Source organism: Vicia villosa, linkage group LG1 (assembly GCF_029867415.1).
Source record: "Vicia villosa cultivar HV-30 ecotype Madison, WI linkage group LG1, Vvil1.0, whole genome shotgun sequence".
Lineage (NCBI taxonomy): Eukaryota > Viridiplantae > Streptophyta > Magnoliopsida > Fabales > Fabaceae > Vicia > Vicia villosa.
The window spans coordinates 176859768-176931856 of NC_081180.1; the positions used below are offsets into that span (position 1 = coordinate 176859768).

The 72089-nt window shown below is 36.1% G+C and overlaps 1 long non-coding RNA gene across 1 annotated transcript; it reads right to left on the bottom strand.

The window, feature by feature from the left end:
• Positions 1-20797: 20797 nt before the first annotated feature.
• On the bottom strand, positions 20798-22319 carry LOC131620684 (uncharacterized). Its single transcript, XR_009289250.1, has 3 exons — positions 21876-22319; positions 21464-21778; positions 20798-21332 (listed from the first exon to the last, which is right to left on the bottom strand). It is a non-coding gene; the product is annotated as an uncharacterized LOC131620684 (long non-coding RNA).
• Positions 22320-72089: the final 49770 nt, after the last annotated feature.

Consider the following 72089-nt stretch of genomic DNA (forward strand, 5'->3'; position numbering starts at 1 on the left):
ATGTTCTAGCAGAAACTCGTCGCGTCATGTGAATACCGGACCAACTGTTTCTTGATCAATACAAACGGATATCTCACGTATGAACACCGGTGTGCCTGAAAGGTCATTTTCTCTTGTAATTGTCGCTTGAGGTCAAGCAACAGTTTAAGTTTGGGGGAGTTTGATCAGTGGTTTTTACACGTTTATTTACCGTTGATTTTAGTCGTCTTTGTTTTATATTGTCAAGTGTTTTACTTCATTCTTCTACATTTTATGCTTTGGTTGTGTATTTTCTTGTTTGCAGGCTCAAAGGAATAAATCGAGACAAATCTATGCGAAAAAGTACAAAAAGGGGAGTTTCGAAGGAAGTGAAAAATCAAGCTACATGAGGTCTGACACGACCACCTGTGTCACCTCAAACTGGCCGTGTTAGGATGAAGCGTGGCCAAGAAAATGCAAAAGAGATGAAAGTCACGGGGCTGACACGGCTCGTGTTAGCAAGTGTGAGATTTGGAAATTTTCAGCATGTTTCTCATCGTGACAGGCGTGTAGTATTTTGATCATAACTAGAGCTTCGTAACTCGGAATGACGCGGTTCCATTGGCAAAATTTCTCTAACGAAAAGGGCTACAACTTCGATGAAGAGCTCAAAGCCAAATTCGGAAGTTATGGTCTGACACGGGCCGTGTTACCTGACACGAGCACCCGTGTCAGGAGGCCTGGGAGAAAAAAAATCAAGTTTTAAGATGACAGAAGTCTGACACGGGTGCCCGTGTTGTCTGACACGGCCCGTGTCAGCATGTGACGCTGATTTTATGATTTTTTCATATTTTTTCCATGGGTTAAGCTGTGGGGGCGTTTTGGGTACTTCTAACCAACCTAAGTGAGTTTGCACTATTTAGAAGAGTTTTAACGATGAATTATAGGACTTTTTGGCGAGGAGAAGACACGATTGAAGATTGGAGAAAACAAGGTTTTGGGAGAGAAGAAGGTTTTCATGAACGGAAGCGATTGAAGATCAACTTTCATCTCAATTCTTGTAATGTCTCTATTTTATATTTTGTTTTCTTTGAACAATATGAGTAACTAAACCCTAATGCTAGGGGGTGTCCCTGATTTGATTCTGTAATGATTTTGAATTCTTGAATTCCTCAATAGATTTGTTTTCTTATTTAATTTAATTGTATAAGGTTTTTATGCTTTCTTTGTCGGACCAACAAGATTGATTTACGGTTAACAACCAGCTGGACAGCGGTTGTTAAGGTTTTTGTACGATTAGACTATAGTAGATATCACCTAAGACTAGGGATACCCTATAGTTACCGATTAACTCTTGATAACATAAAGGCTTGATTTCATCATAATTCTCTAAGGACTTAGGATTTAGGATGAATGTTCAAAGGTTTTCCCACTAAGGACTTAGGGGAAAATAATCTAAAGGGCGGTAATTAAAGGTTATGAACTTGTTGAAGAAATCAAAATTCAAGGTTATTACAGGGCAAATCATACACTTTACCCTAGCATGCTCTCATATTTGTTAATACCACTTAGTCAATTTTCTGTCATTTTTATTTATTGTTAATTTATAATTGCAAATCAAAACTCCAAATATAGTTTTTGTTTAATTGAACCACTATTGAAACTCGATATTAACGTGCAGTCCTTGAGATCGACATTCGGGGAATTTCCCTATTATTACTACAGAGGCAAAATAGTACACTTGCTATTTTTCCGATCACTATGCTTATCTCAAGAGGCATATCTATGAAAGATTCTCGAAAGGTTTGGTATGTCGAATTCGAAGCCAGTTGTGACTCCGATAAACCCTCAATTCAAGATAAGTATTAATCAGTGTCCCATTACTGATGTCGAAAGAGCCTATATGAACAACATCCCATATGCTAATATAGTTGGTTCTTTGATGTATGCTATGATCTGTACTAGACCCGACATAGCATATGCAGTAAGTCTTGTAAGCAGGTACATGGCAAATCCTGGAAAAGCTCACTGGCAAGCATTGAAGTGGATTTTAAGGTACATAAATGGGTCTCTGAACAGGGTCCTAATTTATGGTGGAGCCTTGGGTGAAGATAGTAAAACAGCAATCGAAGGATATGTCGACTCTGATTATGCAGGTTGTATGGATTCTAGAAAGTTTATTTTTGGATATGTGTTCACCATGTTTTGCACAGCAATTAGTTGGAAAGCAACACTTCAGAAGGTTGTTGCCCTATCAACCACTGAAGCGGAGTATATTGCCCTAACTGAAGTTGTGAAAGAAGCATTGTGGCTTGAAGGTTTCGCAAAGGAGTTGAAACTTCAAGGTCGAGGTATCACTGTTAAATGTGATAGTCAAAGTGCAATACACCTGTCGAAGAATTCAGCCTATCATGAGCAAACTAAGCACATTGATGTGAGGCTGCATTTCGTCAGAGGAGTAATCGAGCATGGAGAAGTCCAAGTGCTGAAGGTTTCGACTGAATACAATGTTGCTGATATGATCACAAAGACATTGCTGAGTTGCAAGTTTTTCCACTGTATGCAGTTGATAAAGCTGCATGAAGAAAGCTAGTTTGTTCCCTTGATGTTGTAGAGTTAGGTCCAAGGTGGAGATTTGTGAGATATTGGATCGAACTCTAGTATGGTCGAAGGGTAGCTTCTTGGTTCAACAGGATTAAGCATGAAGTCGAAGGTTGTTCACATGCTTGTGTCGAAGATGCTAGGGTTGTTAGCATGTTAAAATTAGGTTTAGTGTTTAAACCCTAATTTGTTAAGTTAGCTTATTCATTAAGTTGGCTTGTGTAATGGGCCTTGTGGAAAAAGCTCATTAGTTAGTATGTTAGGTTTTATTGTAAATAGCATACTAGTCTCTCATCATTGCAACTATAGCTGTCCAAACGGGCTACCCGGCCCTAAACGGGCCGGCCCTAGCGGGCCTCGGGCTTTTTCGGGCCGGGCCTAAAAAGCCCATTTTTATATGGGCTCCGTTTTTACTACCCAGGCCCAGCCCTGTTCGGGCCTCGGGCTTTTTCGGGTCGGGCCCAAAAAGCCCATTTCCAAAAAATATATTAAATATTCTCTTTAATTTAAAAAAATAAATTATATTAAGCTTAATTTTTAAAAAAATATTAAAATTTGTTTTTATATTTCACTATTATAAAATATATTTTAAAGAAATACAAAAATTTAAATTTTTTAATTAGTATTAAATATTAAATTTTATTAATTAAATATTAAATTTTACTATTTATCGGGCCCATGGGCTACCCGGAGCCCATACGGGTTGGCCCATTTAGGGCCGGGCTTTTTCGGGCCGGGCTCAAAAAGGCCCGAAACAAAATGGGCTCAAAAAATTAGGCCCAAGCCCTAACATTTTTCAGGCCCCGCGGGCCGGCCCATGGGCTTCAGCCCATTTTGACGGCTCTAATTGCAACACAACAAATCCTGATTTAGGGCGAGAGAGGTTATTTGTTATTCTTGTAAACTTGTAATCTTGTTTCCAAAGAGAAAGTAAAAGAATAACAGTTATAACAAATTCTTGTGTTCTTCTTCTTCCTTGTCCTTTATTCTTTCCTTGCATTATATTTATTCTTGACATCGTTTTTCACAACACACGCTATTAGACAAATTCATCTAAGAATAGTTTAATTTTAAAAAATTAGTCACTCATCTTTAAAAAATTAAAACAATTATAAATAATTTTGTAACGATAAATCTCATTTCTCACACCCCTATCTTCTGAATATGTCTTTGTCTCATGATTAACAATTATAAAAAATTAAGACAAGTGTTTTAAGAGTGGGCGTACAACCCTGATTTTAGTATGTCACTATTAACCGCAATAATCGATTGATTCAATTACCATAGTTAAAAGATTAGTAGTTGTATCGTTACCAATTTTAATTGATAGGTTCGATTATCACTGATAACGAATAAAAGTATTTTTTAAGAATTTTAATAGTTTAATTTGTATCGTTACCCCTCGTAATCGATTGATTCGATTAAAAAGAATAACGAATTAGAATAAGAACAATAGACAGATTAATCATCGCGACTAATGAGATAGTCGAAACCATTTAACCAAGTAGAAATTAATTATATTTTAATTAAATAACATTTTAATTAACATTTATTATTGACCATAGCGATTAATTGATTTAATCGGAACGAACAACAAATTAGAATTTTTAATATAAATCTCATATACTAATTTATTTTAAAAAAACAATTATTATATAATTAATTATATTAAAAGGATTTAATTAAATTAAATATATTAATTAAAATAAATTTAGTTATTAATATTTTGATTCAATGTGGTTACAATTGGGGTTTATAATATGGCGACTGATTCTAGGGCGCTGGATCTAGGTAATTGATGATTTAAGGGATAGATGCTGAGGGATTATGGTGAGCCATATGATTGCGTACGCAGGGAATCACTAGAGATAATTTGTAAAAAAACATAGAAAGGGCCAGGGATCGACCCTAGACCCTGGGGCAAACACCAACGCGCGTCCACCACCTCAACTAACGTGGTTAGTTGTTCATAGCGTGGATAATAAGAAAGATATATGGTCATTGCCAGTTAACCAGAAAATGAGCGCCCGAATTCAAATGGGCTAATTAGATAAGGACACCTCATCATCTTCTTCAAACGGACCTGCAACTTTTGTAAATTTAGCTACGATTTAGCTAGGGATCACGTCGTAGCAAAACCGACTTAAAAAAATAGCGAATAGCACCCTCCTTCACATAAATGTTTCGCGACCTGTCAGGTCCCTTCGTCTTCCTCCTGCGAATTCAACCCAACCCTGGTTTTGATCTAATTTAGCCCTAAAATAAAAACCCCAATTTTAAACCCTAAAGCTCAACTCGGCCTCCAATGGCCGATCATTCCAGAAGGCACAGAAACTTAATTAACATTCCAGAAACATTCATAGCAATTAGACAAAGCCAAATATGCAACCAACACATCATGAATATGCGCACATCATACTAATCGATCCAAGATTTAAAATGACTTACTTTGGCTTATTGGAGAATAATCTGGGGTTGCTGAAGCCGTGTGATGATCCCAATAGATTCAGAAAGTCCCAAGGATCATAAAGCAATGCTTAAACCTCTTTGAAACGCTTCCAATCCTTGAAATCGAATTTGAGTTTTTTGACAAAACTTTGGTTCTTGAATATATGCTTCTGAGCAGAGTGTCCAAACCCTATTCGTGTGTGCTCTCTCCTCTACTTATAATAAGTGAATTAGGTCACAAATTACAGCCCAAGCCTCTTGAAATCCAATCTTGCCAAGTTTGTAAAAATTGATTCAATCTTGAATAGAAACTTTCTATTTTTTTGCCAAATCTCATGCCAATCTTTTCCAACCATTTATGCACGAAAATTATATTGTATTTTGATATAAATGCTGATTGAATTTGATCTATATGCATCTTTTAACAAAATATTTGATTTTTCCCTTTAATTAAACTATTTTAAATCATTTAAAAATGAAATAAAATTATATATAAATTAAATAAAAGGTAAAATTCGTGGCATATGGTTTGGGTAACTTGTGGATCAAGTTTGAGTCATAACATATAGGCCCAATTGCAAGAAATCCAATTTTGACCCCCCTTTATTTCACATTTGGTCCTCCAAAATCACCCCACTTTGACCAAACATATCTCACTCAATTTTTAAGCTATGAGGGAGTTCTAGGACTTTTTAGAAACCTCAAGAGGTCCTCTACAAGCCACTTTGGAACATATTTTTCATTTGGAGCTTTTATCTTGATCATATCCTCTTTGACAAAAAATTGCTTTTGAAGGATGCTTGAAAAGGACCTGTAATCTTTTGCATTATACCTCTCAAATGAAGCATTTCTAGCCTTGGCTTGTGAGAGACAAAGTTGTAGAGAATCCAATTTCCTTCCAAATAGGCTTTGAGTGGGGAATGTTTGATGTTCCATGTGAAAGTTATGGTCAGTCAAAGTTCAGTTGACTTTCTCCTAGAGAAACCCTAATTTGAACCTTTTTGTATTTATCCATCTCTGAGTTTCTACTGATAAATCATGATCAAATTTTGATCAAATGATGGATATACAGTTTTATACTTGATGTTTGACCAATGATCAGAGGTTTGGACCATGCTTTGATTGTGGTTCATCTGAGCTGTTGAACAAGTAAACTGGATTCGGGCCTTGACTTTTGGCATAGAAATATCTTAGGTCATGGAGAACTTGATTAGGGATCTTGTCTTGTTAATTCCCTCAGGAGAGCACTAAACCCTAGCTTTAGGAGACTCTTGCTCAGGAGAATGACTGGATGAATCTCTTGAACCTTGAATCATTGTGATTGGAATATGGGAGGCAAGTTTTGGGGTATGACAGCTGCCCCTGTTCAATCTTCTTAAACCTGAAGAGGTAGATTGGCTTGTTCGCCTATCGTGATCTGATGGTGGAAGAGGATTGAACACTAGAATACCCAGAAATTTGCGATTGCCGGTGTAGGAAATGGTTTTTGAGATGGGCTTAAAGGGGCCATCCATTTGCTTGACAAGATACTTGTCTAAAGCATATGCTTTTCAGACATGGATCATTTGATTGCATCTGAAGAGATGTGAAGTAACGTCTTACATAAGACTACATGAAGAGGTTCCTGAAAAATAATGTCTTAAAGAAGACTACCTGAAGAGATTCCTGAATAAGGTATATCAAAGGGTGATGCAAAGAAGCTTAGGCTTTGAACAAAGCTTAGGAAGAATGTCTTGGAGAAGACTAACTACGGAGTTCTTTAAAAGAACTAGGCATGTCTTAGAAAAGATTGGATAAGTATTTTAAGAAGGCTACCTAGAAAGGCATGATGTGTCTTAAATAAGACTGAACTAAATAGGTTGAGATGTGTCTTAAACAAGATTCACCTGGAGAGGTTTTTTTGGAACGGATACGGAATGTCTTAAACAAGACTACCTAGACAAGTTATGGTACGTCTTAAACAAGACTGCTTAGAAAGGTTCTCGGGAATGATACGATACGCCTTAAATAAGATCATAAGGTTAACTTAGATATGTCTCACACAAGACTGACCTAGAAAGGCTCCTGGAGAGGATGGGGAGGGATTGGATATATGTTTGGAGAAGATTACCTAGAGAGGTATGATATGTCCTAAACAAGACTAACCTAGAAAAGTTTTTGGAAAGGATGTGATACGTCTTACACAAGACTCACCTGGAAAGGCTCTTAGACAGGATATGGGATACCTTAAACAAGTTTTACCTAGAAAGGCTCCTAGACAGGACACGATACGTTTTAAACAAAACTACCTAGAAAGGTTCCTATAAAGGGCACGATACGTTTTAAACAAAACTACCTAGAAAGGTTCCTATAAAGGGCACGATACGTTTTAAACAAAACTACCTAGAAAAATTCCTATAAAGGGCACGATACATTTTAAACAAAACTACCTAGAAAGGTTCCTATAAAGGACATGAAATGTTTTAAACAAAACTACCTAGAAAGGTTCCTATAAATGACATGAAACGTTTTAAACAAAACTACCTCGAAAGGTTCTTATAAAGGCTGTGAGACGTTTTAAACAAAACTACCTAGAAAGGTTCCTATAAAGGCTATGAAACATTTTAAACAAAACTACCTAGAAAGGTTAGGATATGTCTTAAACAAGACTGCTTGGGAAGGTTGTTAACCGTTTTGGACAAGACTACCTGGAGAGGTAAGAAATTCTTTGATTGCTTCTGGATTGTCTTTGAAGAAAGACTTGGAATGAGGTATTAGAATTGTATCTGTTAAGATTGAATCTTTGATACGATCGTATTTGCACTGTAATTGGATGATAACATCCTTTTGATTATGAAGTGACCTGAAAAGGCAGCGTTAGTTTTATGCAATGTCATGATGCATGTGTCATGTAATGAGATTCTCAAAATAAATGAGAATTATGCATGTATGCCGATCCCACACCGCGGGACGTAAATAGTACAGGCGTGGGAAGATCAAATACACAACCATGCTCCTTGTGTGATACTAGTGTGACTTCCCGAGTATCAGAAATTTTGAGAGACGTGCTCCTTAATCTGAAGGAGAGACCTTTAGAGGGAACTCAAGTTTCACCATGTCTTGCCTGATATGCATTGCCCCAGTATTTGAATTCTTGAAAGATATGCCCCTAGTCAATAGGATCCTTGATTGTATGCCCCTGTCCTAGGAAAACCCTCTGAACGTGGCTTCCCCATTCAAGGGTCTTTATCAGGAATGATCGTCTTTGATTAGACCAATTTCGAGGTCTCCTTGATGCTAAGTGTTGATTTGAATGTGAAGCAGATGCTTTTCAGAATGAGTCATGCGTTTCGGTCGCATTCGACGGACGGTGATTTGCTGAGTACTCAGAATGAGGTGATGTTTTTTTATAAGATTACCTGAAGAGGTCCTTGGAAAGAATGGGAAATTGTCTTAAATAAGACTGTGCTTTTAAAAAGATCAGAGGGACCTGTTTGTGAAGAGGGTCAAAAAGATTCCTATAGAGGATGGAGACTGTTTTTGTGGCGTTTTAAACAAAACTTAGGAAAAGACATCTTGAAGAAGATTAACCTAGAAAGGATATGAGACTGTCTTATAGAAGACTCTGTACTTTAGACAAAGTTTGACAAGGTTCTTGGAAGCATAAGAGGAATTTGAATATGTCTAAAAAAACTAACTGGAAAATTCGATGAGTATCTTGAAGAAGATTACTTAGAAAGGAATATGTCTTAGAGAAGACTATCTGAAAAGATTCCTAAAAATGAAGAGAGATACCTGAAAAGGCTCGTAGAAAGGATGAGGAGATGTGTCTTAGAGAAGACTTTCTGAACATGGCTCCTGAAAGGGTAAGAGATTTTTGAACCTGTCTTGAATAAGACTACCCGAAGAGGTTAAGAGACGTATTTAACGAAAGACTACCTAGAAAGGCTGAGAGTGAAATTGACACCATCTGATACTGAGTGACCTTTGCAACGTGCCCCCAGGTAATGGGCTTGCTCCATGGGCTATTCAGCGTCTTTGAGAGATTCTATGGATCTTGATTAGATTTGCCCCATGTAAATGGTATAATGACGAGTTATGCCATGTGTACACATTAGCCATCCCAGTCATGCATAAGAGATGTTTCTTCTTTTGACAAGCTTTTAAAGCTACTTCGTCAGTCAGTAGGATTTTTAGCCATTAGCCATGCCCCATGCAACTTCTCCCTGATGTTTAAACATTTGAATCCACATAGTCAAGTTTACTTTATAATGAAATTCATAAGATGCGAATGCATATGTCTGTCTTGAAAGTTTAAAAACATTTTTGAGTAAAATGAAGTTGTTTTTTTTTTGTAAGAAAGTGATATCAACTCAAGAGTTATAGTAGACCTTAAGGAGTCGGGATACCTTTGGTAACGGTATGCTTTCGAACTAACCATGCTTCAGTTAGGGCTTTTAAGGGTTGTAATGTGGTCTGGTTCACGGTTTTAAAAAACAAAAGATAGAGGCTCAAAGTTTATTTGTACCCATCCCCATCTTCGTGATGTTCTCCAGTCCTATGCTCAATTGACTATGCGTTTAAGCTCCAAAAGACTTTGGGAATACCGATATTCATGATGGTTTAAAAACCAAAGATTTATTTGCAAAGGCAGCCATCTTCCTTTCTTGTAATATTTTCCTTTTGTCGAAAGTATATAGTAACCTCTTTTCAACTTTGTTATCCCTAACTTTTGCCTGAACTGTTCGTTTCAAAACTACAGTCAGCGGGATGCCCCAATTTTGCCTAAGTCTCCTTGATAGGTTTTGACTTAGCAGGCCCTTGCATTGCTTTCTCTTTTTTCTTTGCGGATATTGACTGTCGGACTTAATGATGACGGGGAACCATCGGTGATTATGTTCAAAGGAACAACTTGGAATAATTAAGTTAACTGAGCAACTACCCTACCCCAGGTTATGTATGAAGGGTTTTATTTTATATGAAGGAAAACTCCTACTTCTTTAGTCTCAAAGGGGTTGACGAGGGATTAACATCCTTACATCTCTGTTATTTAGGAATTGAAACAATGCGTGTACATCGTCAACACGGTCTGTTCGAAAGCGTAGTGTATGAAATTGTGGTATCGTTTTCGTCATTCTCCCTCTAAAGGTGTACGACTTTAACGAGAGTTGAATATCACAAAGAAGAAAACCAAGTAAAAACACAGTTTTAAATATAGTGAGAACACTAGGAATAAATCAAGACAAACGTAAGCGATGCATTAATGATTATTGTAAAGTACATAGCATATGTCGTAAGACTAATGTTTAAACAAACGGAAAGAAATTGCGAATGAAAACAAAATAATGATCTAAGAAATCATCCTTCTAGCCACCTATGGCATTAGACTTGTGAGGATCTTCGAACTCAATGAGCCCTTCTTCAATCAAATCTTGGATATTGTGCTTCAACGGCCCACACTCCTCTGTATCATGACCAGGACTATCTGAATGATAAGCGCACCTAGCATGATGCTTGTACCCAGGAGCGGGGTTAGCTGGAGCTGAGTATGGAGGTAGCAGAGTTACCAAGTTCTGACTGAGCAGACGTTGCAAAGCTTGAGACAGTGGCATGTACAACGGGGTGAATGATCGTTTTGGCTTGGACCTCCAGGTGCGTTGGCCACCCTGTTGCTTTTGCTGATCCCTTTGTTGTGATACTGGGGTCTGATTACCCATGATTTCCCCCACAGTGTTGGATTCCTTTTTTCCGTCATATGACTTCTTTGTGTGATAGGAACCTGACGGTGCCCCTTGTATCTTCCCATTTTTGATTCCATCTTCAATTCTCTCACCAATGACTACCAAGTTTGAGAACCCTGAAGATATGCTTCCGGCCATCTTGTTGTAGTACGGTCCCTGCAAAGTGCTCATAAATATGTCCACCAGTTCTTTTTCCATTAGTGGAGGTTGGACTCGAGAAGCCATTTCTCTCCACCTTTGGGCATACTCCTTGAATGATTCATCCTTCTTCTGTGACATATTTTGTAATTGCACCCGGTTGGGTGCCATGTCCAGGTTGTACTTGTATTGCTTCAAGAATGTGTTAGCCAGATCATTCCAGCTTCGGATATAGGATTTCTCCAATTGCATGTACCAGTCAATAGATGCTCCACTTAAACTCTCTTGGAAGAAATGTATCATCAGCTTTTGGTCGTGAGCATAAGCAGCCATTTTTCGCACATACATGCGCAAGTGATTCCTTGGACACGTGAGTCCTTTGTATTTCTCGAAGTCGGGAATTTTGAATTTGTGTGAGATAGTCAAGTCTGAGACCAAGCTCATTTCGAAGGTATCCACGTCGAAGACATCGTATCCTTCTACCACTTTTAATCTCTCTTCTAGCGCCTTGATTTGTTCACTGTCCTTGGAGTCTTCCCTAGAGTTAGGAATAGACTGTTGTGTCTGAGGTGCTTGGTTTGTGTTGTCCACCTCGTGTACTCTGTATTGTAGATCCAGGTAATCATCATCCTTGGGGACATTGTTAGCAGGAATGCGAACTGTGCGGGTTGTCCCTTTCGTTTGTGGAGGAGGGACAAATCCTTCTTGAGAGGTCCCTCCTTTCTCTTGGAATTGGATAGCTCTCCTGACAGGTCGGGCCTGATGTCTGTCCTTAGTCGGGCCAAAGCCTGAAACAAATCCTAGCGGCTGGTTTTCGTCATTGGGGATCTCATCCTGAACCAGGGTATCCCTAGACTGAACCTCTTTTGCTTTTTCTTGTTTATCCAGGAGGGCCTTCATAAATCCTAGCATCTGAGTCATACCTCCTTTAACTTCTTCCATACTAACCTTTAGTTGATCCACCTCCTCACGAAGGGCGGATTGATTCTGCTCTACCTGATCCATGGATTTCTTTTGCTGAAATCTTGTCTAATAAGAAGGTCGGGATGTTAGATTATCCTTCCCAATGGTCTCTTATTCTGAGATAAAAGAGAAATCTTCTCTCAATGCCATAAATGATATGTTTTATTCGTGTTTTTGTCTTATCCACATTTATGGATTAAATATAATAAATCCCTTCTTTTTTATCTCTCTTTTTTTGAATAAGACATGATGCAAGAATGCACATGAGGAATGATGCATGCAAACGCAAAGATATAATAACAAGCAAACAAGGAAACAAACCCAAGCATAAATAAAAAAAATACAAATCAGATTATGATATTTCAAGAATTCTAAGTTCATAGGTTCGACGTAGCGGCTCTAGGGAGCCTACCTTTTTATGGGGGGTTCTAGAAGGTCTCATGGGGTCGTTCGTAGCCTCCGAGACTTTTTTGGATTTTAGAACAACTCATTTTATCCATGGGGTTCAAATTTTTGGGGTAGGTTCTCGGAGAGATCAGCTGACTACCAAGTCCTGCCCTCAACAAGGTCAAGCCTCGTATTGGACATTTCCGGATATTCAACCCACTCCGAGTGGAGTTATCAATGAGACTCGTAGGCGATTCAAGTCCCCCCTGATCTCAAGGATAACTCCCACACTTAGGTTTTAACACGACATAATATACCCAGCAGTGCATATAAAAATATAACAACCAGGAAATTAAATATAAATATATTAACATAAACAATTAAATATTTTTAGACAAAAATAAACAAATAAACAAATTAAAAAAAAAGTTTACAAACCCTAAAAATGGCAAATTAGCCCAAACCCTAAAAAGTGGCTGATTAGCCAAACCCTAACAATTTGCCAAACCTAAACCCTGCCAAAACCTAAAACTATAGGAACATAGTATTCACCATTATAGTGAATCCCCAGCAGAGTCGCCAGCTGTAGCAACCTGCCCTAAAAATTAAATTATTAGAGTCGCCACCTATTCTGAAGGACGAATAGGAAACCCTACGTAGTTAATAGATCGGGGTAAGATACTATATTCAGGTTGAGGGAAGGTGTTAGGCACCCTCAACCCTTTCCTAAAGTTTGCATTGTAATGATAAGGCTTGTGGCAAAAGATAAAGAAAGGCTACAGACAGACAATAGGGTTAATGGCAAGATTTATTAATATTAGAGATTTATGATTTAGGAAATAAAAATCGGGAAAAATGAGATTTAGAGGGAAGGGGACTCGCCTTGTTGCCAAGTGCCTACGTATCTCCTTAGGGAGAATCAGAGTCAACGTAGTTCGGGGAAGGGTTGTACGCCCTTAGAGTTGAAATTTGATTTGAGATGGTTTGAAGGCTTTTTGAATGGCCTATCGTAGTTTTGAATAAGGATGAAAATCCGTAGTTTGAAATTTGTGGTTTGAAAAAGACAAGTGTTTTAAGAGTGGGCGTACAACCCTGATTTTAGTATGTCACTATTAACCGCAATAATTGATTGATTCAATTACCATAGTTAAAAGATTAGTAGTTGTATCGTTACCAATTTTAATTGATAGGTTCAATTATCACTGATAACGAATAAAAGTATTTTTTAAGAATTTTAATAGTTTAATTTGTATCGTTACCCCTTGTAATCGATTGATTCGATTAAAAAGAATAACGAATTAGAATAAGAACAATAGACAGATTAATCATCGCGACTAATGAGATAGTCGAAACCATTTAACCAAGTAGAAATTAATTATATTTTAATTAAATAACATTTTAATTAACATTTATTATTGACCATAGCGATTAATTGATTTAATGGGAACGAACAACAAATTAGAATTTTTAATATAAATCTCATATACTAATTTATTTTAAAAAAACAATTATTATATAATTAATTATATTAAAAGGATTTAATTAAATTAAATATATTAATTAAAATAAATTTAGTTATTAGGATTTTGATTCAATGTGGTTACAATTGGGGTTTATAGTATGGTGACTGATTCTAGGGCGCTGGATCTAGGTAATTGATGATTTAAGGGATAGATGCTGAGGAATTATGGTGAGCCATATGATTGCGTACGCAGGGAATCACTAGAGATAATTTGTAAAAAAACATAGAAAGGGCCAGGGATCGAACCCTGGACCCTGGGGCAAACACCAACGCGCGTCCACCACCTCAACTAACGTGGTTAGTTGTTCATAGCGTGGATAATAAGAAAGATATATGGTCATTGCCAGTTAACCAGAAAATGAGCGCGCGAATTCAAATGGGCTAATTAGATGAGGACACCTCATCATCTTCCTCAAACGGACCTGCAACTTTTGTAAATTTAGCTACGATTTAGCTAGGGATCACGTCGTAGCAAAACCGACTTAAAAAAATAGCGAATATCACCCTCCTTCACATAAATGTTTCGCGACCTTTCAGGCCCCTTCGTCTTCCTCCTGCGAATTCAACCCAACCCTGGTTTTAATCTAATTTAGCCCTAAAATAAAAACCCCAATTTTAAACCCTAAAGCTCAACTCGGCCTCCAATGGCCGATCATTCCAGAAGGCACAGAAACTTAATTAGCATTCCAGAAACATTCATAGCAATTAGACAAAGCCAAATATGCAACCAACACATCATGAATATGCGCACATCATACTAATCGATCCAAGATTTAAAATGACTTACTTTGGCTTATTGGAGAATAATCTGGGGTTGCTGAAGCCGTGTGATGATCCCAATAGATTCAGAAAGTCCCAAGGATCATAAAGCAATGCTTAAACCTCTTTGAAACGCTTCCAATCCTTGAAATCGAATTTGAGTTTTTTGACAAAACTTTGGTTCTTGAATATATGCTTCTGAGCAGAGTGTCCAACCTCTATTCGTGTGTGCTCTCTCCTCTACTTATAATAAGTGAATTAGGTCACAAATTACAGCCCAAGCCTCTTGAAATCCAATCTTGCCAAGTTTGTAAAAATTGATTCAATCTTGAATAGAAACTTTCTATTTTTTGCCAAATCTCATGCCAATCTTTTCCAACCATTTATGCACGAAAATTATATTGTATTTTGATATAAATGCTGATTGAATTTGATCTATATGCATCTTTTAACAAAATATTTGATTTTTCCCTTTAATTAAACTATTTTAAATCATTTAAAAATGAAATAAAATTATATATAAATTAAATAAAAGGTAAAATTCGTGGCATATGGTTTGGGTAACTTGTGGATCAAGTTTGAATCATAACATATAGGCCCAATTGCAAGAAATCCAATTTTGACCCCCCTTTATTTCACGTTTGGTCCTCCAAAATCACCCCACTTTGACCAAACATATCTCACTCAATTTTTAAGCTATGAGGGAGTTCTAGGACTTTTTAGAAACCTCAAGAGGTCCTCTACAAGCCACTTTGGAATATATTTTTCATTTGGAGCTTTTATCTTGATCATATCCTCTTTGACAAAAAACTGCTTTTGAAGGATGCTTGAAAAGGACCTGTAATCTTTTGCATTATACCTCTCAAATGAAGCATTTCTAGTCTAGGCTTGTGAGAGACAAAGTTATACAGAATCCAATTTCCTTCCAAATAGGCCTTGAGTGGGGAATTTTTGATGTTCCATGTAAAAGTTATGGTCAGTCAAAGTTCAGTTGACTTTCTCCTAGAGAAACCCTAATTTGAACCTTTTTGTATTTGTTCATCTCTGAGTTTCTACTGATAAATCATGATCAAATTTTGATCAAATGATGGATATACACTTTTATACTTGATGTTTGACCAATCATCAGAGGTTTGGACCATGCTTTGATTGTGGTTCATCTGAGCTGTTGAACAAGTAAACTGGATTCGGGCCTTGACTTTTGGCATAGAGATATCTTAGGTCATGGAGAACTTGATTAGGGATCTTGTCTTGTTAATTCCCTCAGGAGAGCACCAAACCCTAGCTTTAGGAGACTCTTGCTCAGGAGAATGACTGGATGAATCTCTTGAACCTTGAATCATTGTGATTGGAATATGGGAGGCAAATTTTGGGGTATGACACATATATAAAGAAATTTAAAATCTCACCGTTATCAAAACCTTTTATTTTGATTTAATATAACAACACACCACACCACTTGTATATACTTCTCTAATTTTTTGGAATTTGGAAAAGTATATATACTTCTCTAATTAGTATATGAAAAATGCTATTTGTATACCAAAGTGTACACATACACCGTGTAATACGGTGAACTGACTTTTTATAATCGAAATGTCGCGGTTAAGCAAGAGTCGTCACCGACTTTTATTTTATCCAAACCAGTTAGAAAGGCTAAAAGAAACAGAAAAAAACCTTTTAAAGAAATCTAAGTTCGGGGGGTAACTTATGCAAAGGGAAGGTGTAAGGCACCCTTTGCATCCATGGTTTTCCATGGGCTCTTAATTGCTTTGCTTGCTCGTTTTCAGAAACTGTAGATGAAAGAGGAAAAAATGGACTTTAGCTCGTAAATGAGCGTAGCCAGTTTTTTGAAGAATTTTGAGAAAGAATATAGAAAATAGAGCATGGCAAGGCAATTAGGGGCAATTACCTTAAACTCAGATGATAGGTCTCTTTTTAGCCTTTCAGAATGAAAGGGTCTATCCTTGCCATAAGAGGGCAGGAAGCCTTTCGTTTGGAGGTAGAAGGGTCATCGAAATATCCTTCGCCATGAGACTGACCCATGCCATAGAGAGGCAGGTAGTCTAAGGGGAAGGATCAGAATAGCCTTTCGTAGGCAGCCAGAAGATACCTCAGCCTTTTCCGTAGGCAACTTTCGAGGATCGAGGTCATGTTAGTGTATCGAAGGCAGCATCATTAGGGACCATGACCTTTAATCGAGGCAACATGGCTGAGGTATCCTCGTATTCGAGGGACATGGCTATTCTGCAAAAAAAACACGAGGCAACAGGCAACCGGCAACAGGCAACAGGCAACAAAGAGGTTACCCCAAAAGCGTGCGTGTGTGCAACAATCACGTGGTTCAATTCGAAATATATTATCTTATAATTTAATGAATCTAATTCAGTTCAAAGTTGCACTCCCTAAATTACTAACCACGCAGTTTAACATAAAGCAATAACAATAGCAATATGGGGAAGGGGAAAATGAAACCAGCGGATCCCCAATAGGGTTTGACATAAGTAATAATAAAAGACAAAAATATCAGGGTTAGGGTTTAGGGTTACCAATACTCGTAGCTTTGGCAGTCGACAAACCCTGAAAATTGGAAAAAGAAAGAAATAAACAAAAGGGGGTGAAATGCGTGAGTGCAAAAGAGTTCATTGACTTTTGAAGTTTTAGCCCTAATAACAATTTTATAATGTAAATAAATAATAAAATAGAGTCGGGACTTAGCTTCGTAATGGGCGTGGCGAGTAGTCGGAAGAAACCCTGTTGCTAACCCTGAAAAGGATGCACAAAGAAACAGAAAGTTCTTAGTGTAGGCGTGATCTTCGTAAACCCTGATTAGGGTACGAATTTACCATGGTTAACAGAACAAATAAAAGCCAAATTAATTAATTATTGGTTTTCAACCTAATTAATTAAATCGGCAAAAATATGCTCTCGATTAAATTACCTAACCCGAATCAATTAAATAATTATCGACTTTATTAACAACTAAATTAATCTTAATTTTAAATTAATTATTAGATATATAAACAAAATTAACTCTACTTAAATAATAAAAGGAAATATTTTTATTTGTTAAGTAAAAAAAAAAATTTTAAAAAAAGAATTGGGAAAAAAATAAGTAAATAGAATAGTAATAAAATAATTAAAATTTAATTGAAATAGAGAAATAAAAAAAAAAAGCTTAGCTGAGACGATCGAGTGTGGCTGGTCTCTTGAAGTCCATGGTGGAGCTGCTTCTTTAATCCATTTGATCCACATCCGCCAGAAATCTAATGGCTTGTGTTGAGGACGCACCGTGGTCCATCATGAGGTGTGTGCACTGAATCTACAATTGAGATGAAACAAACAAATGGGAAAAATTTGTTGCGTGACGCTGGGATCGAACCCAGGTCACCTTGGTTATGAATGAACGCGCCTTGCCACTAAACCGGAATCCATTGGTTGTTAGATATTTCGTCCGTAATAATTAAATAAAACAACAAGTTAAAGAAATTTGAATCAAAAAGGAACCCGCGCCCAGACTTCTCCTTCAACCTCTGCATTTTTTGGAAACCACCTTTTACCTACGGTTGCAGGTTTGTAGCCATAGCCCTGCGACAATAATTCTCACACAATACACCATATGAATTCAAGGTAAAGGCATGAATCAATCAAACAACGGTATCTAAAACCATAAAATCCATCGATTTGGTCCAATTTGGACTTGATTTGGAATTCCCAATTTGAGCTCGAAAAAACCTAACAATGGCAACCTGTTAAACCAGCATCCAAACTCGAAACTACCGGCCCAGAACTCATTCACACATCCATACGAACACAAACATATGAGTAGAACAAGAGTATGATGCGCAAATTGCTATAATCGAATCGAAATTAAATTGAACAAACCGTGAGTTGATGTGCGTTGATTCCAGGTGCGGCAGGCCTCGATTTTGATTGGGATACGACCAACAATGTTCCAGCAACGCGTTTGATCATTCAAGAGCCTTCGAATCGGTCCTAAACCCCAAAAACGAAATTGACCTTTTCTTGCTATTTTGTGAGTTTTCACGTGTTCTACAGGGCTGCAATCCTTCTTCTTTGGCATTTGATGGAGTTGTACTTATAGGGGAATGGTCTAGGTCAACAAAATTGGAAGGAGATCAAATAAAATAATTGATTGGAATTTTGATTGAATTTTTTTATAAAACCTTTCCAATTTGATTCAATCTCAATCTTGTATCTATTCCCCACGTTTTTTGCCTTTGGAAATCAGATTTTATTGGCTTCTAAAATGGTTCCAAAACATAATTTGTGATTTAATCCAAATATTTCATATTTTTATAATTTATTTAATATTTAAAATGAATAAAAAATTCAAATCAATACTAATAAAAATCATAAAAATAAAAATATAAAGCAATGAGATTAAGGCTTCCCTTGAGGTCATGGGCTTTCTTGAAGGTAAGATTCGGCTTCTTCTTTTTGTACCTAAACACACTAGTAAGAGCAAACAAACAATACATTAAAAAAAGATAAAAAATGGTTTAATAGTTTTAATTTAAAATTCAATTTAAATTAAGATTGAATTAAATATTAAACCCATAAACCATGATAATTAGTAAATAAAACTACAGCCATTAAATCATACACTAGAATAGAAATGCGTAAAATGAACGTATGTATGAATAAATGCACAGTTACGCAAATAATATGCAAAGCCTAAACCCGTAGAAATAAAATCAGGAGGGCAAATTTTGGGGTATGACACACCGTATGTACGGACGGTACTATTCACCGTCCGTACATGAACAATGCAATATTATATTAATTTTTTTTTACGTTTTTTTTTATGTAAAATGCAGATAAATCCGGAAGTAAATTTGCAGGTATTGTCAAATATTTTTTTAAAAAACATAAATTTTTTTAAAAAAATAAAAAAATATTTAAAAAAAATAAAAAAAAGTAAAAAACAAAAATTAATATAATATTGCACTGTTCATGTACGGACGGTGAATAGTACTGTCCGTACATACTGTGTAAATACTTGGGGTGTAAGAATAACATTAGTGTATTATCAATCTTGAGGTGGAAAGTGCCATTAAAGATCTCAATGATCTTGATTTGTTTGCTTCGGGACCTAACTCCTCGGATTTAGTGGACCTTGTGGATCGAAGATCTAGAGCCTCCGCTAGAGTTTGGGATTCGGTTCGTTTCAAAGAAAGTGTTCTTCGGCAAAAAGCTAGATGCACCTGGCTTGCGGAAGGAGATGCCAATTCGAAGTTCTTTCATAAGTCTATCAAGAAGCGTGTTAAAAGGAATGCGATATTGGGGTTAAACACTTCTAATGGTTGGATTGACAATGTGGATTTGATAAAGGAAGAAGTAAGGTGTCATTTTGAGAAGAGATTTGAGGAATCAATGCCCATGAGACCTTTTTTGGATGGAGTCAATTTTTCTTCTATTTCTCACTTAGATGCTATGTCCCTTGAGTTACCATTCTCGGAAGAGGAAATTAAGGAGATAATTTGGAAGTGTGATGGTGATAAAAGTCCGGGACCGGATGGTTTTTCCATGACGTTTTACAAGTTTTGTTGGCCTTTTTTGAAAGAGGAGATTTGTGGTTTTGTTTATGAATTCCATGCTTTTGCCGTTCTTCCCAAAGCGGTCACCGCTTCTTTTTTGGCCTTAATCCCGAAAGTTAATAATCCCGTCAAGTTGGATGAATATCGACCCATTTGTCTCATTGGTGTTGCACCCCAAAATTTGCCCTCTTTCTCCGTGCTATAAGTTACGGTAGACGTTTATTTCGTCTCCCAAAAATCAAGAAAAAATAATAAAGAATTTCTCATCTAAGTGCTTGAATTTGTGGAGGTCTAGTTGAGGTTAATTGGCTTATATGCGAGGTTTCCCTTATGCTTCAAATTCTTATCTTCAAGGATTCCTCAAGAGACTATTGTTATAAGGGATGGATGTACAAGTGTTACAAACTTAAAGCGCTCATTTTGCTATTTCAAAGTTCTTTAGTACAAAGTGTCCAAAGCCCAAGTTGTCATCAAGACTTTAGGACCGTTTATCCATTCCTCGTGTCGAGGGTGATGATTAATGGTACAAGCTTGCAAAAAGAGGTTTAAGGCAAAATGTGAAAAGAATATGGTGTGTTATTGGATTATTCAAGAGTGGAGAGCCTATTGTTGAAACTTTAACTTTTGGTCAAAATCAACCATAGAAGGTTGATTTTGGACTAAAATCCTTCTCAAACCTTTCGATGGTTTTCATCACATAAGACACCTATTCAAGCTTGCATAAATTGGAGAAGCATACATGGAATTACAAATGTTAAAACAAGTTTCATCAGTGGAACGAGTAGGCAAGTTCATACAAGTATGGTTAAAGTGAACTTTATCAAATCTCACGATTTACAAGTTCATAAGTTACAAAAGGTATTGCTAGCCTCATATTACAAGTTACAGAACACTGATATAAGCCTAAAGCTTTAAATGCCTAAGAAAAAAAGCTTCATGTCAATATCTTGATCGAAGATCAGAACTTCAAGTCTTGCCATTCACCAAGTAGCATATTAGCAGCATCCTTCCCGAACTGGCAACATCCCGCAGCGTTCAAATAAAACCGGCATACAAAATAAATCAAACCGGACCTGCACTGAGTAAAAGAAAACCGGTTCACAACTCCAGCAGACAAAAAGAAAATACACGTAACAAAAAAGGGAGGAAGAGGAAGAACGTAACAACCGGTAACAGAAAAGGCTCTCGATCTTTTCTCCCATCCTCTTCATCTTCATCACTTCACCATCTCTCCATAATCTTCATCATCGACATCCATTCTTCAATTCAATCTCCCTAACAGAAAGTCACAAACAGAAAAGAAGAGAGAAGATCGATTGAGAAAAACCAGAAAACCAATCTTGATTCAATTTGGAAATGATAACAAAAAAGAGCGTAACAGAAAAAGGAGAAAAATCGGCAATTACCTGTAACAAACTTTGCTCCACAATCTTCAATTCTCTCTCGATCTTCATCAATCTCAATCTTCTCCACGCTTGAATCTTCTTCATCTTCACACTGAATTTCTTCAATCTTCTCTCTCTCTTGATCCTTCATCGATTCTGCAAAATCATTGTCACGGTATCTTCACTCCGTGAAACCGCTTCGCTCAATCTTGCGCAGCATCATCATCACATTGTTCATCACAGTAATCATCTTCATCACTTTACAATCACCGATAATCTTCAATCATCAACCAACAAAATTCTCCATCGTCTTCAACGCTTCAGAACACAATAAATCTGCAATTGCAAATCGAATCATACCTCAACAATCGCATCACAAGAAAACAAATTCAAAGAAAATGAGAAGAACACAAAGGCTGAGAAATGCTTGTACCTGAAAGTTTTGAAGCACCTTCGCTGGATTCTGTATCAACGTCGTTGAAGACGCAACTCCGGCCAGAAAGCATCCATCACGCATTCTTGTGCTGAGTTCGTTTTTGAATCTGATAAGTTGAGTGAGGAGAGATATATGAGGTTGAGACGGAGAGTGTGAGGCGGAGAGGATCGGAATGAAAGGAGAGGAGACGGAGAGGAGATGAGCGGGTGATTGAGAGAGACGCGAGAGGAGCGAGTGCGAGGCGGAAAGGAGAGTGGTTGGCGGTGTTGTTCTACGAGCTTCATCGGAGAAACCGGAGAAGAGAATGAAAACCGTCCCGCCGCCGCGTTTTGTTCGTCAGGAAGATGAGAAGCTTCTGAGTTCAACAACTCCAATCGTCACAAGAATGTAACCCTAATCCTCTTTTAAATTTTGACTTTGTTATTTTTTTAATTTGATTAATTGTTTTGATTGGGATTAATTGAGTTAAAATCAGATTAATGTGATAACAACAATCATTGTGAACTCAATCTCCTTGGGCCTTTGACCGAATTTCAAACATCACCACCTCAACCATGGCCCATTTTCCCTTGTTGTTGACATAAAAATCTGGATAAACATGAACTAGACACTCCTTGGGCCTCCCTCACGAAATCACTGCCATACACCCCATTTGAGCCCAACTCCACTTTGTTTTTGCCATAAAATTCGGAACAAAAACTCACTCTGGGCCAGTATCTGCTGGGCCCTGCGCCAGTTCCTTGTCATACACCATTTTCTGACCTTAAACCCCCCTGTGTAGATAGGTTTTCTATTTTAGATTAGTTTATTTTCTATCTCTTTTAGTATGGTAAATCGTTGATATTTTTGTTATATTTTGATATGATAATAGAATGTAAAATCAAGGAGTTTTTGTTAATTTTTGGTTGATAAAAATAATAAAAAACATGTAATCTTTTGCTTGTTAGACTTTAATTGTTTTCTTACATAAGTTCTATTCTAGTTTTAGTTGAAATGTCATAAAAAACAATTTTCTCTTTTTAGATTTTTGTTTTAGAATTTACTTAGAATTTAATTTCTATTATTTTCTATGGCGGGTGCGTGCTTCCTTGTTACTACTGATTTGTTTGCTGAGATGTGCGAGGTACTTCGAGAGAGCCTTCGATTGCGATTCGATTTTCTTCGTGTTCCACTTTATTTGTGGGACACGAATTCACTTCCAGTGCGATTTGTATTACGACTTGATTTGCGTCGTGTTCCACTTTATTTGTGGGACACGAACCTATTTCCGATGTCAGTCACCTGATCTCTCATTCATTGAGATGTATACTCTTGTATTGTCTGGTTGGTGTTCTCTTGCAGGTTTGTGTGGTTATGCTCGACGTGTACCACATGTCGCTCGTGATTTATTTTCATGATGGCGCTTCCTGACTCGCTTTGCTTGATGATGGTTTACGCGAAGTATTTCGGACTTCTCTGCTTACGCATGCTAGCTCATTGCGGATTTGCTATCCGTTTGGTATCGTTCCCTGTTCCCTTTTACTTCTTTCTGTACTTTATCGCTTTCTCGCATCATCCTTTAACATGAGAAGTAGGACCTAGACATGCATCTGGCCAAGCCCTCGAAAGAGGCTCTGTTTTTGTTGGTGTGTTTATATTTGTGCTTTGCGGCAGGGAGTCACGGTGTAATAAGTCCTATATGGCACTCCGTTAAGTCCTCATGGAAGGCACGCGGAAAGGGTTAGCAATCAACCCCCGCCTAGTTTCATCGAGTCCGTTTGGTATGCGCACGCTTCGCGTTGCTCGCTTCTGAACTTGCAAAAGATCTTGTTATCGAGTATGTCAGGAAAAGGGTTCATGTAGCCGGACCCCCGCCTTTCTTATAGCTCGCGTCGCTCGACGTTGATGCTCGGTGTACGCACGCACCGTTTTCCTTTACGATCCGTGACGGCTTGGTTGCTGAGAGGGGTCCGCCCTCTTGTCTATGGCCCGATCATTTTCGCGAGGTCTAATGCTTGGTTGACTTGGGTTGAGTTGCTCCCCTTGGCTATGGCGGGACCGCCTTTTTACTATTCGGTCAGTACCGTTGGTTTTGTTTGCTTTACGAGCGGATGCTCGTTTGTGTGCTATTTGTGTGCTTTCCCTTTTCCCTCGTAGGTTGTTAGTTTAGTTTAGACTAGTACCCTTTGTATGATAACATTAGGTGGCAAGCTTTCCCCCTTAGCTTAGGTCTTCCTCATGCATCTCTTAAAACACAAACCAAACTCTTTGATTTTCTTTTCTTAAGAACTTGTTATTTCCGCTCCATTCCCAAGCATAAGTCTCCAAAGGTCGAGCAGCGGAGTGCGAATGTAACTCGTTCACCTAAAAAACACAAAACAAATAGAAATTAGTTAGCTAAGCTACGGTAGCTCTGATTCTGCAAAACAGATACGTAGGCAGCGGGGTAGGGCCCGTGCGAGCATAACATTTTCTTTTCCCTACATTCTGCATTCATCTTAGTCCAGGTTAGCGTAGTTTGCTTACACACCCATAGATTTAGACACTAGCGTGGATACCATCGAGTACGATGGGCGCGTGGGGTGCTAACACCTTCCCCTCGCGTAACCGACTCCCTTACCCTTTTTCTCTGGTCGTGAGACCGTTGTTTTGTTTTGTGGTTTGCTGGCATTCCCTTCCTTTTTCAGGATAAATATGTTAGTGGCGACTCTGTTAATTTTCGCGGTAGCGACAATTGGTAGTATGTATAGGATCTTGGCTAAATTGTTGGCCTCTAGGATGAAAGTGGTGATGGATAAACTTATATCTCATTGTCAATCCGCTTTCATTCCTAATAGAAATATGCTTGATGGGGTGCTTGTTGTTAATGAATTGCTTGACTTTGCAAAAAGAAAAAAGAAAAGTTGTATGGTGGTGAAGGTGAACTTTGAGAAGGCCTATGATTGTGTCTCGTGGGAGTTTCTTAGATATGTTTTACGTAGGATGGGGTTTGGTTAGAAGTGGAGAAAGTGGATTGAAGCTTTGGTGTTTAATAGTTCCATGTCCGTCCTTGTTAATGGAATCCCAACGCGGGATTTTTCGGTTTCTAGAGGACTAAGACAAGGAGATCCTTTGTCTCCTTTCCTTTTCTTGTTGGTGGCGGAAGGTTTGACGAGAATGGTGAAGATGGCTTTTTCTTTAGGTGAGTTCAAAGGATTTCGTTTGGATGAGCATAACCACTTTGAGATTCTTCAATTTGCCGATGACACAATTTTGGTTGGTGAGGATTCTTGGAACAATCTTTGGACTTTTAAGGCCATTCTTAGAGGTTTCGAACTTGTTTCCGGATTGCGTGTAAATTTGAATAAGAGTAGGCTTTTTGGTGTGAATCTTGATCCGGTGTTTATCCAAGCCTGAGCTTCTTTCCTAAATTGTGAGATTGGCTTGTCTTCCTTTGTTTTCCTTGGTATTCCGGTCGGAACAAATCCTAGAAAATGTGACATGTGGAGACCGCTTGTTTCAAGATTAAGAAGGAGAATTGGAAGTTGGCATAATAGACAACTTTCGATTGGCGGGAGGGTGGTTCTTTTGAATTCTATTTTAGCTAGCATGCCAATTTTTCTTTTATCCTTTTATAAGGCTCCGAAGACCATCATTAATGAAATCATTGCGATCCAACGGTCCTTCCTTTGGGGCGGTGTAGAAGATAAGAAGAAGGTCAATTGGATTAGTTGGGATACCGTGTGTCTTCCAAAAAAAGAAGGAGGACTTGGTGTGAAACATTGTGGAAAGTTCAATAATGCGCTTCTTAGCAAATGGAAGTGACGTATTTTGAACGCGGAGAATTCTTTGTGGACTAACATTCTTTCTTGCAGGTACGGAGACATTCAAAGAGCAATGCTAAAGGAGCCTTTGTATCATTCCCGTGATAAAGTTTCACTTTGGTGGAAAGACCTTTGTTCGGTTGGTTGTGCGACATTGGATTCACCGTCAAATTGGTTCAAATCTTCCATCTCCTACAAACTTGGTAATGGCGTTTCTTTCGAATTTTGGTTTGACACTTGGTTAGGCACAACACCTCTTGGTATTCTTTTTCCGGATCTACTTTCCTTATCGAATGATCCACATGCAAAGGTGGCCGATATGGGTAGTTGGGATGGAGAAATTTGGAAATGGTCTTTTGGCATTTTCTGTAGTTCGGAGGACGGGGCAGCCGCGACAAATTTGGTTGAGTTGGTGATTCTTCTCGCGCCGGTTCAGCCATATCATTCGGTGGAAGATTCTATTGTGTGGTGGAGAAATCCTTCCGGATTCACGGTGAGTAATGCGTATGATACCATCTTGTTACTTGAATCACCGAGAGCTCCTTTGAATAGTTCGGTATCTCTAGCTTTTTCCCGTTTATGGAAGACTAAGGTTCCGAGTCGCATTCATCTTTTTGGTTGGAGATTGATTTGGAATAGACTTGCTTCAAAAGTGGAATTGGCAAAACGTGGAACTTTGTTAGATCCTAATTTATGGATGTGTTCCTTATGTGGTCGATTTCAAGAGGATTTGGAACATCTTTTTGTTCATTGTGATATAGCTAGAGATTGGTGGAATAAATTACTTCTTTAGCTTCGTTTGGATGATATCAATTCGGCCGAGACTATTTTGGAGCGGATTGCTTGCTTGGAGATTTCTTGTAAGGTACACTTTCGCCTAGATGTGAGTTGGTTTTTTGGTTTAATCTTTTGTTGGGTTATATGGAAGTGTAGGAAAGAAGTCATTTTCGAAGGGACAATTGTATCAAATTTTGATGGGATGAGATTTATCAAATTCATTGCTTGGGAATGATTCATGTCTTTTTTTAAAGTGAATGATACTTTTCTTTGGTCGGATTGGTGTGTCGATCCGAGACCATTTTTTAGATAGTTGGTTTTGGTTGTCCTTGTTCCGGTTGCATCCGACAGGGGATCCTATCATTCTTTTTTTTCTCTTCCTTCTTTATGTACTTTTGGTTGGGTTAAGCACCCCTAGTGCTTGTTAATATATCCCTTTGCTTATAAAAAAAAAAAAGGGCAATGCTCCTATTCCTCTTGATTTGGGTCAAATGTTCCTTTTAGTCATTTTGATTCAATAATTTGATCATAAGAATTAATCTAAAACTATTAGGTCTCCCGAATATTTATTTCAATAATCAGTCTCGTGTACTTATTTTCCAGGGAATCTTATCTAATAGTACATATTAAATTCTAACCAACGATCTCAAAGTACAATTTTGCTTCCAAACAAAATTATTGAGGCAAACACAAACATCATATCAAATAAAATTCTTACTTTATTTCATATGAATCCAAAACTCAGACAACAACATTTCAAAAGAAACAAAAGTGACAGAACTTTGAAAAAGATACATACATTTTTTTTTTTCTCTTTCCATGTGTTCAATTAAAATGCCTTATTTCCTCTAATAAGGTCGTTTAATATTAATTTTCTTGAGTAGTTTTGATTAAAAACTATAATTTCAGGGTCGACGACTCTCTGGTTCAAGAATGGATGAAGAAAATAACACTGTTGAAGTTCAAGAAATCACTAGTAGACAAAAGATTCTAGGTATATATGGGACCATGGAAATTGAAATGAAATAATTTTCACGTGGCAACTATACTATATCTTTACTTTTATAAGGAAAAAGGTAGTACAATGCAATAAATTTGGTAAGAATAATACAGCTTGGTTTAATTGACTCAAATTCCACGGGACGCACATGGTAATAAGGTACAATCAAATGATGGATTTTTGTGCACTTTTGTTTTGTAACTAATTGGCATGTAAAACCCCACATATGTACGTAGTAGCATAATGGATTCCAGCATTAACCTAACTTATATCATTGCCTTTAAAAAAACAATGAAAGACCATGTCCCTAACTTCTGAGATTTTATAAACAATCAACAAATTCATGTAGGATATAAATGAAAGAATTAATAATACTATATATTTTGAGCTGGCCAATCAATGATCTATAAAAAGGACTCAAATAAACGCAATAAGGACACTCCAATCACTAATGGTCGGGTGGAACTTCGCTTACTAGATCACAAATATACATTTGATGGCTCTTTGTGCTCCGCGCTGGACAAATTGAAGACAATTGTATATGCAGGGCCGGTCCTGACATTTTAGAGGCCCTGGACAAATAATAAAAGTGGGCCCTAACAAAAAAATCAATAAATCAAAAAATTAATTATAAATAATATTAATATTTTTAATTAAAAATAACACTATTATCCAATTTTTTAAATACATTATTGTAAAATAAAATTTAATAATATATCTTTTTTATAGTAAATCTTTAAATATAATTTAATCATATAATAAAACTTAAAATATTTAATAACAAAAAATATTATCTAAATTTTAAATTAAAGAAATAAAAATTAGAATGATTAATGGTACTAGTATTATATTATCAAAAGTAGATAACAAAATATTTATTTAGTTCACTTGGCAGGATAGTATATTTTGAGGTACAATGCACAAATTTGAAGTTTGATCCTTGTTTTATGTAGTTTGGTTATTTTATTAAATAAAATGTTAAATGAATAAAAATGTATTACAAGGTTTCGAAGCCCGTACATTAACATGATGAAGTGCACATCCTTGCCGCTAGACTGAATAGAAATTCTTTGAAGTGGTTTAAAATAAAAGTTATATATCATATTTATTCTTTATAATTCTTAAAGCCCATAACTAAATATTTTGAGGCCCTTCTTTTTTTGAGGCCCTGGGCTGCGGGCCTGCTTGCCCTGGCCCAGGGCCGGCCCTGTGTATATGTCTTCTCTATATAAGTGGGACTCTATGTCGATGTTGCCAAGGAAGCATCATCTTCATAACCGTGACAAATACTCACCTCCACACGACTCTAGTGTGTGGTGATAGTAGGCATTCACTACTTGAAGATTGTCGTACAACGAGACCTCCTTCTCCTCACCGATCGCGAAGGAGGCTCAAGCAGAACTCTATAGAATAATTTGTCATCCACTGTGGACGAAATTGTTCACAAGACGAATCACTAAATGTCACATCCCTAAGTCTTTGGAGAAGCCTCCAAAGTTGTAAAGTTATGATACTACCCGACATCTTAATGAGCATATCGAGCACTCATGGATATTGTACTAAACTATCACCACGTTAGAGAAGTAGTGAAATGTAAGCTTTTTGTCTACACCTTGAAGGGAGCAACCATGATTTGTTTAAATCCCTAAAAGGCAACTCCATAAAGTCTTGGAGGACACTATTTGACGAGTTCACATCTCACTTCACAATGCGAAAGTGCCAACCAAAGACAAAGATTGTTCTCTTGGTCATTCATCAAAGAAAGGTGTAGCAACCTGCCCTAAAATTGAAGGTTTTAGAGTCGCCACCTATTCTGAAGGGCGAATAGGAAACCCTACGCAGATATGAGATTCAGGGTAAGTTATTATAATCAGGTTGAGGGAAGGTGTTAGACACCCTCAACCCTTTCCTAAAGGCTAACATTTAAAGATAAAGGTTTATGGCAAAAAATAAGGTTTATAGCTAATGAAATGAAAAAAAAGCAAAAATTAAGGTTTAAGACTGAATTGAGATTTTTAGGGGGGAGACTCGCCTTGTTACCAAGTGCCTACGTACCTCCTTATGGAGGATCAGAGTCAACGTAGTTCGGGACAGGATTGTACGCCTTAGAATTTGATTTGAGATGGATTGAAGTTGTTTTAAAGGCTTTTTGAATGGCCTTGTCGTAGTTGTTGAAATGCAAATGTTCGAAGGTATTTTGAATTACCTTATCATAGTTGTGAACATCGCAGTGTTGAAGAGATGAAAATTGTAGTATCGTGGTTTAGTGTTTTTGAAGGTTTGGGCGTACAACCCTGATTGAATGTGTCACTGTTAGACGCGGTGATCAATAGATTTGATCAGTATAGCTAACAGATTAGTGGGTATTGCTGGTTACTCAGATCGATAGATTGATCGTCGCGGGCAGCAAATTGAATGTGTTTTAATTTGTAATTTTATTGCTTTATTCAGATATTTGATCAGTACGACATAGAGAGTCGACTAATTCGAAGGCAGGATGAAATAGATATTCATCCGCCATTTATCCGTTAAAGGGGATTAGAATCGATGTTTTTATTAATGGATTTGATTAATTAATTAAAATGTTTGATTTTATATACCGGTATTGAGATTATTTACAAACAAAGGCATCATTTTTATTTACAAGTGGCGTGCACGTTTACGATCAATCGGGTAAAAAACTCTAAGGTATGTACACATTAATATATAAGGAAATAAAAAATTAGAAGCGTGTTGTTTTTACGTGGTTTTACATTTTTTATATATTTTTTTTATATAGAGATTAGTATTATTAAATAACTCAAATTAATTATAAAATAAAAGGAAGTGTAAATATAAAAAGGGGGGGGGGGGCGTGAGTTAGAAGAAAAAAAAAATAGAACCATAGCTCAAGCCCATTACGAGATAGTGACCTTAGTTCTACCAAAATAAAATCAATTATATTGGTAGCGCGATTCCCCGATACCTGTTTTTTAGGATCGTAGTTAGGAGAAATATTTGATCGAGGTTGTAAAGTACGAGAACGCCTTTCCCTTTTGTTGTTCGCCTTGCCCCAGTTTGGCTCTTTTGAATTACTCCACGCCTTTTACCTTTTGAGGTTCTCCACGCCTTTAACCTTTCCGGGATCTCCACACCTTTAACCTTTGAATTGTTCACCTTACGGATTTGATATCCGATTGCCTAATGTTTAGTGAAAAAAGATGCCCCTGGTTGCCAAGTCATGAAGGAAATATTTCGAGAAATAACCTTATCATATGCCTCGACGTTTAGATTAAAGGGTATGCTCTTGATCCCCAGAATATGGAGGGTTATCCATGGTGTTCTATCCTTTGAATTTGAATTCTTCCCATGTTTGACATGCCCCTGTTTGTCATGGCTTCGAGGTGTGCCCCGAGTCGATTGAACCTTAGGAAGAATGCCCCTGGTCAATAGGATGTTTGATTGCATGCCCCTGTGATCTTTGAAATTTTTACCCCTGTTTAGGAGAACCCTCTAGATGTGGTTCCCCCGACTCCAGGGTCTTTATTAGGAATGATCACCTTTGATTAAACCAAGTTTCGAGATTTCCTCGATGCTAAGTGTATATTCGTAGACGGTGTTGTACCTTTCGAGAAGTAACCCCAATGCGATGCGTATGCAAGTTTTGAAATCGAAGTCCGTTATGAATTAGGACTGTATGGTTTTGAAAAGAATGCTTGAAGAAGCATAGTGATTAGAAGTAGTTTTAACAAACATAGGAGTCAGTATAACAAATCCTGCTTAATATGCTTTCATGATTAACCTTGCCTCAATTAGGACTTTTAAATGTTATAACTTGGCCTGGTTCATGTTTTAAGAAACAATGGATATAAGGCTCAAAATTTTATTCGTCCCACCCCTTTCTCCTTGATGTTCTCCAGATCCTAAAAATTCGCCTAATCCAATGAATGTGCTTTGTTTGTAAGAGAATCGTTTTTTTTTTATGTTTAAGCAAAAGCCTTAGTAGAGATCCAAGTATTGATGAAAATTTTTGTAAAGATCCAAGCACTGTAGGGAAGCTTCGATGATTTAGCAGTCACAATATTATCTTGTGTATTTCACCTTTGTTTTTATCCCTTATTTTTGCATGAGCTAATTCTTTTGAATTTGACCCACCGGGATGCCCCAATTTTGCCTAAGTCTTTTTTTATTTCCTTTTATGGAATTTTCCATTTTGACTTAGCGGGCGCTTTATTCTTCTTTTCTTTTGAATACCCCTTTGAAATATTGATCCTGGGATTTTGGATATTGTGACTGCCATGTTGACTTTGATTTGTGAGCTTCGCCTTAGATACTTCCTCGATCTTGAATGATGTGATGAGGAAGAATATTGTTGTGAATGTTATCTCCATTACTTCCTCATTCTTGGATGAATCCGAGGAAGAAGATGTGCTTGAACCTTTGCTTTGCTTGATCCTTTGTTTGACCCTTGTGCTTGAATCCTTGCTTAGATTGACTGATTCTCTTGACAACCAAAATACACCATTGAATTAACCGAAATCTACCCATGCCCCTGGTTAAAATCAAGGTTTTTTTTTTTAAATTAGAAACAAACTCCAACTCCTGGCTCGAGGGGGTAACGAGGGATTAACATCCTTATATCTCCACTGTTTGGGAATTGAAACAATGCCTGTACATCCTCAGCTCGGTCTTACCTTGAAAGCATATGTTTTAGCTGGACTTAGTTATTTCTATTCGTCATTCTCCCTCACGTTTGTTAATACTCCTAAATTTGAAATTGAAATTCGTAGTAGTGAGCGAATGAATTGACTCCAAAACCTGCATGGTCATCCCATTAGAATTGCTAAATCCGAAGGTATATCTTCTATCCTGAGTAGCACTTAGCGATCGTAAGGGTTGAAATTGTGAGCATGGTAAACACCTATTAATCCTAGGGATAATCTCCTTTGTAGATCCACTGACCTTGTTTCACTCCTTAGTTCTTTAGACTTGTAGAAGTGAGGGCAACCTCGAATTTTCCTTGGGCATGTCGAATCTGTCGGGAATAAATTTGTTAGCGGTGGGTTTTCGTCGTATCGGAACTTCATGAGTTTCCTTTGGCTGAACCTCTTTTGCTTTTTCTAAAGGATAGTATCACACCATTCGCAACCTTCAGCATTTGTAAATTGACAAAGAACACTTATGACCCTTTTTGACCCTTGATGGGGAGTTAACATATGTCGCTTTTCCCCATTGTAGATAGGCATCTTTGTTCAGGGTATTGCCCCAGTTGGACTGGCCATTGCCTCCAGGTTATCGTAGAGCGTCCTTGTAAATTTGATACGTTCTGAGATGAACCTCTTTTTGACTAGATACATCTTGAGTGTATCTATGAGGAACTTCTTTGTTGAACTAATCCTTGCTTGACGATAACCTTGGTTGCATTTATAATCTTGTTGCAACAAGGCATGGACACGTGGCATGACGAAAGGCATCCTTTTTCCTCCTTGTGAGACCGAGTTCGTTCTCGATAATTTGTCCTCCTTTCTCCATAGTCTACGATCCTTTGATTGTCTTCTTTGCGGGTCTCGGGAAATCGGCTAGCACAGTAAGTGTAGATGCGGGCGAAGGTAGAATGTAAATGTATGAATGAATGCATGAAAATGCAAATGCAGACGTGTGACATATAATCTTTAAGGATAGCCTTAGAGGCGATATTAGACCCTCGTGGGATCTTTGCAGGATAAATGTCATGACACGTTAAGGGAAATCCCTTAGATTAGGGAGTATGTGGAAGGCAGCGGCTGGTGACTGTTCAGGACAATCACCAAGTCTCATAGCCATCGAGAGGCCAATCAACGTGTACCAATGAAGTTGTCCTTGGTGGGAAGGTTCTCTATGCGGAACACAACCTATATAAGGACGATATCGGATGAAGTGAAATCCCTACAGGCTAGGGATGGAAGATGTATAGATGGAAATCCAAAAACCCCACAAATTAGAGGGTGCGCAGGAACTAGCATGAAGTGACCGTTCAAGACAGTCACTAAATCTCATAGCCATCGAGAGGCCAATCGAACGCATGCTAATGAAGTTGTCCTTCAGTGGAAGGACGCGTCATTGTAAAAACACATGGACGTAAAAGAACATCCCTACAGGCTAGGGAGTACGTAGAAGTAAGCACGGGGTGACCGTTCAAGACAGTCACTAGATCGCATGGCCATCGAGAGGCCAATTGACGTGCGTAAATGGAGGTGTCCTTCGTGGGAAGGACATGGTTTTAGCAGTAGAGTCCCTGCAGGCCAGGGAACGCGTAGGTGTACCTGCAAAATTAACATGCAAGACATTCGCAGTATATAAATTGCAACCACATAATAAGCACATAAGCCCTAGGTTCATAGGTTCGACGTAACGGCTTAGGGTGCCTACCCTTCCCATTGGTATGTTCTAGAAGGTCTCATGGGATCGTTCGTAGCCGCCGAGACTTTCTGTCTCTTTGGATTTTAGAACAACTCATTTATCCATGAGGTTCGAGTTTTAGGGGTAGGTTCCCAGAGAGATCAGCCAAATACCAAGTCCGGCCCTCAACAAGGTCGAGCCTCGTATCAGACCTTTCCGGATATTCAACCCACTCTGAGTGGAATTATAATAAGACTCGTAGGCGATGTAATTCCCCTCTGGTCATTATTATAATTCCCACGCTTAGGTTTTAACAACAATTTATATAAACCCAAAAGATGCAGTAAAATAACAAATATTCAGATAAACAAATATTTAATTAAATTACTGTAAATAGATAAAATGGCTGTAAATAAATGCGATTACGAATAAATAAATAAATAAATAAAATTTAAATATTTATAAAAACCCTAAACCCTAAAATGGCGAGTAAGCCAAACCCTAAAAAATTCGCCAAAACCTAAAAAGTTCGCCCAAAAACCTAAACCCTCTCAAGCCTTAGGAGCATAATAATTCACCATTGTTAGTTATCCCCAGCAGAGTCGCCAGCTGTAGCAACCTGCCCTAAAATTGAAGGTTTTAGAGTCGCCACCTATTCTGAAGGGCGAATAGGAAACCCTACGCAGATATGAGATTCAGGGTAAGTTATTATAATCAGGTTGAGGGAAGGTGTTAGACACCCTCAACCCTTTCCTAAAGGCTAACATTTAAAGATAAAGGTTTATGGCAAAAAATAAGGTTTATAGCTAATGAAATGAAAAAAAAAGCAAAAATTAAGGTTTAAGACTGAATTGAGATTTTTAGGGGGGAGACTCGCCTTGTTACCAAGTGCCTACGTACCTCCTTATGGAGGATCAGAGTCAACGTAGTTCGGGACAGGATTGTACGCCTTAGAATTTGATTTGAGATGGATTGAAGTTGTTTTAAAGGCTTTTTGAATGGCCTTGTCGTAGTTGTTGAAATGCAAATGTTCGAAGGTATTTTGAATTACCTTATCATAGTTGTGAACATCGCAGTGTTGAAGAGATGAAAATTGTAGTATCGTGGTTTAGTGTTTTTGAAGGTTTGGGCGTACAACCCTGATTGAATGTGTCACTGTTAGACGCGGTGATCAATAGATTTGATCAGTATAGCTAACAGATTAGTGGGTATTGCTGGTTACTCAGATCGATAGATTGATCGTCGCGGGCAGCAAATTGAATGTGTTTTAATTTGTAATTTTATTGCTTTATTCAGATATTTGATCAGTACGACATAGAGAGTCGACTAATTCGAAGGCAGGATGAAATAGATATTCATCCGCCATTTATCCGTTAAAGGGGATTAGAATCGATGTTTTTATTAATGGATTTGATTAATTAATTAAAATGTTTGATTTTATATACCGGTATTGAGATTATTTACAAACAAAGGCATCATTTTTATTTACAAGTGGCGTGCACGTTTACGATCAATCGGGTAAAAAACTCTAAGGTATGTACACATTAATATATAAGGAAATAAAAAATTAGAAGCGTGTTGTTTTTACGTGGTTTTACATTTTTTATATATTTTTTTTATATAGAGATTAGTATTATTAAATAACTCAAATTAATTATAAAATAAAAGGAAGTGTAAATATAAAAAGGGGGGGGGCGTGAGTTAGAAGAAAAAAAAAATAGAACCATAGCTCAAGCCCATTACGAGATAGTGACCTTAGTTCTACCAAAATAAAATCAATTATATTTACAAATTATAATAGTTAAAAAGAAAGGAAGAAAAATAGAAAGAAAATAAGTGAGTTACCTGGAGTGACCCATTTCACGTTGCCAATGTCGTGAATTAGTTTCTTTTCAATTTGTTCCACCTTTCTCCAATGTAGAATAAAAAAACCAAATACAACCCAACAACCCAATAATGAATTTGAATAGAAGAGTAGAAAATTAGTTACCCCAAATAAAAATGGCAGATCCAAAATGACAGATCTGGTGGTGGAGCAATCGAAGGTGGCAGCGGATTGGAGTTTTCCAGCAGTGATGATGTGTGAAGATGGCGGTAGATCGGAGAAAGGATGCGCTGCGGCGGCGACGACCTATGAATCACGGCCGTGAGTGCGTGTTCGGATTCGTATTGTTGTAGTTGCGTGAAGAACTCCGCTGCGGCGTTGGTTGTTGCTTCTGCGGTGGCTGCAGGTGAACGGATCTGAGAACGTAGCTAGAGCGACATTCGTCGGTGCTGGTTGTTGCTGGCGGAGTGGCTGTTGATGGTTCGTGATGCGCAAATGGGGGAAGCTCCGGTGCTGCTTCTGATCTGTGTGTTGTTGTTTGGAGTCTTGGCATGGAAGTTTAATTAGTGATGGATGCGGTCAATGTTACGTGTGAGGCAGTGATTAGAGAATGTGGAGACAAAATCATGGGGTTGAAAAACTGGAGTTTGTTCATGAATGTGGAAAATATACGTAATCAAAAAAGGTTGACCTGTTAGTGGGTATATACCAATAGGTGGTGAATGACGAGTGGTACTGAATAGGGTTAATGTTTTTTTTTTCAAGAACAAGACATGTATGTACAATGTAAGGTAAAGAGTGGCAAAAGTTCATGAAAAATATGTACGTGAATTAGTGGTGAATGGAGTTGGCCTCCCCTAATTGACAAAAAAAGCACCCTATTTATCTTAGTCAAATTAGGGTTTTCTAATCTAATGGGCCTATTGCCCAACTAATTAATTTAATAAAAATAATAAAAGGATAAAAATCCTAATAATACTAATATTAAAATTAATAGTAATGATTCTAATTATATTAATATTAAATAATAATATTAGTTAGTTAATAGAATTGTAATGGATAATAACAGTTAATAAAATTACCATAATAACCAAAAAAATAAAAAAATGTTAGTAAAAGCAATTATATTAAAAAACAATATAACCCTTGTGGTAATTGGGCCCAATTGTTTAGATCCCAAAACACCTGTTAATTACGCTCTTGTTTTAACTCAACCTGATTTATAAGAGAGCGAGTTTGACAATAGAAATGTCAAACCCTATGGCTCTTAATTCTGAACCTTGATGGGTTAACGGACGTAGATTCGATCGGGCAAATTTTGGGGTATGACAGCTGCCCCTGTTCAATCTTCTTAAACCTGAAGAGTTAGATAGGCACGTCTGCCTATCGTGATCTAAAAGGTGGAAGATGATTGAACACTGAAATGCCCTGAAATTTGCCTTTGTTGGGAAAGAATTCCGCAGGAAATGGGCTTAAAGATGCCATCCAAGGTAAATTCCGTTTTCCAGAGTGTGGAGCAAACGCTTTTGAAAGGAACCACTGTATCTTGGTTGTAGCACGGCCTATAAAGGCAACCTGAATTTTATGCAATGTTATGATGCATGCGATGTATGATGCAGTGAACTTCTCAAAATAAATGAGAGCGATGTATGTATATGCATTATGTATGAATGAGGTATGTTAGTTGAATGATGCATGATTGTCAGTTAAAGTATGTTAGTAGCTCTGAAAAGAAAGATAACACCTTTGATTGTTATTGATGATGTTTTGGAGAATATCACTGCCGAGGGACTAACGTGATAAACCCAATTGAGAAACCTTTTGAAAATCTTTGTTGTAAAATCCTTTGTAAAACCCTGTTTGCTTGGAAAAGCTCCTAGAAAGGATGGAATACGTCTTAAAGAAGACTTCCTGAAAAGGCTCCTGCACCAATAGGGTTATTTGCGAGGGTTATCGCAAATTTCACCTGCACCATTTAGGATAATTTGCTATGCTCATAGCAACTTCACCTGCACCATTTAGGATAATATGCTATGCTTATAGCAAACTCACCTGCACCATTAGGATCATTTGCGAGGGTTATCGCAAACTCACCTGCACCATTAGGATCATTTGCGAGGGTTATCACAAACTCACCTGCACCACCATTAGGATCATTTGCGAGGGTTATCGCAAACTCACCTGCACCACCATTAGGATCATTTGCGAGGGTTATCGCAAAATTTACCTGCACCAATAGGGTTATTTGCGAGGATTATCGCAAAATTTACCTGCACCAATAGGGTTATTTGCGAGGGTTATCGCAAAATTTACCTGCACCAATAGGGTTATTTGCGAGGGTTATCGCAAAATTTACCTGCACCAATAGGGTTATTTGCGAGGGTTATCGCAAAATTTACCTGCACCAATAGGGTTATTTGCGAGGGTTATCGCAAAATTTACCTGCACCAATAGGGTTATTTGCGAGGGTTATCGCAAAATTTACCTGCACCAATAGGGTTATTTGCGAGGGTTATCGCAAAATTTACCTGCACCAATAGGGTTATTTGCGAGGGTTATCGCAAAATTTACCTGCACCAATAGGGTTATTTGCGAGGGTTATCGCAAAATTTACCTGCACCAATAGGGTTATTTGCGAGGGTTATCGCAAAATTTACCTGCACCAATAGGGTTATTTGCGAGGGTTATCGCAAAATTTACCTGCACCAATAGGGTTATTTGCCCTGGTTCGGACAAATTTCACCTGCACCAAAGGAATTACCTGCCATGGTTCTGACAAACGTACCTGCATAAGAGTAATCATTTGCTATAGTTCTAGCAAACTTACCTGCATGAAAAAAAGATTCACCTGTTTGGAGACTCACGACTCGAGGGTCGGAGAAAATACACCTTTCACAACACGAGGGTTGGAAACTCACGACACGTGGGTCGGGAAATACACCTATCACAACACGAGGGTTGGAGACTATGCTTTTGTAGTATGATTTGAATTTTGTTGTAACAGTCAGACGGGAACTAACTACCAAACGAGAATTGGATTTGATGGTTTTCCAGGACGAGAACTGGACTTTGTAATGATTTGCCAGGACGAGAACTGGACTTTGTAATGACTTGGATTGCCAATAAAAATTGGGCTTTTTGTGATATGTATTTGTATGATGCTGATGTCAATCCCGAGATTTTATCTCTTTATTGAACTTGTTTACTCCATGCTTGCACCCACACCATGACTATGCTTATGCTGGCTTGGTAATGCTTATGCTTATGTATATGTTGATTGATGTAACGAATGGAACGAAGCGATGTCTTCTATAAGACTACCTGAAAATGTCTCCGGAATGGATGAGAGTATTTGTCTTAAAGGAGATTACCTGGAGAGGTTCTTAGCAAAGAATGAGGAATGCCTTTAAAGATGACTACCTGAAAAGGCTAAAAGATGTCTTAAGAAGGACTACCTGAAAAGGTTCTGAGAGTAGATAGAAATTTGTCTTAAAGAAGACCACCTGACAAAGTTCTTAGCAAGGAATGAAGAATGTCTTTAAAGACGACTACCTGAAAAGGTTCTTAGCAAGGGTAGAAATTTGTCTTAAAGAAGACCACCTGGAATGCCCGAAAATGTTTTACAAAGACTACCTGAAAAGGTACTTAGAAAAGGAATGTCTTGAAGAAGACTACCTGAAAAGGAACTTAGAAAAAGAATGTCTTGAAGAAGACTACCTGAAAAGGAACTTGGAAAAGGGAATGTCTTGAAGAAGACTACCTGAAAAGAAACTTAGAAAAGGGAATGTCTTGAAGAAGACTACCTGAAGAGGCTGAAAATGTTTTACAAAGACTACCTAAAGAGGTTCTTGGAGAGGACAGTGAATGTCTTAGAAAAGACCCCCCCAGAAAGGTTCGTAGAATGTCTTAAAGAAGACCACCTGAAGAGGTTCCTGAAAAGGATGCCAAATTGTTTTGAAAAAGACTACCTGAAAAGGTACTTAGAACAAGAATGTCTCGAAGAAGACTACCTGAAAAGGTACTTAGAAAAGGAATGTCTTGAAGAAGACTACCTGAAAAGGTACTTAGAAAAAGAATGTCCTGAAGAGGACTACCTAAAAAGGTTTTTTTGGAAATGACGATGATTGTCTTAGAGAAGACTACCTAGAAAGGTTTTTAGAAAAGAATGTCTTGAAAAAGACTACCTGAAGAGATTCCTGAAAAGGATGACAATTCGTCTTGAATAAGACTGCTTGAGGAAACTCCTAGAAAGGATCGTGAGATTTGTCTTAAAGAAGACTACATAAAAGAGTTACGGTGTAATGTATCAACCAATGTATGTAATGCATGATTTGTATGTATTTGTATGATGCTTCAATGGTAGGTTATCAATAACCAAAGCGTATATAGTTCGCTGGAGTTGCAGGTTTGTTTGATAAGGTGGGGTGTGATGCTAGCGCGATTCCCCGATACCTGTTTTTTAGGATCGTAGTTAGGAGAAATATTTGATCGAGGTTGTAAAGTACGAGAACGCCTTTCCCTTTTGTTGTTCGCCTTGCCCCAGTTTGGCTCTTTTGAATTACTCCACGCCTTTTACCTTTTGAGGTTCTCCACGCCTTTAACCTTTCCGGGATCTCCACACCTTTAACCTTTGAATTGTTCACCTTACGGATTTGATATCCGATTGCCTAATGTTTAGTGAAAAAAGATGCCCCTGGTTGCCAAGTCATGAAGGAAATATTTCGAGAAATAACCTTATCATATGCCTCGACGTTTAGATTAAAGGGTATGCTCTTGATCCCCAGAATATGGAGGGTTATCCATGGTGTTCTATCCTTTGAATTTGAATTCTTCCCATGTTTGACATGCCCCTGTTTGTCATGGCTTCGAGGTGTGCCCCGAGTCGATTGAACCTTAGGAAGAATGCCCCTGGTCAATAGGATGTTTGATTGCATGCCCCTGTGATCTTTGAAATTTTTACCCCTGTTTAGGAGAACCCTCTAGATGTGGTTCCCCCGACTCCAGGGTCTTTATTAGGAATGATCACCTTTGATTAAACCAAGTTTCGAGATTTCCTCGATGCTAAGTGTATATTCGTAGACGGTGTTGTACCTTTCGAGAAGTAACCCCAATGCGATGCGTATGCAAGTTTTGAAATCGAAGTCCGTTATGAATTAGGACTGTATGGTTTTGAAAAGAATGCTTGAAGAAGCATAGTGATTAGAAGTAGTTTTAACAAACATAGGAGTCAGTATAACAAATCCTGCTTAATATGCTTTCATGATTAACCTTGCCTCAATTAGGACTTTTAAATGTTATAACTTGGCCTGGTTCATGTTTTAAGAAACAATGGATATAAGGCTCAAAATTTTATTCGTCCCACCCCTTTCTCCTTGATGTTCTCCAGATCCTAAAAATTCGCCTAATCCAATGAATGTGCTTTGTTTGTAAGAGAATCGTTTTTTTTTTATGTTTAAGCAAAAGCCTTAGTAGAGATCCAAGTATTGATGAAAATTTTTGTAAAGATCCAAGCACTGTAGGGAAGCTTCGATGATTTAGCAGTCACAATATTATCTTGTGTATTTCACCTTTGTTTTTATCCCTTATTTTTGCATGAGCTAATTCTTTTGAATTTGACCCATCGGGATGCCCCAATTTTGCCTAAGTCTTTTTTTATTTCCTTTTATGGAATTTTCCATTTTGACTTAGCGGGCGCTTTATTCTTCTTTTCTTTTGAATACCCCTTTGAAATATTGATCCTGGGATTTTGGATATTGTGACTGCCATGTTGACTTTGATTTGTGAGCTTCGCCTTAGATACTTCCTCGATCTTGAATGATGTAATGAGGAAGAATATTGTTGTGAATGTTATCTCCATTACTTCCTCATTCTTGGATGAATCCGAGGAAGAAGATGTGCTTGAACCTTTGCTTTGCTTGATCCTTTGTTTGACCCTTGTGCTTGAATCCTTGCTTGGATTGACTGATTCTCTTGACAACCAAAATACACCATTGAATTAACCGAAATCTACCCATGCCCCTGGTTAAAATCAAGGTTTTTTTTTAAATTAGAAACAAACTCCAACTCCTGGCTCGAGGGGGTAACGAGGGATTAACATCCTTATATCTCCACTGTTTGGGAATTGAAACAATGCCTGTACATCCTCGGCTCGGTCTTACCTTGAAAGCATATGTTTTAGCTGGACTTAGTTATTTCTATTCGTCATTCTCCCTCACGTTTGTTAATACTCCTAAATTTGAAATTGAAATTCGTAGTAGTGAGCGAATGAATTGACTCCAAAACCTGCATGGTCATCCCATTAGAATTGCTAAATCCGAAGGTATATCTTCTATCCTGAGTAGCACTTAGCGATCGTAAGGGTTGAAATTGTGAGCATGGTAAACACCTATTAATCCTAGGGATAATCTCCTTTGTAGATCCACTGACCTTGTTTCACTCCTTAGTTCTTTAGACTTGTAGAAGTGAGGGCAACCTCGAATTTTCCTTGGGCATGTCGAATCTGTCGGGAATAAATTTGTTAGCGGTGGGTTTTCGTCGTATCGGAACTTCATGAGTTTCCTTTGGCTGAACCTCTTTTGCTTTTTCTAAAGGATAGTATCACACCATTCGCAACCTTCAGCATTTGTAAATTGACAAAGAACACTTATGACCCTTTTTGACCCTTGATGGGGAGTTAACATATGTCGCTTTTCCCCATTGTAGATAGGCATCTTTGTTCAGGGTATTGCCCCAGTTGGACTGGCCATTGCCTCCAGGTTATCGTAGAGCGTCCTTGTAAATTTGATACGTTCTGAGATGAACCTCTTTTTGACTAGATACATCTTGAGTGTATCTATGAGGAACTTCTTTGTTGAACTAATCCTTGCTTGACGATAACCTTGGTTGCATTTATAATCTTGTTGCGACAAGGCATGGACACGTGGCATGACGAAAGGCATCCTTTTTCCTCCTTGTGAGACCGAGTTCGTTCTCGATAATTTGTCCTCCTTTCTCCATAGTCTACGATCCTTTGATTGTCTTCTTTGCGGGTCTCGGGAAATCGGCTAGCACAGTAAGTGTAGATGCGGGCGAAGGTAGAATGTAAATGTATGAATGAATGCATGAAAATGCAAATGCAGACGTGTGACATATAATCTTTAAGGATAGCCTTAGAGGCGATATTAGACCCTCGTGGGATCTTTGCAGGATAAATGTCATGACACGTTAAGGGAAATCCCTTAGATTAGGGAGTATGTGGAAGGCAGCGGCTGGTGACTGTTCAGGACAATCACCAAGTCTCATAGCCATCGAGAGGCCAATCAACGTGTACCAATGAAGTTGTCCTTGGTGGGAAGGTTCTCTATGCGGAACACAACCTATATAAGGACGATATCAGATGAAGTGAAATCCCTACAGGCTAGGGATGGAAGATGTATAGATGGAAATCCAAAAACCCCACAAATTAGAGGGTGCGCAGGAACTAGCATGAAGTGACCGTTCAAGACAGTCACTAAATCTCATAGCCATCGAGAGGCCAATCGAACGCATGCTAATGAAGTTGTCCTTCAGTGGAAGGACGCGTCATTGTAAAAACACATGGACGTAAAAGAACATCCCTACAGGCTAGGGAGTACGTAGGAGTAAGCACGGGGTGACCGTTCAAGACAGTCACTAGATCGCATGGCCATCGAGAGGCCAATTGACGTGCGTAAATGGAGGTGTCCTTCGTGGGAAGGACATGGTTTTAGCAGTAGAGTCCCTGCAGGCCAGGGAACGCGTAGGTGTACCTGCAAAATTAACATGCAAGACATTCGCAGTATATAAATTGCAACCACATAATAAGCACATAAGCCCTAGGTTCATAGGTTCGACGTAACGGCTTAGGGTGCCTACCCTTCCCATTGGTATGTTCTAGAAGGTCTCATGGGATCGTTCGTAGCCGCCGAGACTTTCTGTCTCTTTGGATTTTAGAACAACTCATTTATCCATGAGGTTCGAGTTTTAGGGGTAGGTTCCCAGAGAGATCAGCCAAATACCAAGTCCGGCCCTCAACAAGGTTGAGCCTCGTATCAGACCTTTCCGGATATTCAACCCACTCTGAGTGGAATTATAATAAGACTCGTAGGCGATGTAATTCCCCTCTGGTCATTATTATAATTCCCACGCTTAGGTTTTAACAACAATTTATATAAACCCAAAAGATGCAGTAAAATAACAAATATTCAGATAAACAAATATTTAATTAAATTACTGTAAATAGATAAAATGGCTGTAAATAAATGCGATTACGAATAAATAAATAAATAAATAAAATTTAAATATTTATAAAAACCCTAAACCCTAAAATGGCGAGTAAGCCAAACCCTAAAAAATTCGCCAAAACCTAAAAAGTTCGCCCAAAAACCTAAACCCTCTCAAGCCTTAGGAGCATAATAATTCACCATTGTTAGTTATCCCCAGCAGAGTCGCCAGCTGTAGCAACCTGCCCTAAAATTGAAGGTTTTAGAGTCGCCACCTATTCTGAAGGGCGAATAGGAAACCCTACGCAGATATGAGATTCAGGGTAAGTTATTATAATCAGGTTGAGGGAAGGTGTTAGACACCCTCAACCCTTTCCTAAAGGCTAACATTTAAAGATAAAGGTTTATGGCAAAAAATAAGGTTTATAGCTAATGAAATGAAAAAAAAAGCAAAAATTAAGGTTTAAGACTGAATTGAGATTTTTAGGGGGGGAGACTCACCTTGTTACCAAGTGCCTACGTACCTCCTTATGGAGGATCAGAGTCAACGTAGTTCGGGACAGGATTGTACGCCTTAGAATTTGATTTGAGATGGATTGAAGTTGTTTTAAAGGCTTTTTGAATGGCCTTGTCGTAGTTGTTGAAATGCAAATGTTCGAAGGTATTTTGAATTACCTTATCATAGTTGTGAACATCGCAGTGTTGAAGAGATGAAAATTGTAGTATCGTGGTTTAGTGTTTTTGAAGGTTTGGGCGTACAACCCTGATTGAATGTGTCACTGTTAGACGCGGTGATCAATAGATTTGATCAGTATAGCTAACAGATTAGTGGGTATTGCTGGTTACTCAGATCGATAGATTGATCGTCGCGGGCAGCAAATTGAATGTGTTTTAATTTGTAATTTTATTGCTTTATTCAGATATTTGATCAGTACGACATAGAGAGTCGACTAATTCGAAGGCAGGATGAAATAGATATTCATCCGCCATTTATCCGTTAAAGGGGATTAGAATCGATGTTTTTATTAATGGATTTGATTAATTAATTAAAATGTTTGATTTTATATACCGGTATTGAGATTATTTACAAACAAAGGCATCATTTTTATTTACAAGTGGCGTGCACGTTTACGATCAATCGGGTAAAAAACTCTAAGGTATGTACACATTAATATATAAGGAAATAAAAAATTAGAAGCGTGTTGTTTTTACGTGGTTTTACATTTTTTATATTTTTTTTTTATATAGAGATTAGTATTATTAAATAACTCAAATTAATTATAAAATAAAAGGAAGTGTAAATATAAAAAGGGGGGGGGGCGTGAGTTAGAAGAAAAAAAAAATAGAACCATAGCTCAAGCCCATTACGAGATAGTGACCTTAGTTCTACCAAAATAAAATCAATTATATTTACAAATTATAATAGTTAAAAAGAAAGGAAGAAAAATAGAAAGAAAATAAGTGAGTTACCTAGAGTGACCCATTTCACGTTGCCAATGTCGTGAATTAGTTTCTTTTCAATTTGTTCCACCTTTCTCCAATGTAGAATAAAAAAACCAAATACAACCCAACAACCCAATAATGAATTTGAATAGAAGAGTAGAAAATTAGTTACCCCAAATAAAAATGGCAGATCCAAAATGACAGATCTGGTGGTGGAGCAATCGAAGGTGGCAGCGGATTGGAGTTTTCCAGCAGTGATGATGTGTGAAGATGGCGGTAGATCGGAGAAAGGATGCGCTGCGGCGGCGACGACCTATGAATCACGGCCGTGAGTGCGTGTTCGGATTCGTATTGTTGTAGTTGCGTGAAGAACTCCGCTGCGGCGTTGGTTGTTGCTTCTGCGGTGGCTGCAGGTGAACGGATCTGAGAACGTAGCTAGAGCGACATTCGTCGGTGCTGGTTGTTGCTGGCGGAGTGGCTGTTGATGGTTCGTGATGCGCAAATGGGGGAAGCTCCGGTGCTGCTTCTGATCTGTGTGTTGTTGTTTGGAGTCTTGGCATGGAAGTTTAATTAGTGATGGATGCGGTCAATGTTACGTGTGAGGCAGTGATTAGAGAATGTGGAGACAAAATCATGGGGTTGAAAAACTGGAGTTTGTTCATGAATGTGGAAAATATACGTAATCAAAAAAGGTTGACCTGTTAGTGGGTATATACCAATAGGTGGTGAATGACGAGTGGTACTGAATAGGGTTAATGTTTTTTTTTTCAAGAACAAGACATGTATGTACAATGTAAGGTAAAGAGTGGCAAAAGTTCATGAAAAATATGTACGTGAATTAGTGGTGAATGGAGTTGGCCTCCCCTAATTGACAAAAAAAGCACCCTATTTATCTTAGTCAAATTAGGGTTTTCTAATCTAATGGGCCTATTGCCCAACTAATTAATTTAATAAAAATAATAAAAGGATAAAAATCCTAATAATACTAATATTAAAATTAATAGTAATGATTCTAATTATATTAATATTAAATAATAATATTAGTTAGTTAATAGAATTGTAATGGATAATAACAGTTAATAAAATTACCATAATAACCAAAAAAACAAAAAAATGTTAGTAAAAGCAATTATATTCAAAAACAATATAACCCTTGTGGTAATTGGGCCCAATTGTTTAGATCCCAAAACACCTGTTAATTACGCTCTTGTTTTAACTCAACCTGATTTATAAGAGAGCGAGTTTGACAATAGAAATGTCAAACCCTATGGCTCTTAATTCTGAACCTTGATGGGTTAACGGACGTAGATTCGATCGGGCAAATTTTGGGGTATGACAAAAGGATGAGACATTAAAAGATTATATTGACAAATTTACTAAAGATTCTCTAGAAGTTCAATGAGCTAACGATAAATTGAAATGTTTGATATTTGAAAAAGACTTGAGGTTGGACACGATTTTCAAACTTTCCTACAAGATCCTTGAGTTCTTCCACCTTTTTCTTCAATTAAGAGGGAGTATCAAACTTCTTAGAATGTTGGTCATACTTGGCTTGTCTATCAGAATATTCCTTGACCAACTTCTAGGAAACTACAAGCTCTTTAAGGGCATAATGTTTATATATGTTGGCAATCTCCTACAGTTTTTTCAAGGCATACCTTTCTCCACGAAGCTTCCCGGATGTCAATAATTCAACTTTACCAGAAACTATAAGATAGTTGATAGTGACAAACCTCGGCATATGATAAAGGTGTTGGCCAAGCGACTTCAAACACGAGGGGTGTGGGAGGGGGATGAATTGTGTTATATGGATTTTGTATATTTTTTTGAGTTAAGTATGTTTTTGATCCCTATAAATATCTCAAATTTCATTTTTAGTCCCTATTAAAAAAAAAGACATACTTTAGTCCCTATAAAATTTTTATGCATGCAGATTTAGTCCCTACTATTTTTTAAAATTTCGAAAACTGTTTAATTACCCCCTAAAATTTTAAGTTTTTGAATAATTTTATTCATACGTGTTTAAAATATTATAAAATATTTCTTTACCAAATTATATAATTTTTTAAAATGAGAAGAATTAAATATGAATTTTTTAAATTTCAAAAGATAATGATAAAAGTAATGTAAATCTCGACCTAGATATCAAATTTTGAGTTCCTTTTTTTCGAGGAACTTTTTATAACGTTCTAAACATGTCTGTAAAATAATCATTCAACAATACACATCAATTTAACAGTAGGGACTAAAACTACGTGCATAATAATTTTGTGGGGACCAAAATATATCATTTTTTATTAGGAACTAAAAATAAAATTTGAGATATTTATAGGGACCAAAAACATACTTAACCCTATTTTTTTACAATAAAATAATTTTATAGAGAGAGATGAAGCATATAGTTAAGTGTGGAAGTATACTATAGCCCCTAAGATTACGAAATGACGCACCAGGATTTATACTGGTTTAGCCTTAAACCATGCAATCTACTCCAATCTCTAAGAGTTTTTTCTTGAAATTTCCACTATCAACTTGAGATTTTATCACAGGATTTCACAACTTTGTTACACAAAGCTTCTACTCAGATTCAACTTCCCCAACTTTAAAGCAATTACAATTTTACAAGAGATTGAAACTCTTGATTTATAATTACAACACGGTCTGATTCAAATAACAATTACACAACTCTTACTTCTCTCTCTCTCTCTCTCTCTCTCTCTCTCTCCCTCTCTCTCTCTCTCTCTCTCTCTCTCTCTCTCTCTCTCTCTCTCTCTCTCTCTCTCTCTCTCTCTCTCTCTCTCTCTCTCTCTCTCTCTCTCTCTCTCTCTCTCTCTCTCTCTCTCTCTCTCTCTCTCTCTCTCTGGTCTAAAAATAATAAAAAATGTGTAAAATAGTTCCTAAAAAGAGAGTGAGTAAAAGACAAGAGTAGAAATCATATTTCTTGTGTTGAGAAGTGAAGATGAGGTCTCTTTTATATAATTGAGAAAAATTGGCAAAAAAAGGAAAGAAAAATGGGTTGAATTCACTCTCTAATGGATTAGCCTATTGTGCTAATTGACTTGACCTAGCTAATTAGGAAAGTAATTATCCAGATTCAGAGTCTAATTATTTAAGATGGTTCCTAATCGATTAGGTGAAAAATTTGCTCCATAATCGGTTCCGCACGTGTTCTAATCAATTAGAGAATGCTATTTCTTTTTTCTAATTGGTTAGGTACGCTTGCTAACCGATAAGGCCATAAATGATTTTTAAGAATTATTTTAAAAAGATGAAATTTGTAAAACCATTTTAGGTGTGCGTGCATTAGTTTAGTACTTTGAGATCTACTCACATTTATTACACACTATTGATCCTAAACTAATAAAAATAAACTAAGGTACATGATCATACGAGTTTTCAAAGACTTAAGTTTCTTTGATGTTCATCTTAGCATTTTACTTTCTTTGCTCCAAACACCAGAACCTTCTTAGCTTCACTTTTTGATACATTTCTTTTTCTTTCTTGACGATGCTCAATATTTATTTTTCTTTCATCTTTTAGCTATCATAAAAACCACCATCATGTTCACAGATACATGCACATTACATATAATAACATTCTCTCACTTTTAATAATGACAACACATCTCTCAGGGAGATGGTAAAACATAAATATTAAAAAGAAACTGTTTGGAGGGGTTAACTCCCACTCATAGATAAAAAAGAGTATACACTTATCCACCTTAGAGTATACTTCTCATCCTCCCACTCATGAGAAAAAAGAATTTTTATTTAGCAAAACTCTTAGTAAAAGTATTTTTCATTTTATTAGGTGAAGGCACAAACTCAGTTATCAAATCTTCTTTTTCGACAAAATCCCTAATAAAATAGTGTCTAGTCTCACCGTGTTTCGTATGAGAGTGAAGTATCCTATTTTTAGTGAGGTTTATGGCACTTGTGTTGTTTCACTTAATCAAAATAGATTAGATATTCATTCCATAATCTCTTAACTCTTGTTTCATCCAAATTACTTGTGCACCACAACTACCTGCAACGATATATTCTGCTTTAGTTGTGGATAATACAGCACTTGCTTATTTCTTTTTTTTTAAAAGCCACTTTCTTATTTCTTAATAATTCAACAATTATTGGATTATGATTTAAGACTAGGTTGTGCTCCGATCAAATGTTACAACACTAGCGCTATAAGTCTAACTAAAAACCATGTGTAATGTTATATGACAGCTTGTGCAATTCCATCGTATCTCATGTTTTAGTTCTTCCCTCATTTCTTTTGTCAAAGAAGGGGGGGCTTTAAATATGAATTTGACGGGTGAAGTGAGTTTTTAATATGTTGGGAGCATAGCTCCACGAGTCACTCAAATTTCTCAGTTTTTGCCAAGCATAAAAATTGAGGAGAGTGAATCTCTCATCATACATGATAAGTGCAAAAATGTACTTATTTTGTATATATGTTTTGTTGCACTTATCAATACTTTTTGTTAATACCGTTTGCACCAAACATTTCTTGATTCCGTCGCTCCTGCGTGTGACGCGCGCTGTACAGAACTCAAAATTGCATAAATAGGCGAAAATCAGATTTTTTTTAGGTGATGTTTTGGGTATTTTTGAACCCCAACTCATCTTAGGTCATTTTTGGGTAGATTTAGCTTGGAAACACCATTGGAGCTTGCAATCGGATGATCGGAGGTCGAATTTCTCATCGATCGGAGTTGACAAACCAAGAAATGTTTGGTTCCTCTTCTTCTCTTCTCTTTGTATTTCTCTTTTGGTGAGTTTGTGTATTAATTACTCTAAACACATGGATGTTTGTTACTCTTTCTACTAGTTGTATAAAGTTTGCTTTACAAATCTTAATCGGTGTTTTTATGATCTTTTTGCTTAATCGCTTCGGATTTATGTTGTTATAGAAATATGCTTCATGAATCTTGATTAGAAGAATACATGTTAGTTCTAGATTCTAGACATAAGGTTTGGGGTTAACATCCACATAATATCTAAGTTTCATGCCTCTGTGTTGTTCGATCAGTTGAGACATCGTCGAAAGAGCAATATGGTTGAAATCTCGTCGGTGTTTCAGAAATGGACATTGATGTGAGGGATATGTGGTGATTCTGACGAGTATTGTAGATTGAGTGCGGCGGAGTGATAAATCTAAGTTTGTGAGGAGTAGTTTAGATTCGAACCAAATAAGTTATTCTCTATCAAGAATGAATTTATTTTATGTTCATATGTTATATTTTTCCTGTTTACTTAAAACCCATTTAACCCGAACTCATAACTACGGAAACTGTTGAACGACAGTTCAATGCACTAGTCCCCGTGGAGACGATAAATTTCCCGGATAAATACTTCCAAAAATTTTGTTGCTTGCCGCTCTATCGCTCCAACAAAATGGCACCGTTGCCGGGGATTGGTGTTTTTATTGAATTCGTATTGCGATAGTTTTTTTTGTTTTTGAGTTTTGTGAATATCGTATATTTTGTGCATATTATCATACTTGTATATTTTCGTATATTGATACATGTTTATATTTTCATACTTATACATGTTTGTGTGTTTGATTTTGTTCCTCTTTACTTTTGCTATTTAGCAAGGTGAAGTTGGCTAAACAAATTGAACTCCGATAGTTCGTAAATTCTAAATCTCCACTTTTCAATTTGTTTAGCCAATTAAGGATTTTGTAAATATTGCGTTTTATGTATATTTGTGTTTTTACACATACTTGTGTATACTTTTGCTTTTGATTCGTTTGTTATGTGTTTGGGCAGGTCGCTTTCTTTAGGTTGCGTTTAAGGCGAAAGCATTGGCTTACCGCGAGGAAGTTACTTACCATTCGCAAAACAATAAAGGCGTCGAGCTAACGACGTGAAACGAGCGCTTGTTGGGAGGCACCCCAAATGTTGTATATTTTTCTATTTTAATTTTCTGTAAATGAGTAGTGTAGATGTTAAGTGGTGGCGCACTGGAAATTCTGGTTTTCTGAACTGGTTTGGTTTTTCTGGTGTAGCACGCGTTGCGCGCAAAGAGGGCACGTCGCACGGCCTGGGAGCTGAAGAGCTTGGTTTGGCAGAACCAAGGGCGCGTCGCGCGGTCTTGAGGGCGCGTCGCGCGCCCTGTAACTTTTGGCTAGTGAACTCTTTTTAATGGTTCACTCGGCTCGTTTTTTTCCCACTTACACCAAGGCTTTATAGTATATTATTTTATAGTTTCATTTTTTAATTCCTTTTTGTTGTTTAGACTCAAATTTTGGACCGATTACTTGGAGTCGCAATTGGTAATTCTCCGATTTTGATAGATTCAACATGCCGGTTGTGCGGTAATGATTGTTCAAATTTGTACGTAGCAAGGTACTCGTTTATCGCTTTCTATAACATAGCATGTTTATGAGACTTTCAGATTACTCATTCTTTTTGCATAACTTGTTCATGACTTGAATCACAATTAGTTTTCCCTTTTTACCATAAATGTGATGTGGCTTTCCATTGTGTACATATGCGAGGTACTCGTTTATCGCTTTCTATAACATATCATGTTTACGAGACTTTTCATTTGTACAAATTTCATATTACTCATTCTTTTTGCATAACTTGTTCATGACTTGAATCACAATTAGTTTTCCCTTTTTACCATAAATGTGAGGTGGCTTTCCATTGTGTACATATGCGAGTGACCGACATTTCTTGTTTTAACTAGATATTATTATGTTTAATCTTTCGTTTGTATTGATTTTGTGAATGCACAAAAGTGATCAAGTCACTTGTTTGATTTTGAGCACAACTACCATAGCCAAATGTCAATTTACCTTGTGAGTGAGTGACCATTCGTAACCCCTTTGAGCCTTTTTGTCATTATCCATTTTGTTTTTGAGCATGAGACATAGTTCACATTTTTGATGGGTTTTGATTATCATTTTTCTTGACCCTTAACTATGATGTTTAGTTGCATTCTTGCCTTAGAAAGTAGGGAGTATTCGCTTTATGTTATGGTTGAATTCAAGTTGGGGAGAGGATGTTTGCTTGCTTATGTGATGTGGCTTTCCATTGTGTACATATGCGAGGTACTCGTTTATCGCTTTCTATAACATATCATGTTTACGAGACTTTTCATTTGTACAAATTTCATATTACTCATTCTTTTTGCATAACTTGTTCATGACTTGAATCACAATTAGTTTTCCCTTTTTACCATAAATGTGAGGTGGCTTTCCATTGTGTACATATGCGAGTGACCGACATTTCTTGTTTTAACTAGATATTATTATGTTTAATCTTTCGTTTGTATTGATTTTGTGAATGCACAAAAAGTGATCAAGTCACTTGTTTGATTTTGAGCACAACTACCATAGCCAAATGTCAATTTACCTTGTGAGTGAGTGACCATTCGTAACCCCTTTGAGCCTTTTTGTCATTATCCATTTTGTTTTTGAGCATGAGACATAGTTCACATTTTTGATGGGTTTTGATTATCATTTTTCTTGACCCTTAACTATGATGTTTAGTTGCATTCTTGCCTTAGAAAGTAGGGAGTATTCGCTTTATGTTATGGTTGAATTCAAGTTGGGGAGAGGATGTTTGCTTGCTTATGTTGTGGTTGATGTGAGGTTGAGGAAAGAAAAGAAAAAGAAAAGAAAAAAAATGTGAAAAAGAAAGAAAAGAAAAAGAAAAGGAAAAAATGTGAAAAAGAAAGAAAAAAAAAAGAGAAAAAGTTGGAAAAAGAAAATAAAGAAAAGAGTAGTGAAATAAAATGTGCTAATAAGTTTTGTGTATGGTGTGAAACTTGTGATGAAGAAGAGAGTTGGATTGAAATTATATTGCGTGAAACTTTGTGGAAGTAATTACTCCCTTAGGTTTAGGCAAGTTTTTGTTTCGATTAACTTTAGGACTTATCATTTGTTTGTCAACCGAGCCACATTACAACCTTGAAAGCCCTTGTGATTCGTGTCATTGCATTTTCAATACTATTTTTGGATGAACGCATACTTTTGTCTATTGTTTGCAAGATTGTTGGGTGTGTGTCAAAGTCCTCACCTTTCGGTGTTTTTCATCTACCGATGAGTTTTTGCTAGACGTGATTCATGATTGAGCTTGTTTTGTTTTAGAATGTTTTGTATGATTTTTATACTTATGATTCGTTTCATTTTCATGTTCCTTGTAGGATTGTGGTAAGTGTTTACTTTGTTTGTGCGTTTTTGTTTGAACCGTACAATTGTTTCGTTTTTTCAAATCTTGTTGATTCTTGATTCTTTGGATTTTTACTTTTGCGATTTGAGTGTTTGGCCTTGTTTGAGGACAAACAAATTCAAGTTGGGGAGAGTTTGATAACTGCAAAAATGTACTTATTTTGTATATATGTTTTGTTGCACTTATCGAAACTTTTTGTTAATACCGTTTGAATAATTCCCCGTTTTGTGCATAAATACGTATACTTTGTGAATAGATATATTTTCATACACTTTTATACTTTTTGATAGTTTTCTACTCTTTTTGTAGGTATTCTTGCGTATTTGGAGCATGAGCAATAAAGTGTCGAAAACACGGCTTCAAACGCGCGATTTTGAGCGACGGAATCAATTCATTCTGTGGTTAAGGCTCAAAATGAGGATGTTAAAAATCATCAATTTGAATGCCATTTATTCATTGTTATATAGGAAATTGAATAAGCTTTCCAACGCTTCGAACCAGGCACAAATCAGAGTTACGGTTCTTAAGTTACGCCATTTTTACTAAAAGCTGTTTTTTCATGACAGCAGGTTTGGCGCGATGCGCGCTCCTGCGTGCGACGCGCGCTGTACAGAACTCAAAATTGCATAAATAGGCGAAAATCAAATTTTTTAGGTGATGTTTTGGGTATTTTTGAACCCCAATTCATCCTAGGTCATTTTTGGGTAGATTTAGATTGGAAACACCATTGGAGCTTGCAATCGGATGATCGGAGGTCGAATTTCTCATCGATCGGAGTTGACAAACCAAGAAATGTTCGGTTCCTCTTCTTCTCTTCTCTTTGTATTTCTCTTTTGGTGAGTTTGTATATTAATTACTCTAAACACATGGATGTTTGTTACTCTTTCTACTAGTTGTATAAAGTTTGCTTTACAAATCTTAATCGGTGTTTTTATGATCTTTTTGCTTAATCGCTTCGGATTTATGTTGTTATAGAAATATGCTTCATGAATCTTGATTAGAAGAATACATGTTAGTTCTAGATTCTAGACATAGTGTTTGGGGTTAACATCCACATAATATCTAAGTTTCATGCCTCTGTGTTGTTCGATCGGTTGAGACATCGTCGAAAGAGCAATATGGTTGAAATCTCGTCGGTGTTTCAGAAATGGACATTGATGTGAGGGATATGTGGTGATTCTGACGAGTATTGTAGATTGAGTGCGGCAGAGTGATAAATCTAAGTTTGTGAGGAGTAGTTTAGATTCGAACCAGATAAGTTATTCTCTATCAAGAATGAATTTATTTTATGTTCATATGTTATATTTTTCCTGTTTACTTAAAACCCATTTAAACCAAACTCAAGAATTAAGAATCCATCGAACGGCGATTCAGTAGCACCAATCTCTGTGGACACGATAAATTCCCGGATAAATATTTCCAAAACTTTTGTTGCTTGCTGCTCTTCCGCTCAAACAATACACACAAATAATAGGCTTTCTATGCATATAATGAAAAGTTGGCTAAAGTCAACCTTGAATAAATCTATTAAAAGTAAAGCATGATCACATTAAAACATTCGGTCTATTGGAATTGATTCAAACAACAATTGGAATCAATTCAAAATGATGTTTTTCAAATTCGTGATTACATTCTATTTGTTGGAACTGATTCACACACCACTTAGAATCAATTCAATTAGATTTTTCCAAACTCTTATTTTCTTTCTGTTTGTTGGAATTTATTTACACACCAATTGGAAATGATTCAATTAACAGTTTTATAGTTCATGTTTTGCCTATGTTTGTAGGAATTAACTTACATGTTGGTAGGATGTGATTTCAAGCTTTTCTTTGGAGTCAATTATATTAACTTTTGTTCTTGATCATTTACAGCAAAAACACTGGAAATGATACATTGCAAACTTTGATCCGGTTCATTAACATATACCTTCAGAAGGAATTAAAAATAGTATTTTTATTTCATAAATTCATAACTTGATGAGAAAACTCTTATTAATAAAGCAAGATCAATAATTTTCTATGAGAGAAAGCTTTGAAACTACAACTTTTTTTCTTAAATCTTCGTCTGCATCATTTTCTTAGAGACTTACCATATTATTTGTGTGTATGATAAGGGATTGCGTGAATCTATTAGTGTTCTAGTTTTATATTTTGGATTGTGAGTAGATTTCATAGAATATGTTTGATCTTGAGGAAACTCAACAACTTAATTTTATTAAAGAAAAAAAGGAATCTTTTCTTCATATGTGAAGAGTTTTTCACAGTGCATTAGTCAACCTATTGAAGAAGAAGCACTCAAGGCCTGAAAATTAGGATCAAGTGAAGATCAACAAGTTGTCAAGGTTGAAGGAAAGAACTCAATATTTGAAGCTTAGGATTAAGTGAAGATTAGTGAGCATTCGAAATTGAGGTTTGCAAAAGGTTGAAGATGGTGATCGAGTGAAGATCACAAGTGGGCGAAGAGATCTTTGCATATAAGATTAATCAAGAAGCAAGGAAAAGATAAATTAGATGGTTAGAGTTTATCCTTTTTCAATTGAATTATTGTAACCAAAACCTAAATCAATGAATATAGTGGAAGAACAAATTTTCTATGGTTCACCATTAGAGACTGGATTAGGTGCCTACAAGGATGATAACACAAAACCAATATAAATCCTAGTGCATTCTCTCATTTTCTTTCTCTAGTTTAGATTTCTTGCATGCTTGAATTAGGTATTAGATTTATTATTTTATCTAGAATTGCATGATTTCCTGCATGTTGATGATGATGAAGGTAAAGGGAAACACAAGAAAGGGGGGAGGTTGAATTAGATTTCAAGATTTAAAACTTTTGCTTAACCAAGACAAAAAATTAGGAGAAAAGAATAAAAATAAAGAACAGGATATTTTATCTTGGTTCACTGTTAACGAAGCTACTTCAGTCCATCTGTCAAGGTGATTTTGCCTTATTAATAAAGACTTAATCCATTATAATCAACCTGATTACAGACACCACAAAGACTACCTTTCAATGTCTTCTTGAGAAATTATGACTACACCCTAGTCTCTCAAGGAACACAATTAACTTACAAGTTGAAATACAAAAAGTGTGTGTTTACAAGATGCTTCTTAAAAGCAGATTACACAAATGAAATACAAGATAACACAACAGTGTCGAGCAAGTTAATGAACAAAAGTTCCTTGCTTTTACAGCTTTTCAAATGAATAGAGTTTTAGCATATTCAAAATTTTGTTCAATTGTTCGTTGATTCGTCAATCTTGCAATTTTCAAGTCTTTAATATATAGGGATCAAAAGATCCGTTGGAGGGTGAAGTTGGAATTGCATAATCTCTTAGCTGTTTTCTCCATAATGGTCAGCAGAGAGTGGTAGACAATATTGTACAATCATACAGTCCTTGCATCACAAGACATGCATAGTGGAAAGAGTATTTGATTTGTATCATGTACTATTTTGTCCCACGTAAAACCTTTGATCTTATCTTATAATCTTCAGAGGCTTCATAATGTAGATTGGTGAAGCATGTTTAGAAGGATCAAATGTTGAAACGAAGTCTTCATAACCCTGTCTTCAGAATCTTCATAGCTTGCTCTCCGGAACCTTGTCTTCTGAGTCTTCAAAACTTGGTCTTCATAACTTGCACCAAAAGTCAGATCTTGAGAGTCTTCAGAAGCTCCCTAATCATAGTCACAATAATAAGCAATGAATTTCATTCTATCAAAAGCACAGTCAAATAAGCGCTCCAGATCTTGACTATAATCTTTGTAAAGCACGCTTTGTATCTTCCCATGGTCAGAGTGTGTTGATTCCAGAAATTGATGACGTCACGCGCCATACTATCAGAGTCAAAATCTGAAAGCAAAAACTACACACTAGAGGAAAAAACATTAGGGTACAAAATTATTCTCTAAGATATCATGAATTTTTATCGTCAAAACTAAATACCAAATGTAGAACCAAAACTTGTTCTTACAGATGATAGTGCTTTATTGTGCTTTATTTTCCCTCAATTATTTCTTTATTATAATGAATATTCTCCCTTCTAATTTAATTTTAAGTTGTTCACTTCTAAGATTATAAGTTGTGTGATCTAAGTGCTTATGCTATTTATGTATTCGCCTTTTTGATAATTTCAAAATGGGAGAAGTATGCTCTCATGGGGAGAACAATATACACTATATATACATGAGAGGGAGTTTAACCACTCCAAATATTTATTTATCTTTTTTCTTTGTTTACCACTTTCTTGAGAGATACATTGTCATCATAAAAATTGGGGAAACTGTGGATCTATATGTTGTATATGTATAATTGTTTGTTGGTTTTGTTGACTATAAATAATAACAACTGATGATTGATGATAACAACTAATGACAACTATCAAGAAACTTATAAATAAGACAACTCCATGTGTTAAACAACTTTCGAACACCGATAAGAGTTCTTTGTGATATTTGCCAAATTGGGAGTTGAGAGCAATTTTTCATTAAGCTCGTGATGATGGCATTTAATCAATAAGTTATCTAAAGTATCATCAGTCAGATGATACAAAGATTCAATTGAAATTCGAAATCAATCATTGAATCAAGCATGGGATCTTGAAGTCTGTAAGAGAGAAAGTGTGAAAGCTCGTTTGTCCTGCGCTTAGCATCATAGAGTGATCAATTTAAATTGTAAAGGGTCAAGAATAAGTCTTGAAGTACTAAGGAAATCAAACACATGGAAATATTTTCAAATCCTATATTATTTCATAAAACTTCTTAAAAACTTATCAAGTCTTGCTTGGAATTAATTAAGAAGTTTTTCTAATCAATTAGGAAAGTTAAACCATTATTTAATTGATTAAGAACTTGGTCCAATCTATTAAAAAATGTGAAATACCTTCTAATCAATTAAAAAATATATTAATTGATTAATTCATATATCTATTTTAAGGTTTCCTTTTTTGAATTATAGTTATCGACTTTTGAAGTGTGTTAATCAATTAACACATGATTTAATCGATTTAATCAATTAATTGACTCATGAACCATTTCCTTTTTTAAGGCAATTTTTTTTATATAAAGGAAATTTCTCCTCATTTAATTTTACACTATATCTCTGAATAGAAACCTCTCTATTTTTCTTCTATTCTTTTTTATTTTTGAATTTTTTTCACGATAATTGTTGTAGTGTTGAAAGACAAAAAATCCCTTATGAGAATTGTGTTGTAACTGGTGATGTGCTTAATATGTTGTATTCAAGAGTGTGATTCTCTTGTGAAATATTGTTTGTGAAGGATAACAAGGTTGCAAACTAAACCTCTTACAAGCTTGTGCGAAGGTTCTTGAGCTGAGCCTGCGTAAAAGCTCTATCTGTAGCTTCTTGAGCTCAGTTAATGTAAAAGCTCTACTGAAGAATGTTTGGGCTGATATTGTAAAAGCTCAATTTTGATTTTAGTGAAACTCTCAAGAGAAAACTTTTGGGAAAACGAGTAGGCCAAATGTTTAGGCCGAACTTGTATAAATATCTAACACACATTCTCTATTTCTTATCTCTTTATTTTCTATTGGTTTCTCTCTTCTTCTCCATCTTCTTTCTATCATTTCACTTCCATTTCTATGTGCATTTATTAAATCTAATTTAATCATTTTAAAAACCAAATATTTTATAAATTAATCTCGATTTTCGAATCATATAACTCACACTCTCTTATGTTTGGAGTCACTTGGTCAACTTATAATACCTTAATTTAAACCCAGCTCACAACTTACAACAATGAAGGGAAAATTCCTCGATGGTTCATGACCGCGGCCTCGAAATCGTTCAAAGAGAGCCTAAACCCCATTCAAGATAACATAGCACTCATGCACAGACAACTCACACATGTCGAATTGACTACATAATCTTATATTGAGGTCAACATGCAATATTTCCTACTTAGAAGACAAGACTTCATCATAATGGTCATTTTCTAGTGTGTGTTCATCATTTAAGACATATTCCATCCCTAATATTCCTTGCTCCATGTATGGGTAATTATCACCATCAATATATAATTCAAGATTTTGCTGTCCCCGCCACACCATATCAACCGCACCGCCAACATATAAAAAGTACGATTGTGAGTAAGAGTGTGCGACGGAAACTCTATCCACCATCTAACTTCGTTATTAGTAGGTACACAAACAAAAAAGCGTTTATGGTCATTAATGTAGGTGTGAGCCTTTGGTCTATATATGGGATTGTTTATGGTTTTTTGGGTTTGGCATATGAAGCCTAAGGAAGGCAAAGCCACATGCAACTTTACTAATGTCTCTCACTTCTATGGGATCCACCGATTCAGCAACGCCCATGCCTGGATCTTTCGCACCATCAGGCTCTCTCACTTCTACAAAAGCCACTACAAGGTGTCTTACCTCTAATGATGACGACTCTGTGTTTTTTGGGGATTTTTAGTTTATTTGTTTGAGATGAAGCATCACCGACTTCTTCATCACTAACCAAGTCTATGAATGGGATGTCTGTGTTTCCTACATTGGCCATGAATACAAAGAAAATGCAAAGAACATAAAAAGAAATGTGAGAAATTGATGTCTTGAATGTGTTTTACATGCTTCGAAGAATTAAATAAGAAAAATATCCAAAAGCTCAGAATTAATCTTTCAACTAGGAGCGAAGAGTGAAGAATACTAAAAGATTATGATGTGTTTTACCAAAGGAGCAAAGAAAATTGTGACACTTCGAAGCTGGGAAAGAAAAAAATGTTAACTGACTTCACTCATGCAATTTGCAAGGGACTAGGGGTGTCAGGATCAACGATTGAAAATCAAGGAAGCATCAAAGGTCACAATTGACGGTCTAGACGAAACCTCGATTCCATAATAGTACTCGAGTACCCTAAGGACGTCACATCCTTACTATAGGAATCTAGGTTCACATGGATGCCTCCGCCAAAATAATGTTTCAATGACACGACGAACATTTAATGTGGGTATTTCTGAGACTACCAACTCCTACTCAACTTCTCAAACATGAGCGAATAAAAAAATAAAGAATCTTTTTAGTATTCCAAAATTTAAATTGATTTCCACACCAATTGCACTCTTCCAATAAGAGTACACTCCCATAACAGAACTCACCTAGAGGCACCTTAGAACTTTTACATCGACAATCCTTGCTTCGTATCAAATAGAAAGAATTTGGGGGACAATTATTCTAGACTGGCCACGGCCCAATAAGATTTGCTCAACACGGAGACCCAATTCAGTGATAGGTGTCCATTCAACTGATGAACAAGTGGACACTTATATTGAAATTTAGCACTTGATTAGAGCACCGCTCTCATCTCAACCATTGGTACTCATTGTCTAACATCTCCTATCTCGCATCGTATCCATCAATGAATGTTCTGACTATTATTCCTATATAAGCGTGACTTTGTGCCACACTCATCTTCAATTCCTTCATACACTTGCAAATTTCATCACTCTCACTTTATTGAGCGATATAATGTTAATCTTTTAGGTACACTTCCTCTTTGATCACCAAAGACACCTTTCATAGCATCAAAAACCTTTCCATGATGATCATCGTCAATTTCATTATATATATATATATATATATATATATATATATATATATATATATATATATATATATATATATATATATATATATATATATATATATATATATATTCTATTTACACATCAAAATAAATTTTCAATGATTCAATATTTTGCTCATAAAAACAATAGATTATAGAACCATTTCCTCAATATCATTTTGATAATTAATTAATCCAGTGTACCTAATTTGCCGGGAATCTTATCCAATAATACATATTAAACTAGTCGTCTACCCGTGCGATGCACGGACTGTTGTAAATTTTCTTAATTAATTAAAACTTTATGAACTCATACTTAATTCAAGATGAAATAGAAAGCGGAAGCGTACCTTTAAAATCCATGAATTTTTAATGAGAAGAAGATGATATTGATAGGAAAATGACCTTCCAATTGTAGATTACTTAATTCCTTAGTTTCTCTTTCAATGGGATAAAGAAAATAAATATTCTATAATATTTTTTAGTAGTGTCTACAATTGGGGACCATAACCCCTTATTTATAAGAATCACATGCCCTTTCATGAAGAGTCATGTTTACTCAAGTTTAGAATCTCATGCCCTTCCATGAAGGGTCATGATTATTCAAGGTTTCTTATTCCAATTTTACCCATCACAAAAAATAGAAATAAGACTTTTGGTATCTACACAATATTTTTCATGACAATTACATCCTTAGCCATAAACTTTACATTAAATAGATCACTTTAATTTGGCTAATTAAATAATGGTCCTAACACATTAATTTATTACATGTATGACCCAAAAATTCTAACACGGACATGTAATGTGTTATTCAATTATCATTAATGATACAATTTATATGATTACATATAAAATTTGTCGCAATTTCAAATAAAAAGAAAATGTTGTAAAATAGAGGTAAATAAATGAAAAATATATAACACAAAGCAATTAATAATAATATGATGTCATAGTTAAGTAAAAATTTGTATTAGACCACTAATATCAATTATAAAATAATTATAAAAAATTGACATAAACTATATTATTTAAACTATATATAGCTTCGGATAAACCATATTATTTAAACTATATTATTTGAGGGGGTTAGTTTTTTGTATATTAATTTTTTATTTGTACGTGGGCTAGAAAGTGGAGAGATCACCAATTTAAAATTCTGGTCATGGGGTAGTTTTTATGTATTAGTTTAAGAATTGAAACTAATGGCTTGTGGCTTTATTATTATTATTATTATTATTATTATTATTATTATTATTATTATTATTATTATTATTATTATTATTATTATTATTATATTATTATTATATTATTATTATTTATTATTATTAATTAATAAATATGATGATTTATTATTGGTGGAAATTTTGGCGGGAACATTTTGGAGGGAAGAAGTTGTAGGATTATAATTTAGTATGATTCTAACCAACGATTTCAACGTACAATTATCCTTCCAAACCAAATTATTAAATAAATACAGGCATCAAGTCAAACATAATACTTAACTTATTTTTCATATCGATCCAAAACTTATATAGCAACATGTCAAAAGAAACAAAAGTGAGAGAACCTTGAAAATGATACATACAACTTTCTTAATTTTTTTTCCCATGACATCAATTAAAATGACTTATTAATTCGCTAATAAGGTCATTTATAATTAATTTTCTTGAGTAAGTTGATAAAAAAAAAAACTATATGACGATTCTCTGGGTCGTAACCTACTCTCTTGTTTTTTAATGAAAGAAAAAACTATTATAGCCGTCATGAATGGATGAAGAAAATACTGTGGAAGTTCAAGAATTCACTAGTAGACAATAGATTTTTGGTTTCTGGGACCATATCACTTGATATGAAATAATTTTCACGTGGCAACTACTATACTATATTTGTGGCTTATTATTATCATGAGAAAGAAGGTACAATACAAGGCAATGTCGGGAGCAATAAACTTGGTAAAAAATAATACAGCATGAATTAATTGACTCAAATTCCACAGGATGCACATGCCACACTGTAAATAAGGTACACTCAATTGATGGATTATTTTCCTTTTTTGTCCACTTTTGATTGGCAATTGGCACATTAACCCGACACAGGTATACTATAATGGATTCGAGCATTTATCAATGGAATGAGAGTTTAAAGTTATGATAAATTATATTTTTGCAAATTTTTATTATAAAAAAATTTACTTTTAAGTTTATTGAATATTCATACACTAGTTATTTAATACATTTATACTTAGTAAACTATTAGTATATAGATCAAACACTAGTTATTTAATACATTTAAGTATACTTAGTAAATATGTTGTAGTGATAAACTTACCTCCTATTATTTTAGGTTTACCAATCTTGATATTCTCGGACGGACCCAAAAATTTTAGAATGTGAGAGAAAATTTTATATTATACATTTAACATTATAAATATTATAATTAATAAAAATAAATATACATCATATAAAAAATATTTTTGAAGTTCTAAATATTTATATCCAAATTGTTAAAAACTTCAAGTACAGCAAAATAAATACATATTTATATATTGTAATAGTTTTGAAAACATACATTTACATAGTTTTCTTGATACATAGCTCTATATCTCTCTTTCATGTACTCTATAAAATGATTATAATTTGCATATAAAATAAATATTTAGTAACATATTTGAGCATACTAATTAACAAATAAATAATTTGTAGTGGGGGTCACAACACTCACACAATTAGCTTTGGGTCCGTCCCTACTCCCACTAAGTCGTTTATATCACACTCGTTAATTATGGCGTTTATAATGAATTTAGATCGTGGACTATTATCATCTAATTAGGAGAAATTAACTTGCCACCTCAAACTTGTACCTGACACCTCTAAAACGAATGGAAAGACTCATTATAACTCTACTCAAATTTTCCACCATTTTCACAAATTTATGTTTCCTGGTTGAAAATTTCAAAATTCTTGGGCGATATCGGAAACTTGGCAAGCATAGCAGAAATTCTTTGAAAATAGTAAGTAGAATACCAAAAATTTGCCGTGCATAACAAAAAATCTTTAAAAAAATCAAGTGGAATACTGGAAATTTCAGAATTTCTGGATGAATTTCACGGAAATTTCAAAATTTATGGGAGATTTTCACGAAAAATGCGGAAATTCTGGTAATTCTTACTGGAAATTCTGAAATTCACGGTAGTTCAAATTTGTTTGATAAATTTCGGTTACCTTCTTCCTTTACTAATTTTTTTCTTTAGTTTTTCCATTTTTTCCAGTGAGGACCAGAAGGAGGACAACACCATTGCCGGCAGGACCACTAATAGATTGACAATTGCCGCTAGAGCTGCTGATACAAAGCTTCCCATCCACGGGCTACACGACATGCTCTGATTGGTTCTCACCGAAAACGGATAGTTGAGCAGGTGCAAGACCAGCTCCGCGCACCCCAAAATTGAGCTGTTAAAGTTTCTGCTGCGGTGGAGGAGCCTGTTGCCTGTTGCTAATGCCTCAGAGGTGTCTACGACAATATGGTTATGTCTAGGGCATCCCTCGACCAATTCTGAAGGCTTCAAAAGGGAGGCATTGATAGATGATTTAAGAGCCACATCATCCGTTTTGCCCGTGACATTAGATATAGGGTAGTGAGGGTTCAACACCCTTCGTAGTGTGAGGATGGTTACCTATAGTGGTATCTCCCTATATCACATCCTCGCCTCATACCACCTGATGTAGGGTCTTCACATGCTGGGGCCTTCTGTTGCTAGGGTTTTTTATGCTGAGGTACAGGCAGACGACGTGCCTCTACCACCACCTTCACCAGGCACAAATGACCTGGAGCATCTCTAGATGATAGCTGCTATTATGGATAACCTCGTGGATTTGGTAAACCTGGTGTTGAGGTTTTTACAAGATTATCTCGGTTCGCACACATAGCACGTGGGGGCCTATTTAGATTTTTAATTAGATAGTTGTATTTTTTTTGTATACTTTGTGACTCAGAATACTTTTCACCATACTTTTATTGCATAATTTTTTGGCGATTACATGTTTCGATTCGAAGATGAACATGACATAAGACATTACAACAATCATAAATTAAAAATAACTAAACATAAAACCTAGGTACTACTAGATGATTTTGGACGTTTCAGCATCTTGATTATGTCGTCGACATATCTTGAAATTTGTGCATCAAACTCGACCGACTTCTAGTTATCCTACGACGAAATGATTTCCACATGGCCCTCACATCTTCATCGGTCTTCAACTCAATCAAGTTGTATTTCACCCTTTCATTACTATCAATCCAATCTTCATGAAACCCGATCTTTATCACCCTTATGTTATCGGTATCAGGTAGCAATTCATTCAACTTATCTAGTAAGTTAGTGAGAGATGAGGTGCCATCTGAAAGCTTAAACTCAACAGGAGGATTGTCTATGTTGAAATACACTTCTTCCTTAATTAGAAATTGAGGAAGAGGTGTTTTTTGAGATGTTTTTCTCTAAAACATATGCCCATATTTATACAACTTTGGATTCATTCTATACCATACAAAATTGTCGGTGAAATCACAACCCTTCAAAACTTTCGGCAAAATTCCGATCCTTAAAATTTTTTGACTCAATACACTACTGAAAATTTCACCTTTTAACTAAATCTGCTATACAAGGTGGTAGATTTTGAAATTTCTAGAAAAAATTGTAACTTACTAAAAGCATTTGCCAAATCTTCCTCTAATTCCTTCATCTGAATAATCTTTTGAAGATAATTGTAGCAAGAATTGGCACTAATTTTTTTTACTACATTCGTCCATCCATGCAAACCTGTCCTCATCTTCAACTAAAGGAACATGATTGGCCAATAAGTCTAACAGCTCTTCTCTATTGGAATGATATTCATAATCCACAGGATCTTCTATTCCTTGACCATTCTAGACCCAAACACCATTTAACCAGTTTCCTATTTGATCTATTGAGCCCTCTTGATTGTTGCTGATATTGAACAGGTTAGAGAATTCACATTTCAGGTTTTGATTACCATACTAGTTTGCATACCAGAAAGGAATACAAATTCCTTTCCCCACATTATATCTAATATTACCTGAGAAACCTTCATCATCATTGTTAGCATACCACTCAACCCTAACTACATCCTGCAACCAGAGAGATTCGTTACATCTTACTTTTTACTAAAACTACTCATCATTTGCATCTTTATGTTTCCACAATTAGCTCTTAAGGGATCTTCAAAGAAAGCTTCCTTTTGTACCAATATCCTCCACTTCCATTTACTTATTAATGCTTTGTTGAATTGTTGAATATCATTCACTCCTAAGCCCCCTTGACTTTTGATTTTTCAAACTTGTTACCAACAAATTCAATGAACCTTTCTTGTTTGGTCAAAGTTACCCCATAATTTTTTTTTTAATTTTACTTATCTCTTTTTAAATATTCACATGAGCCTTATAGAAGGACAAATAATGTATATGTATGCTATTCAAAACATAATCCGTTAGGGTGACTCTCCCTCCCAAATATAAGAATATATCCTTCCATAATGCTAATTTAGGTCTGAGTATGTCCAAAATGTAGGTTAAAATTTGAATTCTTATAGGATTGGATCCTATTGGAACTCCTAAGAATTTAAAAGGCATTGCTTCTACATTACAAGAAATAAAGGAAGAAGTTGCTAGGACGAAGTGCTAGCTAACATTAATTCCATACAAATTACTTTTCCATAAATTCACTCTTAATTCTAAAACCAACTCAAAGCCCCATAATATTTCCTTGGTACTCCAAAAAAGTTTCCAATTTACTTCTACTATGATCAAGGTGTCATCTGTAAATTGTAAAATCTCAAAAGATAATGTATCATTGGTTCTAAAACTAGTAAAATCTTCATGTGCAGTTTACTTTTTGACCAAACTAGTTAGCCCTTCCTCTATCAACATAAAGACAAAGGGTTATAGGGGATCACCCTGTCTCAACCCTCTTTAAACCTCAAAATCTAAAGTTGGACTCCATTAACTAAGACAAACATATGACTAGTGAACACGTAGGCATCCATCGACTTCATCCAGCTTGAACCAAATCCCATTTTCTTCATCATGAATCTAAGAAAATTCCAATTAACATTATCATATAATTTTTTAAAATATACTTTAAAGACCATACAATTCTTCTTACCTTTGTTATCAAGAAAACCTAACTTATTTTCCACTACCCCCAATCAAATAATTATCTTCCATGCACAAAGGCTGATCGGTTATGGGATATTATATTTCCTAAGAATCTTTTAACCTTGAAGCACTAAATTTAGAAAGAATCTTATATAAGCACCCACCGAAAAATAGTTATATAATCTTCCAAACCTTGGGGATTCTTGGATTTATGGATAAGGGTTAGGAAGGAACAAATTATTACTTTAGATAATCTTGTTTTGAAATGAAACTCCTGAAGAAACTTAATAACATCAACCTTCAAAATGTTCCAGCACCTTTTGATAAATTCAAAATTATACCCATCAAGCCTAGCGATTTTGTTACCTTCACAATCCCAAACAACTTCCTTGATCGCCATTTCATAAAAGAGTTCTTCTAAAATATCTCTATCTTCCAAATATAACTTTCTAAACTCCACATTCCATATCAAGTCTAAGAAGTTCAGGTTACTTAAATTTCTTAGTAAAATGTCTTTCACTTCTTCTTTAACCTCCTTCATAGAATCTATTATCCCACCAATAGTTCTCAAATAACCTAAATAATTATTTCTAACTCTACCCTTCATTACTTTATGGAAATATCTGCTATTTACATCTCCATCTCTAGTCCATTTTAGTCTAGACTGCAACAAGATACTCTCTTTAAAGAAGATCTTATTCCACATAGAACTTGAGACATTGCCTCTTTTAGAAGCTCATTCCAAAATTTGATCATCTTGACACCCTGCAAGAAGGTCATCCAATTCATTCACATCATTTATCTCCTTTTCTATCTTCAAGTCAATCCACCCAAAAACCTCCTTATTCAAACTTCTAAGACTAATTCTTAAAAGTTTCAACTTCATTTTTAACACAAAATCACTTCTCCCTTCAACTTTTAGATCATACCATTCCTTTCCCGCAAACATAATAAAGTCCTTGTTATCAGACAAACAATTATTGATCTTAAAAGGTTTGGAATCCCACTCAGATTTATTAACATTAATCCATATTGGGCAATAGTAAAAAATATCTCTCAAGCGTAAGGATCGAGCCATAACACCCCACATATCTATCAAAGTATCAAACAAGAGGAATCTATTAATTTTGCTCATAGGCTTACCATCCCCAAATGAACCAGGTAAATTTATTCCTAATACAAGTGTCATACCCCAAAATTTTCCCACCATATTTTCATATTTTAACTCAGCTGAATGTCAAAGGCTCGAGACTTGACTGAATGCGCACTCTCCTAAACAGCAATTCTTCAACTAGGGTTTTAATCTTTTTAAAGTAATATCAGCTTCTGATACCTCAAATGGACTCCATGTCTTCTCCTATGATTCAAAGGTTCCCTATGCCAAGTTTCAAGCCTTGATTCACAAGATTGATCAATCAACTGTTCAAATAGTCAACAGTCGACTAGTTTGACCTAAAAGTCAACTGTGGTCAAAATTCCTGATTTTTGGTCAACATCAACATTTTAATGTTAGGTTCATCATTTGATCAAAGCTCAGAAATCAACAAATGTCCAAGTTTCTAAATTAGGGTTTTGACCTAAAAGTCAACTGAACTTTGACCGGCCATAACATTCACATGGAACATCAGAAATTTCCCATCCAAAGCTCATTCTGAAGGAAATTGAATTCTCTACAAAATTGTCTCTCACATGCCAAGTCTAAAAATGCTCCAATTGAGAGATATGGATCAAAAGAGTATAGGTCCTTTTTGAAAGTCAACCAAAAGCAGTTTTTTGTCAAAGCCCATATCATCAAGATAAAATCCTCAAATGGGAAAAAGCTTCCAAAGTGGCTTGTAGAGGACATCTTGAGGTTTCCAAAAAGTCCTAGAACTCCTCCATATCTTAAAATTTGAGGGAGATATGCCTTGTTAAAGTTGGATCATTTTAAAGGAAAAAATGTGAAATAAAAGGCCTCAAAATAAATTTCTTTGCAAATAGGACCATATTCTTAAGATCCAATATCCATCTTCATGATATGTAGAGCCCAAAATCCAAATTACCACGAATTTTTTATTTTTATTTGATTTTTTATGAATTATTAGTCAATTAAAGTGATAAATAATTCATATAAATCATGTAAAATCAAATATTTGATTTGAAAACATGTGGGAATCAGATTGAATCATTATTTAAGCCTTATAAACAAAGAAATTTCCTGCAAGCAAGATTGATTGAGAAAAAGATTGAAATTTGGACAAAATTAGAAACATTCATGAACCATATTTTCGAAGATTGCAAATCAAGGATTTGATTGGATTTTGTTCAAATTAGTTAACCTAAATCCTTCTACTATAAGTACACAAGCATTGCAGACCTAGAATTCACGAATGCTCTGCCTCAAAGAACCCTAATCTGAGTCATAAAAGTTCAAGAAAATCCCAAGATCGAATTCCAGATTGCAGGGCAATTCAAAGCTTTTGAAGGATTCAAACACCTTCCTCAAGTCTCCCTGAAGCTATTGGGATCATCACGCACATGCAGCATCCCCAGAATAACCTCCATTAAGCCACGGTTTGTATCAATTTAAACTTCTTCGATTGCTTTAATTCATGGCATATAAACATGTTTTGATTGCATTATTTGGTTTGTTATGATGTAAGGATTGTTTCTGGATGGTTAATTGTTTGTTTGCGCACATATAGCGAATTATGCCATGATAGAAAACTAGGGTTTCATTTTAGGGATTTTTGTTACAAGTACATTTGAGCCAAATTAAGGCCATGGTTGTCTTCGTGAGGTCCAGACGAACACTCGCATGGCCTCGCGAAAATTTTTTGTTTGCGTTTGCACGTATTCGTAAATGCAGGGTTGTAGCTATGGACGCGTCTGTAGGTATAGGTCGTTGCAGGACCTAAAACGACGGCCAGAGGTAGAAGACGACTGCGTGTCAGCCTCCCATTGGCTAGTTCGCGCGCGCGTTTGGATTTCAAAACAAGCAGATCCTATGCTTTAAGACGCATGCTAGTGTGGTGCTCCCTCAGCGCATCAGCCATCATATGAGTCTCCCATTAGATCCAACGCATCCTGAAGCAAGCAGTACCATGCACCTCAACCACTTGCCACACTTGATCCAAGCTAAGTTTTTTTTATTTTTTTTTAATTTTTAATTACATGAATACCTTTTATTTATTTTCTTTTTTTTCTTCTTTTATTATGATTTCTTTTTTTTGGTTTTACTTATTTTAACAAATTAGTTTTTATATAATAATTTTATAATTATTTATTTTTTATTGAAAACTCGATTTTTTCATAATTCTATCAATAATTGTTTTTTTAATATTAAAATTTTCATATATGCTTTTAATCAATTAAATAATTAAGATTTAATCCAATAATTATTTAATTGTTATATTTAATCGAACTTTCATTTTTCCACCCTTTAATGGTTATTTAAAAATCAAATTATTAACTTTTCATATTTTATTTTGAGCCAATTGTTTTAACCCTAATTTACCCCGATAAATTAGGGTTGTCGATCTTTAATGCACTAACTTTTCTCTTCTTTTTCAGGGTTGATCAAGGATTCGATGAAGGCTCGAGACATTTGCATTAACTTGCCTCTTATTTTTCTTGCCTCTCTTATTTTTCTGCTTTTATTTCCTCCTTCCCCGCAGGTGTTTATTGTAATAGTGTAGGACCATTAAACTGTTTTATTTTTCTGCGTGGTTAGTAGTCCTAGGGAGTGCAAGCCTTGAATTAACCTAGAATAATTAATTACAAGATAAGATAACTGAATTTAACCACGTGATTGTGCCACACACACACCTTTAGGGTAACTCCTCTTGTTGCCTGTTGCCTTATTATCTGTTGCCTTTTATTATTATTATAAAATAGTCAAGTCCCTCAATTCCGAGGATACCTAAAGCAAATGTTGCTCTCAGTTCATTCATCATCAATTTTGTCCCTCGAGGTTGCCTTATAAAAGGTGATTGTGCCCATTCCTAAGGTATCCTCGTCTGTTGCCTAAAAGATTAAATGACTATTATATCATTCCCTTAGACTACCTGCCCTCTTTATGGAAGGGCCAGTCTTATGGCGAACGATAACTTCGATGACCCTATACATCCAATAAAAGGGCTTCCTACCCTCCTATGGTATGGATAGCCCCGAAAAGCTAAAAGAACAAATTTTTATAATTTTAGGGTAATTGCTTCTAATTGCTTGCTCTGGTTTAAATTCAAACTTTCCCTTTTTCAAAAACCTTCAAAAAGGCTACGCTTATTTCACAAGCTAAAGTCCTTATTCAAATCCTTTTTCTATTCACTTCAACATTTTGAAAACAATAAGTGAGCTAAGCAATTAAGAGCCCATGGATAACCATGGATACAAAGGGTGCTTACACCTTCCCTTTGTATAATTTACCCCCCGAACTCAATCTCTTTCAAAAAGGTTTTTTTCTGTTCTTTTAGCCTTCCTGTAAATTGGATAAAATAAAAGCCGGTGGCGACTCTTGCTATCCGCAACATTTCAAAAAAGTCAGTTCTCCCACCGTATTACAACAAGGAACATCTATCAGGCCCAACTCTTCAATGAATTCTTTAAACTCTATTATAACAGAGTTAAAATCTCCATACAAACACCATTCTCCATCAATAAGTTACTCCTTATCTCTTTTAATTAACCCCATATCATCATTTTATTAATAATATTACAGGAAGAATACACATTGATAATGTAATAAAAATGATCACTCCAAGATACTTTGATACCTAAGTACTCATCTCCTTTGAAACTCAAAATAGGATCTAAACAACTCAGCCTCCACAAAATTAATAAGCAACCTGATTAACTTATGACATTATTTGCAGACCAATC